The sequence below is a fragment of the Xenopus laevis genome, chromosome 3S, assembly GCF_017654675.1.
Source record: "Xenopus laevis strain J_2021 chromosome 3S, Xenopus_laevis_v10.1, whole genome shotgun sequence".
Lineage (NCBI taxonomy): Eukaryota > Metazoa > Chordata > Amphibia > Anura > Pipidae > Xenopus > Xenopus laevis.
The window spans coordinates 12,615,631-12,676,578 of NC_054376.1; the positions used below are offsets into that span (position 1 = coordinate 12,615,631).

The 60,948-nt window shown below is 42.2% G+C and overlaps 2 protein-coding genes across 3 annotated transcripts in view; one reads left to right on the forward strand and one right to left on the reverse strand.

Annotated features, from left to right (window-relative positions):
* The window catches only part of gtf3c3.S (general transcription factor IIIC subunit 3 S homeolog), a 3,138-nt gene extending 1,560 nt beyond the window's left edge, over positions 1-1,578 (reverse strand). Inside the window, exon 1 of the mRNA XM_018254908.2 lies at positions 1-1,578. This exon is cut by the window's left edge and continues 1,560 nt beyond it. Within this exon, the coding sequence (XP_018110397.2) occupies positions 1-1,437 (1,437 nt within the window). The 5' untranslated portion in view covers positions 1,438-1,578.
* A 15,410-nt stretch (positions 1,579-16,988) lies between these two features.
* On the forward strand, positions 16,989-60,178 carry LOC108712615 (mastermind-like protein 1). Of its 2 annotated transcripts, none has more exons than XM_041588009.1 (5): positions 16,989-17,969; positions 51,367-52,770; positions 54,375-54,632; positions 57,334-57,448; positions 58,839-60,178. In XM_041588009.1, exons 1-5 carry the CDS (start codon positions 17,640-17,642, stop codon positions 59,822-59,824), a joined length of 3,093 nt encoding a protein of 1,030 aa, XP_041443943.1. In that variant the 5' UTR covers positions 16,989-17,639; the 3' UTR covers positions 59,825-60,178. The 2 variants fall into 2 exon arrangements, with proteins under 2 accessions (XP_041443943.1, XP_041443942.1); XM_041588008.1 differs by having other exon boundaries at positions 16,990-17,969; positions 51,364-52,770.
* The last annotated feature ends 770 nt before the right edge of the window (positions 60,179-60,948 follow it).

Sequence of the window (60,948 nt, forward strand, 5' to 3'; positions counted from 1 at the left end):
TGGATACACTGGCTCAAGTATGTTGAGATGAATTAAGCACAACATCATTTTGACTGAAATATCAATAGGAACTCCGTCCGGCATATTGCATACTACAGATTCAGCACTATCCAGTAAACCTGTGTCGCTTTTACTTAAAGTAATGCCGGAAAACTGCGTTATAACGTCAAGGGCTTTATCGTACTGTTTATTAGAGATGTACAACTCGGCTGCAATATTGACATCTTCTATGGCAACAAGGTTTTGGTGTTTAGCAAGAGCTTCCTCGATTGTGCCAATGGCAGATGCTATATCATTCGTTTCATAATAACTTTTGGCCATATCTCTCGCCAGCTGCATAAAGCGCTCCCCGTCAGAAGGCGATAAGAGATTGAGGATGCGTCGGTAGCCGTCCATAGCCAGTTTATGTTCTCCGATTTGTTCATACAAACTCGATCTCTCCCATAAATAGCGTATATTTGTTGGGTTATATTTGAGAGCTTTGCCATAGCAAAAGATCGCTTGCTTGATGTTGTCTTGCTCCAAAGACATCTCTGCCAGCCTAACCCATTCTTCAGTGTTGCTAGGATTCAGGTGGGCGGCGATCAGTTCAAACTGCAGAGATTTCTCCATGTCGCCCTGATCTTCGTATATCATAGCAAGGGTTGAAAAGGGCTCGTAAGCAAGGGGGGCTTGCCGGATGATCTCCATGCACATTAAAATGGCGTCTTCGCTCTCACCCCGCGCAAATCGAATATTGGCTTCACCCATGAGACCTCTCAGTGCTCTGGGGAGTTTACTACGGGGCCTTTTCTCCCTCATCATCTTTTTGTTTTCTCTGTTAAGTTCCATTTCCAAGGCAAAGACATCTCCAGCAGATGGAGGCTGAACTTGATGTTCTCCACGTTCATCCTCCTCCCCCTCCTCCTCCTCCTCGTCGTCATCATCATCATCATCCCCTGTTCTGTCACCTTCTCCAATCATGGAGGCAAATGCTCGGTGGACTGACTTACTAACACCGTCTGAAGTTTCCTCTTCGTCCTCATTTGATTCGGCAACGTCCGAGCGCTTTGTCCCGGAGGTGGAGGGTACATTTTGATCGTCTGTATCACTTGCTGTGGAGGCACCAGGCAATACCTCAGCAGCGAGCCTCTCTTCGCGTCTTTTCTCAAACTCTTCGAAGGATATTTTGCCTTCCAAGTAATCAATGAGTTCAGGGCTGAAGCCAGACATCTTATCTGCTAAGTCGCAACCATCCGCAAAAGAATTTAACGTAGCGCTTTCCTGTACGTACGCCGTGAGGTAAACCGGAACTAATCTGAACTTGACCAATAGCGCGTTAGGATTATTGATTGACAGCTTCTTCAACCAAAGAGAAAGTGTTCTTGAATATCGCGCGGCAGCCAATCGGTTTTTTTCGTAGTGCTGAAAGCGAAATACGATTGGAGGAGCCAACATGGTTTATAAGAGTTGTACACAGTGAATATGAGGTCTGAGCAGACGTAACTTGTACACATTCACAGCTTCCATTGGCAGCTCTACTCTCCAGTTAGTAATCTCCTTCTCCGCAGAACCCCTCACTGGCTTCTGTTGGGCTGTTATATGTCTAGGATTTCCCATGCCTCCCCCTAGTTACAGGAGTTTTGTCATGTAATTTTTACACTGTTTACACTGCAAATAATTCACTCTACCATGTAAAATGTCATTCCTGACCCGAGTGTATTTGTTTTTTAGTTGTAATATTGGTGTGTAGGTGCATCTCAGGTCATTTTGCCTGGTCATGTGCTTTCAGAAAGAGCCAGCACTTTAGGATGGAACTGCTTTCTGATAGGCTGTTGTTTCTCCTACTCAAAGTAACTGAATGTGTTGCAGTGGGACCTGGATTTTACTATTGAGTGTTGTTCTTAGATATACCAGGCAGCTGTTATCTTATCTTGTTAAGGCCCCCCCATACACGGGTCGATAAAAGCTGTTGACAGACTGTGTTGGCAGCTTATTGGCCCGTGTGTGTGGCTCTCCCATGGGCTTCCCTGATCGATATCTGGCCAAAGTTGACCAGATTTCAATCGGGCAGGGTAAAAAAATTCCATTGGATAGTGGCCGAACTGTTCCCGCAATCTGACCACTCATATTGCATGGGGTGCTCCATCAATGAGGCGTGTCGAATAACTCGCCTCAGGTGGCAGCGCCCCACTAGGTCCCAGGGGCGGCAAAAATGCTGCTCCTGGTACTTTAAGAGCCGAAACCGGAAATTCGTCTCTTCTAGTGCAGAGAGCACAATGATGCCGGACCAAAAAGGTGAGCGCACCAGGAGGGGGCAAAAACACCAAGCTGCCTCAGGATTGCCCCTGTGCATTGCCTCCATTCTGATCCGATCATTGAGCCCTAGGGCCCACCTCAATGTGGACATATCTGGGAGAGATCCGCTCATTTGGCGACATCTCCCTGTGTATGGCCACCTTTAGGGAGCTGCTATCCGGTTACCTTCCCATTGTTCTATTGTTAGGCTGCTGGGGGGAAAGGGATGGGGTGATATCACTCCAACTTGCAGTACAGCAGTAAAGAGTGACTGAAGTTTATCAGAGCACAAGTCACATGACTGGGGTAGCTGGGAAACTGACAATATGTCTAGCCCCATGTCAGATTTCAAAATTAAATATAAATATATATATATATATATATATATATATATATATATATATATATATATATATATATAAAAAAAAATCTGTTTGCTCTTTTGAGAAATGGATTTCAGTGCAGAATTCTGCTGGAGCAGCACTATTAAAAGGGATGTATTGTCAAAAATTAAAATCCCCCTTTGCCCTTGGTGACCCGATATAAGCCTTTTTCTAATTGCAATCAATTGTTTAGCGGTTTTCATTTGCGCTTCAGTTTAAAGTTGAGCGCAGTCCGTTTCCCCACATACCTGCTCTTTCAGCTGTGAGCAAAACCATCACGGTCTGTGGCTGTCTCTGCTGTTTGACACGCCCATCTCTCCTGCTGTTCCCGCCCACCTACCATTGAAGAACGAGTCGTTTCTGTGGTCTGCTCTGGAATTAGCCAGAAAATCTGACTATTTCTGGCTTTTCTGGCAAAAAAAAAAAAACAGAAAAATTCAGAATTATCGGGAAAAAGCCCCCAAAAAAATCGGAAAAAAATTTACAATTTGGATTTTCACTTGATTTTATCGAGTTTGTCCTCGATCGTTTAAATCTTGCTAGTTTGGATTCTAGTTTGGTCTGACTTTTTTTATTTAAATATTTCAAATAATAATTTATTTAAATAATAATTTGGATTTTGATAAATAAGGCCCTAATTGTTGCAAATATAGCTTTTTTTTATTTTTGCCACAAGATAAATTTTGAATGATTTCTGCAATAACATTGTCTTGTTTTATTGTGTTTGTAATTTGCAATTGTGTTTTTATCTATGTATTTATACTTGAATTTGGATGACATTTCCAAAAATCACCTCAAAGTTTCCACATTGCAGCCTCTTATCTCCCATACTAGAATATACTAAGAAAACCTATCCTAAATATGAACGCTAGGGGTCTACTACGCAGTTTCATGCCCAATGTGCATAAATTACCTAAGTATGTGTCATTGAGGGGCTCCAAGTTAAAGATACCGCATAGGATCTATCATTTCTCTCATTGGTTTCTGAAAAAATCAACTAATTTACTGCATTTTATGTAGGGACAAAGCTAGAGATTTGTAGAGATTTAAAGAAGACCATGGCACTGTGAAACCCCAATATACCATGTGCAAACCAATTTCATGGCTTACTGTATATTAAGGGGCATATTTATCAAGGGTCGAATTTCGATTTGAAAAAACTTCGAAATTCGAATTCAAAAAGACCAACCAAAATTAAGTCGAAGTTTTTTTTTGGTCGAATATGTCTGTTTTCGATCGAATAGGTCCATATTCGGCCAAATTCGAATCTTACGAATCGAAAGGAATAGCGCGTTCGATCGAATTCCATTTGAAATTTTTCCCCAAAAAAACTTTGTCCACCAATTGACTTCAAATAGGTTCTAGGAGGTCCCCTAGGCTAAAACAGCAATTCGGCAGGTTTTAGATGGCGAATGGTCGAAGGCAAACTTTTAAATTACACAAAAATTTGCTCAAAATTCAAATTTTTTTAATTCTAATTTTCACTTTGACCTTTGGTAAAACTGCCCTAATTGTCTTTGGAACTTTAATGGAGAGCTTAAAGGAGAAGGAAACCCTTTTGCCGCAAAACCGGCAACTTAGGAGGCCCCCCCTCCATCCTCCCCCTGGCCTACCTCCCCCTCCCGGCAAATGCCCCTAAGTTACTACATACCCCTCCCCGCAGGTCCTCTCCCGTGGAGTTTGCAGGCACCATCTTCTCCCGTGCGGTCTTCTTCCTGGATTCCCCGGCGTTTGGCTGCGGATGCGCAGTAGGAGCATTTGCCAGTTGGAATCTACTGCGCATGCGGCGAAAGTCACGAAGTTGCCGAGAAAAGAAATTGGAAAACTTTGTGACTTTCTGCACATACGAAGTAGAGCTGAACCGCCAAATGCTCCTACTGCGCATGCGCCGCCAAGCGCCGAAAGGGTTTCCTTCTCCTTTAAGTACCTGGAGAGGTACTGGCCATACCCGAATATTTGTGAGGTGTGACGTATGTGGTGGAAATGGAGATGCGTAATATATTTGCTTCACAAAGGGGAAATACCTTCAAGAAAAGGGCTCCTCTGAGTTAAAGTTCTGGTTCTATGGAACTTTTGTTCATATGTACGTATATAATGCTATGTTTTAAGTTTCAGTAGTTTTTATTGAAGGTATTTCCAGGTTTTTTTTCTTATCAAGTTCTATATTTCCACCGTGATAACAGGAAAAATCACAAGTCAACATATCACATATTTATTATTTATTAACATGTATTAATATAGCGCCAACATAATATTATGCTGAGTTTTAATAATTAATGCTGCTGTTTTTTGAAATTCAGTATTATTCATTATAGGTGGAACAATGTGGAAGCAGCTGCAGCAGCTCGTTTGACCTTGTTGTTATGTGTTTCCATAAGCTGCTTTAAGTTTTCTAAAGTTAATTGCTTTTTCAGGATGTCAGAATATTGTCAGCCTTGGGATATAATGAGAGGAGACAGGAAAGCTAGTCTGTGTGTGTGCGTTAGAAATACACACAGAGATGGTGAACTGATAACAGCCTGCCTGCTATGCGTTTTCATCCGACAGTCGGATCAATGTAGATGCAATTTCACTAAACCATCCGACACGTCGCATGCATTTAGTCGCATTGCGACGTGTTGGGTCAAAACGCATCATCTAGTCCTGCCCTTAAAGGATAAGTAAACTTTAAAATAAGTGAATGTAAAATTGAATATTGTGTTATTATAAGAATTTTTGCAATGTGCATTCATTATTTATTTTGTTTTTATTCCAGGAAATTAAGGGATACATGTGCTGTTAATATGAATGAATTTTGTTACAACAGCGCCACCTGCTGGTCAGTTTCTGACCAGTCTGACGACCAAATAGTCAAGGAAGTTGTCAGGAGAAAGAAAGAGGTTGCTCTGATGTTCTTCTGCTTAGGAAAAAACATATTTCCTAAGAAGAAGAAAATCAGAGCAGCCTCTTTCTTTCTTCTGACAACTTGCTTGACTACTTGGTGGTCAGGATGGTCAGAAACTGACCAGCAGGTGGCGCTGTTGGAACAAAATTAATTCAGATAAACAGCACATGTATCCCTTAATATCATGGAATAAAAAACAAAATAAATAATGAATGTAAATGACAAAAGTGCTTAGAATAGCACCCTCGTCAATTTTACACTCACCTATTTTAAAGGTTTACTTATCCTTTAAGATACTTTTGTAACAATTTTGAGAAAGCAAATAAGTAATTGTAACAATATAAGATAACAGGTCCCTTGGGAAAAGTTAGACTCACAGCTTAAAGGGCAATTCACCTTCATTAGCAAAACTGTAATTGAAAAAAAAAACACAGAAATATGTTCAAACTTTCATAACCTGCCAAATTTTGTAAAATGAACATGGTCATTTTTTGCCCCTCTTTTTATTTTCCAAAATGTTGGAGGTATGGGAGTGGCTGCCATGTGATTTATTATGCACGAACACTTGTATACTTATGTAATTGTTTGCTGATATATTTTGGTGAATTTGCACAATTACTGTAAATGTTTGAGTGTGCATGGGACTTGTAGGAAGGGAGGTACCTAATTCCTCATTAGTGAAAAGCCAGCAGGTGGCACAAAGGAAATTCCCTTCAAAAGCCAATATAAAGGAGTACAAGAACTAACATCGGCCTAACATCAAAGACAAGACACAAATATTGATTTTGCAGTAGTTAAAATGACAGAAATGATAGATCACATGGGGTATTTTCATTTTAGGGCCCTACTTATGTAAACCTATGAACAACAGGCATCAAACTGACTATGAAGATTTTCATATGAAGATTTTCATCAAACTGTTCAGTGGAGCCCTGCTGACATTTATATATAGCATGTTTTATCTTGATACCTATTATATGCGGGAGATAGGATACTGCAAAGTGGAAGGTTTGATGATATAATAAATAAATATAATAGAGTTGATTTTGCAGTAGCTGAAATTACAAGAAATTTTATGTGGGTTAAAGCTACAAAAAAAATGTTCACCCCAGAAAATCATATATTTTTGGAAAGTACACATTCTTCTGAATCAAGAATGAGCGGCATTCTACTCGAAACTACCAAACAGCAAAGCTTTCCTAAAGTTGTTGATTTTGATTAAATTATTGTAAATCACCTCAAAGTTTCAATTTGCACATGTCGTTGGGTACCAAGATAAAACACACTGAACATGAATGCCAGGGGTCTGGCCAACATGCATAGGTTTATAAATGCCCTAAAATATACCTTGTGCATACCATTTGCATGACATATTTCAACTTCAGCACTGCGAAATATGTTGGCGCTATATAAATACACTTTTAATAATAATAATAATAATAATAATAACTGTCTTTTTGTGTGTGATAAAATCTGCAAACATGTACACCGACCCCTTAAAAATATGAAATTTTTGGAAAGTACACAATCTCCCAAATTCAAAATGGGTACATAAGTCTTTCTTCTCCAAACTACCAAATTGCAAAACATTGCTAAAACTTTGCAGATTTGATGCCATTTCTAAAAATTGCCCCAACGCCACTATTTAACAGCATCTTATCTTCCACAAATCTTTATGTGCCAAGATCAAACAGCCTAAAATGAATGGCAGGCGCAGATTTATGGCAAGTGTACTTAGGTTTGCCTGTAAAGGGCCTCAAAATTGATTTTATGTGCCATATGAGCCCTCAAAATGACGCAGACCCTTATATATTTTTATAAAGTACAAATGCTTCTGAATTTAAAATGAGTATACGTATAGTGTTTTATGCTACTTCTGAAAATCAGCTATATTGGATTTAGATACCCTTTATTAAGGCAGTTCCCTAAAGTTATGGGGGCAAATTTACTTACCTCCGAAAATCCAAAGTTGCGCACAGGTTACCGAACACTTGCGAATTTGCGCTAGCGAAAATACGATCAGCAGTTCGAAGTTACGCTACCGTTCGGTAATTTGCATACGGCGTGCAGTTAAAGTACAATGGGCGTATCTGCTGCAGCACATACATTACACTACACAAGGCCAGGGAACCTTAATAAAATTATATAATGCCCTAAACATGTGCCCACAGTATAGTTTAGGTGCCATATGTAAGGAAATTTAGGGGGGGGAAGGCGGGTACTCCAAAAAAAAATTTCGATCTTTTTTAGCCTATCACCCTGTAAAAAGGAAAAGACGCCAGCATTTTTTTGGGACTTAGAAAAAATTTCAACTTTTTTTGACAAACTCCTATCTACTCCATTGCACTTCGCCAGGTCTGAGGTGGCGAAGGCAAGTCTGGCGATAGAGGTAATGTTCAGTAAAATCAAAAACGTAGTGAATTTGCGTAGTAATGCTCTTTCGCCAGAGCGAAAATTAGCCTGGCGTTAGAGTGCGAAGTTGCTCCAGAGTCTATCTCCTTCGCTAGCGTAATTACGCCAGCGCCCGTTAGTAAATCGGCAAAGTGCCAAAATGAAGTCACGCTGTCGAATTTTCGCCAGCGCTAGCCACTTCGCCCTTTAGTAAATTTGCCCCACGGCTGGCTGACTGGGTCCTAATTTACTGTTGGGAGTTCAATAACTGGCCAGTAGATGCCATCAGCGTTCCCTCTTCTTCTTGGCCATTTTAAATGTGTGTTCATATTTATAAAAACATTGTGCTCAGGTCAGAATGAATACAAAATATTTTATTTTCACACAAAATTCTTTGTGTGCACCATAATTTGCTGTGTCCTCTAAATTTATGTGTGTGCACATGAGTACTCGGCTTCAAGGGATCAATGTCATCATTCTGGTCTATAAAAGGAAAAGTCAACCATTTGCACTACCTTTTTGTATATATGCATATATGACTTTATTTATAAAGCGCTGTAAGCATATGAAGTGCTGCACAATCATACAATGCATATAAAAGTACACACAGGGAGGACAAGTAAGGTAATTGTCAAGGCCGCCGGGAGTGCGAAGAGACGCGTCTGCTCCCGGCCGCCAAGAATCCAAAATGGATGCGCCCAGTCGGCCCACATGGGATACGTGGCCAACACCGACGCATGCGTAAACACGCATGCGCAAACAGGCCACCGCAAGCACGCCGGCGTAAGGACGCCAGTGACGTCACTATGGCGCCAAATTCAACTATAAAAGGGCGCCCAGGATGCCAGAAGGCCGCCCAAGAATAGGTTCTGCTACCCTGAACCTGGGTTCCTGTTTTCCTGTATCCTGATTCCTGCTCCTGCCTTGGTTTTGACCCTCTGCCTGGACTCTTGTTATTTGATCCTGATCTGCCTGCCACTGAACTCTTGCCTGGACTCTGACCTTCCGCTCGCTTAACCCTTTGGATACCGCGACCTTGCTCCCTCAGGTGGGCTTCCTCCTTGATCCAGACTACCTCCCTGGAGGGAGCTCCCGGCTCCCTGACAGTAATAAATACAATACATATAAATAAATAAATACACAGAGCTTAAGTGCCATGTGGTAAGAGAGACAGTAGGAAGGAGGTCCCTGCCCCATAGAGCTTACAGTCTAAGTGGGTGAATAACATACAGACACAAAGTGGAGGGCAAAAATGTACAAGGTAAAAGCTTTGTCCCTAAAGTGCCAAGACTAGACTAATTTTCAAGTGTTCCAAAAAGTAGAATCTGGGCTTTTTTCCTGAAGCAATTTAGAGAGTATGTCTTACCCTGGAATTAAAGGATGGAATTCCAGAGCTGAGCAACAGCAAGACAGAAAGGTTTAAAAAGAGAGGTGGCAGTGGATATGGATACTGTAAAAAGATGGTCTCTGAGAGGGGCGGAGGAGACAGGGAGGAACGAACATTGAGACAAGTGAAACGATGTAGTGACAAGCAGCGGAGTGAAGGGCTTTGAATGTTAGCAGAAGGATTTTATATGCTATCCTCTGCTTAACAGACAGTCATGCTAAAGATTTTACCTGGGTAAAGAGAGAGCAGGTGGATCCTGGTAGCAGAGTTTAAGACTGATTGCATGGGAGAGATGTGGGAGTCAGGGTTAGTAGGAGATTACAATAGTCTAAACCGGAGAGGATAAGGACATGGATTTGTGTTTTGGCTATTATTTGTGAAAGCAATTGACATTTCTTGAAAATACTACAGAGGAAAAAAAGTCAGGTTTTGGCAGTAGTACTGATATAATTAGAGAAGTAAAGGGACTGGTCAGAGATGACCTTGGGGCAAGGATGAGTAGGGCTAGGTTTTGGCAGCAATACAATGAGCTCAGTTTTAGCTAGGCTGCGTTTGATGTGGCATTAGTTCATACAAGAGGAGATAGCTAGGATGAAGTTTGTGATCTGGGTCTGAACGTGAGTGGTTAGTGAAGGGGTATTTGTATGTCATTGGCATAGGTAATAATTAAGGCCAAATTAAGATATAAGGTCTCCTAAAGAGACAGTGTACAAGGAGAACAACAGTGGGCCGAGAACAGAACTCTGAGGCACCTCCAGGCTAAGCTGAACTGGGGAAGAGGATTTGTTAGCAAAAGTAACATTGAAGGAGCAATTGAAGAGATGGTATGAAGAGAACCAGGGTGCAGCTCAAATTTGCATTAGAACCACGTAGTCAACAATTTTAAAAGCAGAAGATAAGTCAAGGAGAATGAAAGGTAATGTCCCTTTGCCTTGGCAGCCTGGAGATTGTTTGCAACTCTACATAAAGCAGCCTCAGCAAAGTGTGCAGGTCAAAAGCCAGAGAGTTAGTAATATGAGAAAAGACAAGATGTTCGAAAAGTTTAGAAGATAGTGGGTTGTTGCTGTGAGAGGGCTGCAAGTTTATCTCTTGGGCCTGGAGAGCAAGGGGGCTAGGGGTCAGGGGGTGCATAAAGATCAGACTCATTGGAGCTATCCAGGCCCAGATTTTTGGCAAAGCAGCAACGTTTCAGGAGCAGCATTTCGCCCACTTGCCAGTTATACACTCCATTGCGGCTCCTGCTTATTAGGTAAAGAGCGATAGGGTGCATGAGCGGGTTGATCCTCAATGCTCCTAGTGATTGCATGCATGCGTGCACCGGGTTGGATGACCAGCCGGGGACATGATAGCAGCCTGGCCTAGGGGTGCAGTGATTTGAAATCCTGCACTGGAGCTATCTTGGGGGCCAACACTGAAGAACCAAAGTTCTTCAAAGGGGAATGTTAGGGTTGCCACCTTTTTAGGTGGAGTTTAGCAGCCCATAGGGGGTTATTGACAGAAGGAGTGATTTGTGATGTCATAGGGGTAGATTGATTCAGAAAGGGGTGTGCCCATTACATCATGGGTGGCTCAAGGATGTACGAAGAAGAGAAAAAGATAAGGATTCTGGGTGGATCAGGGGCTGAATTTATCTGTATTACAAATTTACCTGCTACTACATTGACTGTAAATTTTTAATACCTGCTCCGGCCTTGGCAGGTATTTTACCGGCTAGGTCAGTTAACTTCCAGCTGGGGGGGCAACCCTAGGGAATGTGTACTTTACAAAAAATATATGGTTTTTGGCGTAAGTATACTTTTTGTGGCTTTACCCCATGTAAAATGCAGTCAATATGATGCTTTTTCAATAGACGAAGTGACATCCAGGACAATTTATATGCAATAATTCATCTTTGAGGTCTCTGCATGCCAGATACTTTGGTTATTGCATGCACAATTGTTAATCCTAAACCATACGGCAATGGGTATTGGAATTTGTGGGGGACATGAAGCTTTCCAAAACTTGTATTTTCACTAATAAAATATGTTTCTATCATCTATATTGTGGAAAATAGACATTTTTAGACTTTTTCGGTATTTAGAGCACTAAATATTGTTCCAGAATTAGAGCAGATTCATAAAGCAACAGGTTGTCCTGGGAAAAAAAAAGTATAGTTTTTCCTATGTAAACGTGTCAGGGCCTGAAGGCTCCGTTAGGATTTGCTGACCAAGGAGGAAGCAGCAGGTTCCAACACAGTTCACAGTATCCAATGGGTTTAAAGAAGGAGAAAAGTCAAATCCAGGCCAAGGTCAGTTCAGGCAGCAAGGTTCTTAGTCAATATAACAGGCTGAAGTCAATAACAGGAATCAAGGTGAAAAGAAGTATATCATACCCATAGGGTTTCCATCTTTTTTGGAAAAAAATACCTGCCTTCCTATATATTTATCTTTTATTTTTCCCTATTAATAGCATTGGACTCAACCATCATTTTTACCAGCCAGGCCGATAAAATACACACCCAGGAACACAATAAGTTGAACCTATAATTAGGCAAGGTCTGCAATGCTCTGGCATGTTTTATAGACAGATTTTTGCGCCAAAGCGAGTGTGATGACATCACACGCTGAGGTTGCGTGTTGACGCTGCATGTTTTGACGCATTGGTGTCAGAACGTGGCAACGTGCCACGTGGGTATCCTGGGCACTGCCATCTTGCCCATGGCGCTGCAGCGGACCGGAGCGCCGGCTGACTTCCCTCACCAAATGGAAGGTCCCACCCCCAGGAAATTCCCATAAAGTGGAGGCACAACATTTTTTTAAAAAAACCTCTGTCACTTTGTGCAAATGAAATGTGAAATTCTGTTGGCAAGTAAAATGTTAAAATGGTTTTGCTAACGGTAGACTGGGATTTTAATCATATAACCTTGATTTAAGTAACTTATTGGGATAAGATATTATTCATATTGCTCAAAAAGGCCAGGGCATGAGCGCTGAATCATTTTGTTGTACAACGCTGAGGAAATATGTTGGCATTTTAGAAATAAGCATGAATGGATATAACAATCAGTACTAAACACATATTGTGAAAACATACCTTTTTTTTTTTTTAAATCAGCTTTTAAATCAGCACAAGCCTGGAAAGTTTAAAGGGATTCTTTCATGTTTTTATGATGTAATTTTTATTTCTAAATTACACTGTTTACACTGCAAATAATTTACTCTACGATATAATTTAATTCCTGAACCAACAAATGTATTTTTTTAGTTGTAATATTGGTGTGTAGGTGCATCTCAGGTCATTTTGCCTGGTCATGTGCTTTCAGAAAAAGCCAGCACTTTAGGATGGAACTGCTTTCTGGCAGGCTGTTGTTTCTCCTACTCAATGTAACTGAATGTGTCACAGTGGGACCTGGATTTTACTATTGAGTGCTGTTCTTAGATCTACCAGGCAGCTGTTATCTTGTGTTAGGGAGCTGCTATCTGGTTACCTTCCCATTGTTCTGTTGTTAGGCTGCTGCGGGGGAAAAGGGAGGGGATGATATCACTCCATCTTGCAGTACAGCAGTAAAGAGTGACTGAAGTTTATCAGAGCACAAGTCACGTGACTGGGGGCAGCTGGGAAACTGACACTATGTCTAGCCCCATGTCAAATTTTAAAACTAAAGGGATCCTGTCATCGGAAAACATGTTTTTTTCAAAACGCATCAGTTAATAGTGCTACTCCAGCAGAATTCTGCACTGAAATCCATTTCTCAAAAGAGCAAACAGATTTTTTCATATCCAATTTAGAAATCTGACATGGGGCTAGACATTTTGTCAATTTCCCAGCTGCCCCCAGTCATGTGACTTGTGCCTGCACTTTAGGAGAGAAATGCTTTCTGGCAGGCTGCTGTTTTTCCTTCTCAATGTAACTGAATGCGTCTTAGTGGGACCTGGATTTTACTATTGAGTGCTGTTCTTAGATCTACCAGGCAGCTGTTATCTTGTGTTAGGGAGCTGCTATCTGGTTACCTTCCCATTGTTCTTTGATTACTCAGCAAGTTCAGTTGTTTTTAGATTGACCTATGCTAGATATACCATGACCTGGATGAATGAAAATCTTCATAGTCATATTGCCATTCATTTTGGAGAGAATACTCTAAAACTGGTTCAGGAATATCAAAAAACAGCAGAAAAGTGGCAGACTATCAAAACCATATACGCTTTAATCTCAGATGCCGACATCAGAGACTCACCCCTTGTAGCCTGCGTCTGGGTTCCACAGAAAAAAAGTCACAGAGCCAACAAGATTTTACAAAAAGCCCAAAAACATCTACAAAATGAACTAGTCAGACAGATCAACTTTACCATTGATGCCCTTAAGCAGAAAGTCGAACATCTGAAATGGAATCTGGCAAAAGAGCTGCCGGATGGAACTCTGGAAAGGGTGGTTGTGTTCGTTGAACATGCACAGATTGCCCAACACATTAAGAGTAAGGAGCGACAAATAAGCAAATTCACCACATTACTGTCATGAAGCAGCAGTTGGAAAAGGACTGAAGAATTAACCTGGAGGCAGACAGATGAGACACCAAAGAACACCAAAGACACTTGGGTTAGGAACCTATCAGATAGGGTACTAACCCAGTCTGAAAGGGATGTGTTAGCCAAGGGGTTAAACTATGCAGTGACACCACAACACATACCAGTAGTTGAACTCATCACAGCCACTATGAGTCTGCTATCAAAAATAATAACTTAAAAAAGGAAGAAGCAGAACAACTCAGGCTAAAAGTGTCAGCTGCTTTGTCAAGTGCCAGAACACCTCCCTCTAACCTTACTACAGAAGAGAGGAGAGCACTCAGCTCTCTGAGTAAGGACCCGAACATCACTATCCTGCCAGCAGATAAAGGGAGATGCACAGTTGTGCACAACACAACTGACTATGACTGCAAGATAACCACTCTGCTCAGTGATAGTAATACATATGAACCCTTAGGGAAAGACCCAACCAGTGGCTACAAGAAAAAGGTGATCGGTTGCCTACAACAACTTGAAAAGGAGAAAGCAATTGATCGAATTTTATACCACCGTCTGTATCACAGGGAAGCCACATCATGCTTATACGGACTCCCCAAGATACACATAAGCATAAATTCAGTGACATACAGCATTGCAAAATTCTTGGCTAACATCTTAGCCCCGTTGGTAGGCAATACAGTGCATCATATCCAGAATGCCAAAGAGTTTGTAACCAAGATTCACAGCATTACACTAGAGGCAGAAGAAACAATGGTGTCATATGATGTCACTTCATTGTTCACATGTTTACCTACGACAGAGGCGATTGAGACTGTAAGAAATCGACTGCAACATGATAACACCCTCAGTCCCAACCAAGTTTGTTTGATGCTAGATTTGTGCCTTAACACCACATACTTCAAGTACAAGAACCTTTTTTATAGACAGAAACATGGCTGTGCAATGGGTTCTCCATTCTCTCCCATTGTAGCAAACTTGTACATGGAGGAAGTGGAAAGGAGGGCCTTACTTACTTTCCAGGGAACTACACCGACTCACTGGTTCAGGTATGTGGATGATACTTGGGTTAAAATCAGATCCAATGAAGTGGCGGCCTTTACAGAACACATTAACTCAGTGGACAATAACATCAAGTTCACAAGGGAAGATGTCCACGAGAACAAACTTGCTTTTTTGGACTGTTTGATATGTAGCCAAGAGGGGGGTAACTTGAAGACGGAAGTATACAGGAAACCCACTCATACGGATCAATATCTGTTGTTTGATTCCCACCATCCACTGGAACACAAACTGGGTGTCATTCGAACCCTGCACCACCGGGTGGAATGTGTGGCAACTGATACAGAGTCCAAAGACAAAGAGCAAAAACATCTCAGAGGAGCTTTGAAAGCGTGTGGCTACCCAGAATGGGCCTTTGTCAAAACAGCAGCAACCAAGCCCAACAGGAACACCAATAGAAATAACCACCCGGAGACACATAGTAGGCGAAACATAGTCATCCCATATGTAGCTGGAGTGTCAAAGAAACTCAGGAGGATTTTCAACAGACACCATGTCCCTGTGTTTTTCAAACCTAGCAACACACTGAGACACAAACTGGTACACCCAAAGGATCCAACACCAAAAGAAAAACAAAGCAATGTGGTATACGGAGTCCAGTGTAGTGAGGAGTGCACAGATCTATACAATGGGGAGACAAAACAACTGCTCTCCAAGCAAATGGCTCAGCACAGGAGGGAGAACTCTACATGGCAAAACTCAGCTGTCTTTCTACACTTAAAAGACAAGGGACACTCCTTTGAATATAGCAAGGTCCAAATATTGGATAAAGAAGACTGCTGGTTAGAACGAGGTGTGAAAGAGGCGATGTCAAGGTGGAGAGACCATCTCTGAACAGAGGTGGGGGCCTTCGACACCACCTGTCTGCTACATACAATGCTATTCTAACATCTGTACCCCGGCAGATTCAGAACACTTCACACATCCATTCATGCAACTCTCACAAGTAACACCTGTATCTAGGAGTTGCATAACACATTGGATAATCCTATCACAACTACACAGAATCAATACCTCTGTGAATTTCTTCAGATGTCACCTCTTTGAAGAGTTACAATGTGCCATTGTAAATGGATTAGTGGAAGAGTTTATATGCCGAAAACTTCCCACACCAGTCAGTTGAACTGAAGAAGCTGCTCGGATGAGTAGTGAAACGTCTTCATTGATTACTCAGCAAGTCCAGTTGTTTTTAGCTTGACCTATACTAGATACATTGTTCTTTTGTTTGGCTGCTGGGGGGAAAAAGGGAGGGGTGATATCACTCCAACTTGCAGAACAGCAGTAAAGAGTGATTGAAGTTTATCAGAGCACAAGTCACATGACCAGGGGCAGCTGGGAAATTGACAATATGTCTAGCCCCATGTCAGATTTCAAAATTGAATATAAAAAAATCTGTTTGCTCTTTTGAGAAATGGATTTCAGTGCAGAATTCTGCTGGAGCAGCACTATTAACTGATTCATTTTGAAAAAAAAAAATTCCCCACGACAGTATCCCTTTACATATAAAAAAAATCTGTTCTGTCTTTTGAGAAACAGATTTCAGTGCAGAATTCTGCTGGAGCAGCTCTATTAACTGGTGCATTTCGAAAAAAAACAGCTTTTTCCCATGACAGTATCCCTTTAAAGCCTAAATATAACAGCAGCCCAGCATTGTGTTAAGATCTGTTTTATTAATCAGAAGAAACTGCCCCTTTCTTCTATTTTTAGTGCCTCGACAGAATCTAAGCCAATAGACATAAGCCAATCACTTGTTTTTGCTTCTGAGCTTGGTAAGCAAGAGCAACTACAGGGAGGCGTTTCTAAACGCAGGCTCCTCCCTCCGACGTGTTTTGCTTCAGAGCTTGATAAACTACTAGAGGAACTTCAGGGAGGCGTTTCTAAACGCAGGCTCCGCCCTCCGACGTGAGCCAATCACTTGTTTTGCTTCTGAGCTCGGTAAACTTGAGCAATTTCAGCGAAGCGTTTCTAAACGCAGGCTCCGCCCTCCGACGTAAGCCAATCACGAATATTTTGCTTCTGAGCTTGGTAAACTACTACAGATACTTCAGGGAGGCATTTCTAAACGCAGGCTCCGCCCTCCGACGTAAAACCAATCACGAATAGTTTGCTTCTGAGCTTGGTAAACTAGAGCAACTTCAGGGAGGCATTTCTAATCGCAGACTGCGCCCTCTGACGTACACCAATCTCTAATAATTTGCTTTGAACTTGGTAAACTACTAGAGCAACTTCAGGGAGGCATTTCTAAACGCAGACTGCGCCCTCTGACGTAAACCAATCACTAACAATTTGCTTCTGAGCTTGGTAAACTACTAGAGCAACTTCAGGGAGGCGTTTCTAAACGCAGGCTCCGCCCTCCGACCTAAGCCAATCAGCGCTGCTCGCTTTCGATTGGTTTTCCGCATTCTCATCCATTTCTGTGAGGGCAAACACTGCTCCCGAAGATCCGTTTACAAAACACCGACGTCACTGCGCTGACTCCTCCCGCTCGAAGCGTTTATTGGTCGGGTCCTCTGCCTATCATTGTGACGCTCGCAGCCCTTTCCTCTGCAGAGGAAAAAAAAAAAGTACTTTCAAGATGGCGGACGCTGAGATAACAATGGCAAGCGGGCGGCGGCGGAGGCGTTAGGGGCTGCGAGGCGGGAGAGGAACGGATGCACGCGATTTTGTACGCCGAGCAGATTTAGAGGACTGCCATTTTAAGAGGCCCCGGGTATGATAGTGGAATTCCCGGAATAGTCCGTCTTCACCTCTCCCCACAGATGGCGGATTTTGTGGTCCCCCGACACAGCGCCGTGATGGAGCGTTTGCGCCGACGCATAGAACTATGTCGGAGACATCACGGTACGTGCGAGTCGCGTTACGAAGCCGAGGCTGGGGAGAGGCTGGAGCTGGAGAGGCAACACACGTTCCAGTTACACCAGCGCTGCCTGCAGACCAAGGCCAAGAGGGCCGGCAAGCAAAGACAGACGCAGCCTATTCCTAATACGGAGTCTGGAGCGGCCAGGGGGAATCCGAGCACAAGCGGCAGCCTGGAGACTGATGGAGCAGGAGGCAGCGGAGATCAGTGTAGGAACAGCACTCTCATCGCGGTAAGACAGGCCTGGGATTGTTCATTCTCTGGCCTCTCCCTGCTCGAGTCATGGCACTGATTTCTCTTCAACTTCTGCCTCTTTACTTTTACTTTCCCACGATTTTATCCCTGTTGCTTCTATTAGACAAATACTGTCACTTCTCAGGCTTTTACACTGATTAAGGGGCTGCTTCTCCTTTAAGGTAACTTTTATTAGCCTACAGAACGGCCAATCCGAAGGCACCTTTTCATTATTTAGTTTTAGTTATTTATAGACTCTTTCGTGGGTCGCCGACCCCGTCTAAAAAAAATTGCCCGGTAAGGCTCCAAATGTATTGTTGTTGTTTTTATTACCGCTCCTGTTCATATTCCAGTCGCTTATTCAGATTAATGCATGGTTGCTAGGGTCATTTGGACCCTAGCAACGAGATTGTCTAAGGTGCAAATTGAAGAGCTGCTGAATAAAAAGCGAAATCACTCAAATGCCTTCAATAATAAAAAAAATGTAACATTACTTTTTATCACTGATCCATCTCCTGTACGTATTCCAGTCGCTTATTCGAATCCATGCATGGTTGCTAGGGTCGTTTGGACCCAGGCAAACTGATTGTCTAAGATACAAATTGAAGAGCTGCTGAATAAAAAGCAAAATCACTCAAAAACCTTCAATAATAAAAAATGTATCGTTACTTTTTATTACTGATCCATCTCTTGTACGTATCGCTTATTCAAATCCTTGCATGGTTGCTAGGGTCGTTTGGACCCTAGAAACCTGATTGGCTAAGCTGCAAATTGAAGAGCTGCTGAATAAAAAGCAAAATCACTCATAAACCTTCAATAATAAAAAAAGTATCGTTGGTTTTTATTACTGATCCATCTCCTGTACGTATTCCAGTCGCTTATTCGAATCCATGCATGGTTGCTAGGGTCGTTTGGACCCTAGCAACCAGATTGGCTAAGATGCAAATTGAAGAGCTGCTGAATAAAAAGCGAAATCACTCAAAAGCCTTCAATAATAAAAAAAATTTATTGTTCCTTTTAATTACTGATCCATCTCCTGTACGTATTCCAGTCGCTTGTTGGAATCCATGCATGGTTGCTAGGGTCATTCCAATCCTTTTCCCGTCTCTTGGCTTGTACATAAAAAAATCTCACAGGTATAAAAGTGAATCTGCGTCTATGGCAACAGAGAAAACAGACACCAGAACAAAAATATGACGTAGTATGTTCAGATTTGTCTAAATGACACCGTGTCTCATGTCAGTTCCCCTTTAAAAAAACTTTTTTTACTTCTCCAGAGCCTGCATATAAGCTTATTCCAGAAGCCTCCACTGACTTTGGCCAAAGTGACGGCGTACAAGATGGCAATTTCTTTATTGCGTATAATATTCAGTCGTATTCTCTCCTTTTCCAAGAAGTAAACTTCATGCCCCAATATGGAAATACAAAGACCTCATAGCGTAATACTGTTTTATTAAAGGGGTTGTTCACCTTTACATTAACTTTTAGTATGATGTACAGAGTGATATTCTGAGACAATTTGCATTTGGTTTTTATTTTTTGAGTTATTTAGCAACATTCCAGTTTGCAAATGTCAGCAATCAGATTGCTAGGGTCTAAATTAACCTAGCAACCATGCATTGATTTGAACGAGAATATTGAATATTAACAGGGGTGGGTCGTAAAAGAAAGGGGAATAATAAAATGTAGCCATAACAATACATTTGTAGCTTTAAAGAGTATTTGTTTTTATACAGGGTCAGTGACCCCCTTTTGAAAACCAGAAAGAGTCAAGAGAAGGCAAATAATTCATAAAATATTAAAAATTAAGAGAGAAGACCAATTGAAAAGTTGCTTACAATTGGCCATTCTATACATATTAAATGTTAACCTGAAGGTGAAGCACCCCTTTAATACGGATAAAAACTTTAAAATATTGCTCTCACATTTGTTTTCATGAGGATAGTCACCCATATACAAGTCTTTCAGCAGGTTTCTCCCGATTTTAGTCCAGAGAGAAGAGTTTGGCCTCTGAGGTAGCTGATTGGCTCAGCGAAACGCATCAGGCGGAGGTGACAACACTGCAAGCTGCAGGGGAGAACCATGAGGGAGAGGGTGACACCGGCAAAACTCTTCTCTCTGGATTAAAACGGGGAAACCTGCTAAAAGACTTGCACATGGGTGACTATCCTCATGAAAACTGTTTTTTAAGAAAGTTTTGATGGTCTTCGAACATATGGTGTTATTTAGAGAAATATGAAGATACTACACCATATTTTTGTTCTGTTTTCTCTGTTGCCATAGGCACTGATTCGCTTTCATACCTGTGAGATGTCTAACCTTGTACTACTCTCTCTCCCTGAGCCTCTCGTACCAACTTTCAGTCTTTACATCTGCTGTTGAACTTCACCTCCCAGCAGTGTTTATAACCCAGGAACATCGGGAAAGTTTGAGGCTGAGCATCTTTCATTATTGGTGGCGTTCTAGCAGTTGGTCAACTTCAGCATCTCTTGCACTAGTCAATTGGGGAGTTTAGTAGCCACTCCAGAAACCTCGATTCCTGTCATTTAGTTGCAGAGTTTATCACTAGTGAAACCGAGTCAACAAGCAATAAATCACAGAAATTCGATTGTCGGCAGTCACCAGTCCGTAACACCATAAAGTAGAATCCAGGAGCCCAAAGCTTAAAAAGTACAGTTTTTATTTTACTTATGTATAAAAAAAATGAAAAAAACCCTTACGCGTTTCGTGTCACTCAAGGACACTTAATCATAGGCTTAATGATTATATGGTATATGGTTAAGTGTCCTTAGGTGACTCGAAACACGTAAGGCTTTTTTTTTTTTTTTTTTTATACATAATGTAAAATAAAAACATTTTGTACTTTTTAAACTTTGGGCTCCTGGATTCTACTTTTATGGCGTTCCTGACTGGTGCCTGCTGACAATTTACTCCCCCTTTTGCTGAAGTTCTGGGGCATGAGCACCCTTACCCACCATTGAAAGATGTAAGCTTATCTGATAATGCAAAGATTCAAGCTTCTTCTTTTGGTTTGGAAATACATTAACAAGCGATAACACTGAATTAAAAAGTATTCCAATGAGTGTTAAGGGATTGGTTCGCCTTTGAATGAACTTTTAGTATTTTATAGAATGGCCAATTCTAAGAAAGTTTTTAATTGGTCATCATTAATTGTTTTTGAAATCTTTGCCGCCTCCTTCTTGCTCTTTCCAGCTCTTAAATGGGGGGTCACTGACCCCATCTGAAAGGCTACCGATGCATTGTTATTTGTTTATTACTACTCTTTCTATTCAGGCCCTCTCTTATGCATATCTTAAGGTGGCCATACACGGGCCGATAAAAGCTGTCGACAAACCGAGTCGGCAGCTTATTGTCCCGTGTATAGGGGCCCCGACGGGCTTCCCCGATCGAGATCTGGCCGAAAGTCAGCCAGATCTCGATTGGATGGGACTAAAAATCCCGTTGGATCGCGGCCGCATCTGTTCGTTGATGCGGTCCCACAATCCGACCTCCCGTTCGTTAGAATCCGATCGTTGGGCCCTAGGGCCCACGATCGGATCAGCCCGATATTGCCCACCTCAAGGTGGGCATATCGGAGAGAGATCCGCTCGTTTGGCGACATCGGCAAACGAGCGGATCTCTCAGTGTATGGCCACCTTTAGTCTCTTATTCAAATCAATGTGTGGTTGCCAGGGTATTTTGGACCCTAGCAACCACTGCTGAAATTGCAAACTGGAGAGCTGCTGAATAAAACGCTTTACTCTTTTTATTAAAACTTGATTTCAAGCTTGGAATTCATAAATAAGCACCTGCTTTAAGGCATCTGAGAGCAACATTCAAGGGGTTGGAGAGCAACATGTTGCTCACGAGCTACTGGTTGGGGATCACAGCTCTAGCTCATACTAAATGTGAAAATTGAAGGTTAAAATCCCCTTTAATATAGTCTAAAACTGCTGGGCATGGATGGACTTTTATTATTGGTTATGGTCAGTGTGGAATGGTAGCTCTTGGAACAATACTGTTGCAATTTCACTGTAACCATTGAGTAATGTACAGTCATTGTCGTGTTATTACCAGTTTATTTCTGATTCGTGTATTGGATCTTATTGGCTGACTCTGAACTGCAACACTTTGTATTCTTTGCTAGCAAAGGCTGTTGGGAGAAAGTATAGTAACAAGCTGCATGTGGTTCATCCATTTTTCTGCAGTGCAGGACTCTGCAGCCTGTGTTAGCTTGCACCTGCTTCTGAAACACATTGTATTAGGGGTAGAATTGGTTTATCACACGTTGGTAAATATGCCCGACCCAGTTGCGTCACTGAACTTTACAGTGCCCTGTTGAGGATCCACTGCATGATCACTGATTTCATTGCAGTCATGTGACCCACATCTTTTAGACTCCAATAAAAGCATAGTTCTCATTTGTTGCACTGTACATGAGGAAATAGCAACAGGTATGGGATCTGTTATCCAGAAAGCTCCGAATTACATACTCCCGTAAACTCTAATATCTAAATAAACCATATTTTCTTTAAAAAAACAAAAAACCCTTTTCTCTGTAATAATGAAAGGTTGGCTTGTACTTGATCCAAACTAAGATATAATAAATCCTTATTGGAGGCAAACCCAGCCTATTGAGCTTATTTAATGTTTACATGATTAACTTGTAGACTTAAGGAAGGAGTGCTTGTACTTTAATAAAGCGGGGTCTACTTTTAGTGATATTGTCCCATTAGGATCTACATCCATAAAAGCATTAGCATTCTGTTCCATGGAAATTATAACTTAGATTTGTTTATTAAATAGAACAGTATACATTCTCATAAATCAATATTTCCTGTAATAATTTCAATGGAACAGAATGCTAATGCTTTTATGGATGTAGATAATACATAAGATTTGTTTATTAAATATACCAATATACATTCTCATAAATCAATGTTTATTTCTTATGTATTATAAATATCTGAATGAAAACATGGAACAGGAGGGTGATTTAGACAAGCGTTTTGTTGACAGTGTCTTGAAGTCTACTGCTCACCAGCTAAAAGTCTACTGGTAGATCCCAAATTACCTTTTGGACAACCCTGACTTAAGGTATGAAGATCCAAATTACGGAAAGATCCGTTATCTGGAAAACACGTGGTCCTGAGCATTCTGGATAACCGGTCCCATACCTGTACAATGCACATGATCCAAACTAAGCTATAAATAATCCGTATTGGGGGAAAAACAGCCTATTGGGGTTTTTTTTATTGTTTACATGATTTTCTAGAAGATTTAGGGTAAGGACACACGAGGAGATTCAGGGAGATTTTGTCGCCTGGCTACTAATCTCCTTGTCTTTTGAGCAACTATCTCCCTGAACTGCCTTAGCGTTTTTCCCCATAGGCTACAATGAAAAGTCGCCTGCGCTAATGCACACAGGGCGATGCGTTTTCAATAGTTGCCTGAAATTGCCTCACTGAGGCAACTTTGGGCAACTATTGAAAACGCATCACCGTGTGTGCATTAGCGCAGGCGACTTTTCATTGTAGCCTATGTGGAAAAAACGCTGAGGCAGTTCAGGGAGATAGTTGCTCAAAAGACAAGGAGATTAGTAGCCAGGCGACAAAATCTCTATGAATCTCTTAAGGTATAAAGATCCACATTACAGAAAGATCCGTTATCTTGAAAAGACCCTGGTCCTGTATATGATCCAAATAAGATGTAATTAATCCTCATTGGAAGCAAAACCAGCCTATTGGGTTTATTTATTGTTTGCATGATTTTCTAGTAGACTTAAGGTATGAAAATCCAAATCCAGGAAAGATCTGTTATCCGGAAACTGCCAGATCCTGCGCATTCTGGATAACCGTTTCCATACCTGTACGTGATCCAAACTAAGATATAATTAATCCTTATTGGAAGGAAAAACAACCTATTCGGTTTATTTATTGTTTACATTATTTTCTAGTAGACTTAAGGTATGAAGCGCCTAATTACGGAATGATCTGTTATCCGGAAACCACCAGGTCCTGAGCATTCTGCATAACAGGTCCCATACCTGTAATGTTTTAAGTACGTGTACTGTAACTATGAAATCATGTTTTCCTTAAATGCTCTACAGCAGGGGGTGCACCTGACCGTGAAATAGCAAAGTGGAAGGGATCAGACACCATTTGAAATATCAAATTTATTTTTATCGCCTTTTCTTGTCTATTTTTGATTCCTAGCTTGCACACTTACTGCCCTCATTTCACCCATGGGTGATGAGCTGACTCCGTTGTGGTATTTTGGGCATTGACTTGTTGCCTCTTGAAATCAGGTTGTTAAGAGTGGAAACCGTTTGTATTGGTATATTACATGAGACAAAGTGATCTAGCTCAGCATGATTAAAGTGAAACTGTCGGTCTCCTTTTGTGTCTTTATGCTCTTTGCTTCTACAAATGCACTTGAGCATGCAGGTATTTCATGTTGGCTGAATAGAGAGCTTTTCACAAGCAAAATAAGTTCCTGCCCATATAATTTACATTTCAATTCCAGAGCCAGAGAAGTGCAGTACAATCAATGACACTCCCACCGTCTCACCTTGTCTTTTTGCACGACTCACACTTTTAAGGGTGAAGACACACCGAGCTACTAGAAGCAGCTACAAAATAGATAATAGTATTTGGCTTTACAAAGACTCTGTCGCTACTAGTAGCAGCTACTTTTTGTGGCTACAAAATACCCTGCCATAGACAATGCTCAGAATTGCCTCAGTAAGGGTGGTGGCAGACGGGGAGATTAGTCGCCCAGCGACAACTCTTCTCTACTAAGAATCTCCCCGAAATGCCTTCCACCAGCAAGAATACGAATTGCTGGCGGGATGGCATACAAATTGCTTCGAATTTCCTAAGTTTCCATGTGTAATTATCACTATTGTCTTATTTTGTATCCATGACAAGTAGCTGCTACTAGTAGCTCTGTGTGTCTTCACTCTTAGGGCTAGTCCACACGGGGAGATAGCGACGCGTTTGCGGTCGCGGCGACAAAGCGCCGCGACCGGCGCAGGCGACAGTTTTGTATGGGCGCCTATGTAAAAACGCCTGTGCTAACCACACGAGGCGATGCGCTTTTCAACAGTCGCCTGAAAATGCCTCGCCAGGCTTTTTCAGGCGACTGTTGAAAAGCGCATCGCCTCGTGTGGTTAGCACAGGCGTTTTTACATAGGCGCCCATACAAAACTGTCGCCTGCGCCGGTCGCGGCGACTGTCGCGGCGCTTTGTCGCCGCGACCGCAAACGCGTCGCTATCTCCCCGTGTGGAATAGCCCTTAGGGCTAGGCCACACGGGAAGATTTCTGGGAGATTAGTCGCCTGCCGACTAATCGCCGCATCTTATCTCCCTGAATGCCTTGCTGGTATCTCGCACCCGCTAGCACTAAAGTCGCCTGCGCCTATTCACACGTGACGACACATTTTTCAAAGTCGCTCGAAATTTCCTCGTGAGGCAATTTTGAGCGACTTTGAAAAACGTATCGCCGCGTGTGAATAGGCGCAGACGACTTTAGCGCTAGCGGGTGCGAGATACCAGCAAGCCATTCAGGGAGATTAGTCGCCTAAAAGACGCGACGATTAGTCGCCAGGCGACCGATCTCCCTGAATCTTCCCATGTGGCCCTAGCCTAAAAGTCTGCAAATTGAACTTCTGTGGCCTGACTTGATATTTCAAATGGCCCTGTCCCTTATGAATCTGTTTTTGTTAACTAATTTTTCATTGATTGACGGTTGTTCGTTAAAATTCGAAAATTAAATTTAAAAAATTTGTTCAGTTGTTTTCAGACAGTTCATCAGAAATAGACTTTTTCTGATTACTTTATATTTTCTATGTAAAGCCATTTTTCTAATATTCAACTGTAAAGTTTAATTTTTCACCTTCTAAAGAAGCTCTGGGAGGGGAGTGGGGTCACCGACTCTTTAACTGTTTTAAATTGATACATTTAGTTGATACATTTGTTATCTTTGTCTCTACTGAGCAGAATCCCTGAGTTTCATTAGAGATACGGTCATGGAAAAAATTTTTTTTTCAAAACACATCATTTAATAGTGCTGCCCCAGCAGAATTCTGAACTGAAATCCATTTTTCAAAAGAACAAACTGATTTTTTTATATTCAATTTTGAAATCTGACATGTGGCTAGACATTGTCAATTTCCCAGCTGCCCCCAGTCACTCTTTATTGCTGTACTGCAAGTTGGAGTGAAATCAACCCCCCCCCCAGCAGCCTAACAAAAGAACAATGGGAAGGTGACCAGATAGCAGCTCCCTAACATAACAGCTCCCTGGTAGATCTAAGAACAACACTCAATAGTAAAAGCCAAGTCCTACTGAGACTGATTCAGTTACATTGAGAAGGAAAAACAGCAGCCTGCCAGAAAGTAGTTCCATCCCAAAGTGCAGACACAAGTCACATGACTCCGGCAGCTGGGAAACTGACAAAATGTCTAGCCCCATGTCAGATTTCAAATTGAATATAAAAAAATCTGTTTGCTCTATTGAGAATTGGTTTTCAGTGCAGAAGTCTACTGAAGCAGCACTATTAACTGATGCGTTTTGAAAAAAAACTTGTTTTCCCATGATAGATAAATGAAGATGTTAGATACAATAGTTACTAATATTCCAAAGATATTGCTGATAAATGTATCAAATAATACAGCAAATTATAACAGTTCAGACTGCATTTGGATCACTTTTCTGTCAGACAAGAGACAGGAACAATTTAAACTGCAATTTTGGGAAACCGGTAAAAAATAAAAGATGGAAAGTAATTGAAAAAAGTCTTTAAGGTGAACAATCTTAAAAGAACTGAACTGAAAAAATATTTCTAATATTGAAGTGTAAAGTAAAATTTTTCACTTTCTAAAGCAGCTGGAGGGGGTCAATGAGTTTGTAACTGCTCTAAATTGATACATTTAATTGATACATTTCTTATCTTTGTCCCTGCTGAGCAGAATCCCTGAGTTTCCTTGACGGGAAGTTTAGTCGCCCAGAGACAAATCTTCTCTACTGTGGGATATTAATCTTCCCAAATGCCCTCCCACCAGTAAGAAGGTGAATCGCTGGTGGGATATCGTATGTATTGCTTTGTTTTCCGAAGTTGCCTCACGAGGAAACTTTGGGCAACTTAGGAAAACCGAAGCAATATGTATGCCATCCCGCCGGAGATTCACATTCTTGCCGGTGGGAAGGTGAGATTAGTCTCCAGTAGTAGCGAAAATTTGTTGTTTGGCGACTAATCTCCCTGTCTGCCACACCCCAAAGGCATCTGTTGAGCTAAAATGTTATCCCCAACTAAAGGCTAATAGAACCAGCGCACTAGTTGGTGGTAGCACGGGGAAGCAGCTCCCGCTGTGAGCAGCCATGTCCCTCAAAGCTCATGCGCAAATGCGCTTCTGACATGCACATTGCAGCACTCGCTCATTATTCTCATGCATGTTCCACAACATGAACGCTCATATCGGGGGCTCCCTCTAGCGCTGGCAGGGTAGATTTTAAAAAAAAAAACGCTGGTGGGATGGCACTCGGAGCACTTCGTTTTCCGAAGTTGCCACACGAGGAAACCTCAGCGACTTCGGAAAACAAAGCGCTCCGAGTGCCACCCTGCCGGCAATTTTTATTCTAGCCGACGGGAAGGCAGTTCAGGGAGATTAGTCGCCCCGAAGAAGAGATTTGTCACTGGGCGACTATTCTCCCCAAATCGCAGCGTGTGTTTGCCCTAAATGCATCAATTTAGAGCAGTAAGATAAGAAGGTGAAAAATGAAACTTTACACATCAATATCCGAAATATTTTTTCAGTTCGGTTGTGGTGTTCACCTTGAACAAAGCCTTTTTTCCATCTTTTGGAAAATGTTGGAAAAAAGGTAAAGAAATAAAACATGGGAAGCAAATGAAAAAAGTCTAAATTTCTGGTGAACAATCTGAAAACAACTCTGCTGAACAAAGTGTTTGGAAGGTGAGCAACCTCTTTTAAGTGGTTTACCAATGTACACAAATGCATTTACAAGTACAATTGAAATAAATGTATAATACACAATTGAAAGCAGTATTTGTTTATGCTCTCCTGACCCTTGCTGCTACAGCTAGTAAAGCTGGACTCATTATTAGAGGCCTGTCTACAGTACAGAGCTTCCAGTCTGATTAAAGGAGAACTAAACCCTTAAAACTAATGTGGCTAAAAATGCCATATTTTATATAATGAACTTACTGAACCAGCCCATCATGGAAAGTGTGACACTCACATGCTCAGTGGGCTCTGAGCAGCTGTTGAGAAGCTAAGCTTAGGGGTTGTCACTAATTATCCAGCAGAAAACGAGGTTTGTCTGTAATATAAGCTGATGCTACAGGTTTGCTGATTATTAAATTCTGATGCTAATTGCACTGGTTTCTGTGCTGCCATTTAGTAATTATCTGTATAAATTAATAATCAGCCTTATATTGTGACATTTCTATTCTATGTGTACTGTATATTGTGAGTGGGTCCCTAAGCTCAGTAAGTAACAGCAGCACAGAGCATGTGCAGTGAATCAGCAGAAAAGAAGATGGGAAGCTACTGGGGCATCTTTGGAGACACAGATCTTTACTGCTAAAGGGCTGTGGTTGGATTGGGCTGGTACATCATATACAACATTTCTACCTACTTCTTTAGTTAGGCTTTACTTATCCTTTAAACTGTTCTTTATTCAGGTGTATTGTTATGTTTTCATTTCTGGTGCTTTAACATATTTCACAATGCCGTTGCTTTAATATTGTAAATTATCGACTCTGGTAGGGAACATTATGTCTTGACAGTTGAACACATTTGAAATGTAATGTTTGCCTTAGTAGATGCTTATTTTCCATTGTGTCATGGTGGAAGCATGCAAGCATAAAAACTAGATGCATGTGTATTCCAGATATTTGCTAAAGTTCAGAAAAATGCATGTATTCATGTCACTGTCCAGTAGATGTGATAACACCTGTTACAAGTCAGATTCACGCTTATACACATCGTAAGTTCAGCCTGTCTGTTATTAGCAACGTGCCAGATCTGAAGTCACTGCAAATGCCCCTTGGATTTCTTGTGTATTGTGGATGGCTGTAAATTATCAATTATCAATCCTATAGCGTCAACTGATTTTGGAAAATGCCTTCTTTTAAAAACATCACAGTATGTCAGTGAGCTCTTTGATGCCCAACTGTCAATTTTTAAGGCAGCTACAAAGCCATGTGATTTGTTTGCACTGGACTGATAGTTGGCGAGTGAGGAGAGGTCTGTCCACTTTGCATCATTAACAGACATTACAGCTGTTGTGGGACGCCAACTAGTGCCAGAAGCTCTTGGCATGGCTGGTGGAAGCTAGCCCATTGCTAAGTGTGCTCTTCATAGTTTGTTCATTAAGGAATTACTGTTTTTACTTTTGTTATTAAAATAATTGCCATTCTCTGTGCTGTCATGGTTTTGGTATACAAATAGGATCTGCTTGAAGCAGTTCAGCAGTTTATTAGCTCAAGTGTCATCTGCCTGCTTCTCCTTTTGTATTAATTAGATTGTGATCCTTTGTCTTGTTCATTCTGCGGTGCCCCAGACCACCTGCAAAGTCTGAGTGAGCTGATTTTATCAATTCTTTCTTTCATAGAAGCCATTGAAAGTTGCTGCAAAACTGTTAAGGGCAGGGGCACACGGGCAGATTCGGGAATTGTCGCCTGGTGACTAATGCCTCTTCTACAGGGCGACCATCTCCCCGAACTGCCTTCCGCCTGCTATAGTGAGAAAACAACTGCGCCAATGCCATCGCGGTGCTTTGATTTCCGAAGTTGCCTCACAAGGAAAATTCAGACAACTTAGGAAATCTAAGTGCCGCTAGTGCATTGGCGCAGGCGTTTTCTCATTGAAGCAGACGGAAGCCACGGGGGAACCAGTTCGGGCAGATTAGTCGCCCCAAAGAAGAGGCGATTAGTCGCCGGGCAACTAAATCTCCCCGAATCTCCAGGTGTGCCCTTACCCTAATCCTTAAAATGGTGACATGCCATTTAAGTTAACTTTTAGTTTGTTTATAGAATGGTTGGTTCTAAACAACTTTTTGATATATTTGGCCTTCAGTTGTTTGTATAAAGGCTGGAGTGACTGGATGTCTAACATAATAGCCAGAACACTACTTCCTGCTTCAGGCAGTAACCAATCAGTGACTTGTGGGAGGAACACATGGGTCATAACTGTTGCTTTTGAATGTGAGGATTAATTGCATACTCACTGAACATTTATGTCCCATGTGACCCCCCCCTTCAAGTTGCTGACTAACTCAGAGTTAGAGAGCTGAAAAGCAGGAAGTAGTGTTCTGTTAGACATCCAATCACTCCAGTCTTTATAGTTTACACTTTTGGCTAACTATATTAGAACCAGCCTGTGTGTCCATAGCAATAAAGACCAGGAAATATTCCTAATCATTATGTATCTTACTGCTGTAACTGCAGAGAATTGGTACACTGCAGTGCTTGTTTGCTACGTTTGTTTGTTCATGCCCAAAGCAAGAACATGGAGACTAATGTCATGTTGCTGTAAGGAACAATGTCCGCTTCCTTTTCAGATATGTTTCAGTAGGTTTGGCCTGTCTTATGCCCCTCCTGTAAAACAAAGGAAAGGAGGTGGCAGTCCTGCTCATTTTGCATTCTCAGACTGGTCCCAGTCTGCCCTACATTCCCATTTGTGTTTGTCACCAGGAGGCACCGCATTCCTTATCAGCTGCTAATACTTCCTGTCTGTGTTGGACTGTGTGTGTGGCTTGTCTGTGTAATGTGCATTACTTTTTACTGCTGTAATCAATCCAAGTTCTGTCTACACTCATTGTTTTATAGAATGCAGGTAGAGTTGCCCAGCTAGTGCCTACACGGTTACCTACTCCAAAGGTGGCCATAGCCGTTACAATTACAATCTTTCCTAGAAAAGATCTTTCAAAGAAAGATTGTGCATTTCAATACACACGTGTAGAGCTGATGTAGAAACATAAACAATAGAATTCCACCTGTATCTGACGATTCAGTACTAACAATGTGCCTTCAAAGGCGCTGGCTCCAAATTTCCCGGCCAGCCCGATCGACGTGTCGACTGATATCCAAGCCAATATCAGTCGGCTCGTCTCCCTCCATACACACACAAAGTATCGTACAAAAATTTGTTTTGTACAATATTATCTGTGCGTCTATGGCCACCTTTAGTCCTCTTACCCCAAGTTTAGGCTCTGTCATTTTATCTTAATGTGGTTGTAACATATTTAAAGTAGTAAATAGTAGTTAGCTTCTTAGATCTCATTTGGCACATCCTTCAAAGATCCCATGGATCTCTTTTGCTCCAGATGATGACTTTGCTCTCATGGCACACCTATTGAAAATACTGAATGCCATCCACTTCATGTGCGAGCCGACTTTGGATACTTGATGTCATCAGTGTTGGCCATAGTGGCATGCTGAGTCCTTTGGCTGAAAGCCTGGAATTCTGGAGTGAACTTGACTCTCAATCTCCAGAAGCGCAGGAGGTAAAAGTAATTTCTTGTCCTAGTATAAGAAAACCAAAACCACCTTTAACTCACAACTCTCCTTTCGTTCATCTTACTACAAATGGTATTCACAGAATGCCAGATACACAGCCACCTCCAAGGGATTTTGGGGCCTTAGGAAGACCCCTTGGAACCCCCAAAGATGCCCATCCAATACAATGTCATTTCCACATTATTTATGAGTGAAAATTGGCATGGGCTCGGCCACTCCTGGGCACATCGCTACAGGGTCTGCTCTCTTAGCCATGCTTCTCCACCAGTAAGACTCTGCCATATTACATTGTACTTGTTGCTGCATTTGATTAGCCACTTATGTGAAAATTCTAGTTTATACTCCTAGGAATGGCTGACCAGACAACAAAGAAGGCTGATATATGCCTTTTTCGCATACAAGGATCATCATACAAAAGTCTGTCATTTATTCCTTATCTTGACCATTGCTTCAGTGAGCAGGAAGATTCACTGAATTGACGTGTATTTCTTACTATGCTGGTAAAAGTCTCTCAAAATCTTTAGAAAGGAACCAGTCTTTTTCCAAAGGAATCTAATATAGTAACTACAAATGCAAGCAAATGGGACTGGGCAGCCCAACTAGAAGGCTGCTATAGACAAGGCTATTGGGGCTCAAAGTTTCCATCTCTTCTTTAAAATGTTCTATAGTTGGAACAAGACTGGATGTCAGTCATTGACTTCAGTGATTCCATAAGGGGTCAGTCTGTACAGACAACATTGTAACTGTGTGTTATTTAAATAATCAAGGTAGCTCAAGGAGCCAGGCATTTCTCCATTTGTAACTAAAGATTTTTTCCTGGTCTGAAAAGAATCTGGAAGATTAGCCAGACACATAAGTGGCTGTACAGTAGCAGACTTTTTAAGTCACAGTGTGATACAGCCAACATAACAGAGTCTGTATTCAGAGGCGTTTCTCCAAATCTGTTCCCTTTGGGGCACCCACAAATAAACAAAGTGTAAATTTTTATCCCTAAAGTCAAATCCGGGAGAATTTGTTGTGGATACTCTTGTATCGGCCATGGAACTTCAAACTGACACATATCTTCCCCCTGTTACCAATAATACTGAAGGTAATAGAAAAAGAAAAAAAAACTAAATTTGCACCTGCATTTGCTCTCCAGTTGACTTTTATATCTTGATATTCATTGTGTTGCACAAGGCGAATCCAAACCACTGTTGGATCAAGCATTAAGAAAAACAGCAATGGTTTGGATCCCCCTGCTTGAACGCTCACTCCTTAATAGTCACCACAGACGCCAGTCCTGGCTGGGCAAGTGTATTCCAAGGCAAATGGTCAACAGCAGAGGCCAAACTTCTGATCAATTTGCTCAAACTATTGGCAGCCAGTAAAAAAAAAGGCTTTAGTTCCTCACATTTTTATGCAATCTTTTTGTATTTATGGACCTAACTGTATCGTACATCTCCTTTAACATATAGATTGTGGACTAAGTGCTAAAATACATGCATGTGTAAAACTGCTTCAGTGCTTCTACATCTCTTATCAGTGTGCCTATTTGGTTACATCATGTTACAGCCATTTTCTTTCCCATATGCGATTCCTTTCCCCGGTAATATTCGGTCAGTCCTTGTCCTGGATTTCATGTCATTGTGGACGCGTTTCACCTACTTCCAGCTTCTTCCAGAGCAATTCTTTTGTTTGTAGCCTTTTTAAGTTACACAGTGGCATAGCTTTTTAATATCATCTGGAGATATGAGTGCCCTTAATTTTTCACTTACTTATACTAGGATTTTTCAGCAGAGACGAGGTTATTAACGTGCAAGTTAATGAAAGGCTGAAGGAATGTATTGGGGTTTTTTTTTGTTTGCGTGGGTGGGGGAGAGGCGAATTTCACTCGGCAGAAGAATTTGTTTGAAGGGTGAGCCATTCTGCTGTGCTCAATGTTGCATTGGTTACTATTTGCAAAAGGTTAATTAGATGATCGGGAAGCCCTTCTTTGTTGGTTAAAAAAAACAAGCCTGTTTACAAAAAAAAAAGCTTGGACAAAAAACAAATAAAAAGATAAAGGGATGATTTACAAACCCTAAATATAATTCAGTAGGTGCAGTATATATCCTAGATTGAATTGAGACAACCCAGGAGTGTTGGTAAAAAGAACAGGATTCAACACAGTACAGAACACACCCCAGCCCCCCTGTTTTGCTGGAAACAAATGAGCTTATATTTTTCAGAAAACAAAATTTCTGTTTCAATATTTGATATTGTTGTGCTATTTAATTCATATTTTATTTTTTTGGGGGGGGTGAAACTAGGTTGTTACGATGCAAACAAACATCATGTGACTGTTAGCTTTCTTACAAGAGAACCAAACCTTTCTAATAAAAACCCCCTACCCCCTACATAGATCCCCTCCCTGCTCCCCCCAGCCTAGGCGTTACCCTCGTTAAATGCCCCTAACTCTTTAGTTACCCATCGGTGCAGATTCAGGGCATCAGAGTTCACGGGCGTCCTCTTGTTCTCTTGATCTTCGGAAAGAGAGCGGCATAACCGTCCATGCGCAGTTGGAGCAATTTTCTGTTTCGCGACAACTGTGCGTTCGCCAAAAGTCACGGAAATTGCCAGAAGCGCCATAAGAACCCGAAGATTACCGAAGAGAAGAAGATGACGCCCCTTAACTCCGATGCCCTGAATCTGCACCGAGGAGTAAGTAAAGAGTTAGGGGCATTTACCAAAGGTACCACCTAGGCCGGGGGGGGGGGGGGTAAAGAGAAGGGGTCTATGTAGGGTAGGGGATTTTATTAGCAAGGGTTTGGTTCTCCTTTAAATGATATTGCAGACAAAGTTCAGTTGTGCATTCCCTTGTGGTGGCAGCTTTTTCATGTATTCCATCGCAAGGAAACACATGCATTTTAGTAACCCCCAACATCCAATCGTTATCGTGAGACCACGATTTTCTCAAAATGACTGTTTAAATGTACGATGTGTCCATCAACTAAAAAGACAATTTCAGGTGCAGTGTCTGACAAACATTAGGATGCTGTGCAGTTTTTTCCCCCAACATATCCACTCTTGTTTTTGGAGCCAGATGATGCTAAACCCATAAATTACAGCTACATTGATTTTCAGCACTTAATAACCATTTGAAGACTGAAAATTGTAGCCGCTGCATTGTGAATTAGTCACATAAGAATAAAACTATTTTGTACTGCTCCAATGAGGTTTGTTTCCACCATCTCATGTGAACTCGTCTAAATTCATTATTTATACACAATTCCTACAGTAAAAAAATGCTTGTCTAAACATGCCTTAAAGGGGTTGTTCACCTTCCAAACACTTTTTTTTTTTTTTCAGTTGAGTTGTTTACAGATAGTTCACCAGAAATAAAGCCCTTTTTCAATTGCTTTCCGTCTTTTATTTTTTACCATTTTCCCCAAATTGAAGTTTAAAGTTTAATACTTTGTGTTTCTGTGGTTTCAGTCTGGCAGCTCAGTGATCCAGGAGCTTTTGGAACTGCTACATTTAGTTGATACATTTCTCTGCAGTATCTGTTGCATATTGGCAACTCTTGTATCAATTCTCAGCAGTATCTGTGGAATATTGGTAACTATTGTATTAATTCGAACAGCTGCCTTTAAAGTGGTGGTGGTTCACCTTCAAGTTAACTTTTAGGATGTTATAGAATGGCAGGGATAAAGATAACAAATGTATTAAGTAAATGTATCAAGTTAGGGCTAGTCCACATGAGGAGATTCGGGGAGATTTTGTCACCTGGCGACTTATCGCCTCATATTTTTAGCGACTATCTCCCCGAACTGCCTCAGCGTTTTTCCCCATAGGCTACATTGAAAAGTCGCCTGCGCTAATGCACATGCGGCGATGCGTTTTCTATAGTCGCCCGAAGTTGCCTCACTGAGCAGTCGCTCAAAAGACGAGGCGATTAGTCGCCAGGCGACAAAATCTCCCCGAATCTCCTCGTGTGGCAGATTTGGGGAGATTAGTTACCCAGCGACAAATCTTCTCTTCTTTGGGGCGACTGATCTCCCCAAACTGCCTCCGGCCGGCAAGAATATAAATCACTGGTGGGATGGCAATTGGTGTGCCTCGTTTTCCGAAGTCGCCTCGAAGTTGCCTCACGAGGAAACCGGGCGATTTCGGAAAACGAAGTGTTCCGAGTGCTATCCCGCCGGCAATTTACATTCTAGCCGGCGGGAGGCAGTTCGGGGAGATTAGTCGTCCTGAAGAAGAGGCAATTTATCGCCAGGTGACTAGGTGGCCATACACGGGCAGATAAAGCTTCCGATATCGGTCGTTTGGACCGATTTGACAGCTTATCTGCCCGTGTATGGGGGCTTCCGACGGGTCTTCCCGATCGATATCTGGCCACGATATCGATCGGGAAGGCTTGCTTTTTAACCGACCGGCCCGTCGGAGCCCCTTGGCGCATAGTAATTCGAATTACCCCCGATATAGCCATGCCGTTAGTGGCATATCGGGGAAAGATCCGCTCGTTTGGCGATGTCGCCAAACGAGCGGATCCTTGAGTCTATGGCCACCTTAAAAAGAAAGTAAATGGAAAAAGTCTTTATTTTTGGTGAAATATCTGAAACCAACTAAATTGAAAAAAGTGTTTGACGGTGAAGGACCCCTTTAAGATTCTTATTTGTTAAAAAGCAAACGCCTGCACCACTTCTCCACCTGTGCTCGTGTTATGATGCCATTAAATGTTCAATAGCTTGGCACGAATCATTTGTGAACAGCACAGAGTGCGTCATTGGTAGCACTGCACAGCTTATAAATAAAAATGCACATACGATTACTTGGCACATGTAAACAAGTGGTCATTGACTGCGCGTGTGCAATTGCTCTTGGCAGCACAGGGACACAATGTTTGTTACTTGGCCTTTCTATGCACTTACCTATGAAATGGATCTTTTGAATTGTACAACAAAAACACTTGGAAGCATTTTGTTTCAAGCAGCTCCTAGAGCACCGAATGGTAACTGGGCTACTACTGCAGATGAAACTTGAAAGTCTTGTATTTTATCCAAGTATAGAGTAAAAAACATCTGAACCTAAAAGATTTGTGTAGACTAATACTCAATACTAATAGAGAGTATATATTTCCAACACACACTCTTCATATCGTATGGATTTTTTGCACGAAAACTTCTGGCTTTTTGCCTGAAAGCCGCAAAATCTTCGGATTATTGCACAAAACACAATGCAGGACATGATATCTTCGGGACTTTTCCCATTGACTTATATGCAATTTCCATCCTCTGGGTATAATAAATCCAGAAAAATTTATTTTTTTTTCCCACTAAAAATTCTGATTTTATAGTTAAAACAAAATGTATTTTATCGGGTTTTTGGCATTCAGACTTTTTAAAGGGGTGGTTCACCTTTAAGTTCACTTTTAAAGTATGTTCTAGAATGGCTAATTCTAAGCAACTTTTCACTTGGGTTTTCATTATTTATTTGTTAGTTTTTGAATTATTTGCTAGGGCTGCGCCGAATCCACTATTTTGTATTCGGCCGAACCCCCGAATCCTTCCCAAAAGATTCGGCTGAATACCGAACCGAATCCTAATTTGCATATGCAAATTAGGGGTAGGAAGGGAATTTTTTTTTTACTTGTTTTGTGACAAAAAGTTACGCAACTTCCCTTCACGCCGATTCGGTTCGGCCGAACCCTGCTGTAAAAGGCCGAATCCCGAACCGAATCCTGGATTCGGAGCATCCCTATTATTTGCAGTCTTCTTCTGACTCTTTCCATCTTTCTGACAGTTCCAAAATTACTTGAGCTCTCAGCTGTTTGCAGTATCCTCTTCTTGTTTCACATCCGGAAGCTTTGTGCTGGTTCTGGCTTAAATACACTTCACAGATTTCTGTGAAACCTTTGCATTTCCAACCCAAATCCGCTGAGCGAGGTCACGCTGGAGGCGACAATAGGCTACCAGATGCGGAAAAAAATGAGGACCCTGCTAGCGGTCGGGGCTGAAATCTGCCTGCTGATGTCGGGCCTGTCTGGCTGTAGCCTTAGGGAATACAATGGATGATCTGTTTTTCTCCTCCTACATTTCATGTGCAGGCTGAGAATAGTGGATCCACTGCCATTGGCTCCTTTGTGTAATTCCACTGGCAGGTACAATGTCAGTCTGTGTGCAGCTACACTGAGCAGATTGTGCTCAAAAAATGTGTACTCCCATCTGCTCCTTCTTGTAGTTCCACTGACACACAGGCCCAAAAATACATACTTTCACGTTTTCAGCCTGAACTCTATGTAGCTGTGCACAGGCTGATGCTCAGTAGACAGGTACATTATTTGGAATTCCCAAGTTGTCCAAAGTTTCCTTGTGAGGCGACTATGGAAAACGAAGCTTTGCATATGCCATCCCACCGTGATTCATGTTCTTGCCAGCGGGAAGGCATTTGGGGAGATTAGTCACCTGCAGTAGAGAAGAGTTGTCGCTGGGTGACTAATCTCCCCGTCTGCCACCACACTTAGTGCTCTTACACATGGCCGGTTTTGCCTGCACTCTAGTGATGTGCAGGCTGACCCGATACCCGCGGGTCGGGCGGGTTTGGATCAACCTCACAGTGCTCCTCGCAGGTGCGGGTTGAGCTCTTCTCCTGCTCTCCCCGCCCGCCACCTTCAAATGCCGGCATCCAAATTCCAGGTTCCAGTTTTATAGTGCCGCGTCTGCTCGCCCCGCCCCTTTTGTGACGTCATTGGCAGGGCAGCACGGGTCTATAAAAGGGCCCCCCTGGAAGCGGATGCGTGCGAGGGTATTAGCAGGGCGGGTTAGGGTCGGGTGCAGGTCAGGGAAACCCTGACCCGCATATCACTACTGCGCTGCGTTGCGCTTTCTTCCGTCATGTGCTTTCAGAAAGAGCCAGCACTTTAGGATGGAACTGCTTTCTGGCAGGCTGTTATTTCTCCTACTCAATGTAACTGAATGAGTCTCAGTGGGACTTGGCTTTTACTATTGAGTGTTGTTTTAAGATCTACCAGGGAGCTGCTATCTTGTGTTAAGCTCCCCATAGATGCGACGATTCTTCTTGCCGAACGACCGATTTTAGGGAAGCCCGACCAATCCATCGAAATTATCGTGCGGTTAGTGGGATTCGAACGATCGTACATCTTACGATTTTTCAGCCGACATCTGTCAGGAAATTGATCGGCCAGGTCAAATCTTTGTCGGCCCCAGTGCAATCTATCTGTTTGCAGGGCAAAGCAGGCAGCTCCCCTTTGTATTCCTGACAAATTGGTCTTTTTAGTTGATGGTAAATTCGTACGATCGTTCTGAGAAGATTGTGGTCTCACGATTAGGATCTGATCTTTTAAAAATCTCAACATCTATGGCCAGCTTTAGGGAGCTGCTTTCTGGTTACCTTCCCATTGTTCTGTTGTTAGGCTGCGGGGGGGGGGGGGTGGTGGGAAGAGAGTGTTGAAGTTTATCAGAGCACAAGTCACATGACTGGAGGCAGCTGGGAAACTGACAGTATGTCTGGCGCCATGTCAGATTTCATGATTGAATATAAAAAAAATCTGTTTGCTCTTTTGAAAAATGGATTTTACTTTAACGTCAATGTGAACCACCCCTTTAAAAGGACATGTTTTTTGCAACACAAGTCCAATGAATAGTTTTGTTCTGAACATATTTTTTTCTTAATTACAAACAATTTTTGCCTGCACTGTTTTAGCTCCAGAAATAATAAACATAACTTTGCCAATTTGTTTAATTAAAAAAAGAATTAACACAAGGTCTATTCACTAAAAAGGGCATGTCCTTCCACTTTAACATAGAATTGAAACCGAATATATTATGCTTGAGGAAGAGATGGGATATTTAATTCTCTAAAGCTTTAAAAAAAATTCTTATTCATATCCGTGCATGGTTGCTATGGTAATTTGGACCTTAGCAACCAAATTGCTGAAATTGCAAACTGGAGATAAAAGGCTAACTCAAAAACCATAAATAATAAAATATGAAAACCAATTGCAAATTGTCTCGGAATATTGCTATCTACATCATACTAAAAGTTAGTTTGAGGGTCAGTCCACACGAGCAGATTCGGGAACTTTAGTTTCCTAGCGACTAATCGCCTCTTCTTCTTGGCGACAATCTCCCCGAACTGCCTTTTTGTGTCTTCCCGTCCGCGATAATGAAAAGTCGCCTGCGCTAAAGCACACATGGCGCTTAATTTTCTGAAGTCGCCCGAAGTTTCCTCGTGAGGCAGAAGAAGAGACGATTAGTCGCCAGGCGACTAAATCTCCCTGAATCTGCCTGTGTGGACTGACCCTAAAGGTGAACCACCCCTTTAATTTCATATTCAAAACCATAGCAGACTATTCAAGGTTGCCCAGCAGGGTGAAGCTGTGTGGGGGGAAGGTGCATGCAAATATTCCCCTTCTTTCTTTTTCTTTCAGCCTTTCAAAGAATGTGCATTTCTGCCTTGACCTTTCTTTGTAGCAGAGAAATGACTCTCCCTAGTGTGTTGCTTGCAGCCCCCTCTGGCAGGCAAGTGGTTAAACTGTTGCTAAAGCAACTGATCTGCATTTTTTCGGAGCTGTTCAGACAAAAGAGAGCATTCAGCATTAGTGTTATTCATGTCAGAACAAATAGTTTGTAGCTGCAGCCAGCTGTGTTTTTCTGCCCATATCCACTAATACTAAAAAAAAATAAACAGAAAAAAATCCCTTGTACATTCTGGTATTTCTGGCCACGTGGATGGTAAAGTTGGCATGGAAGTTGTCATTAAATTGGTCAGGTCAAGGTGGGCATAGCGGGAGGAAAGATCTGCTCATTTTGCCCCCTTGCCCAAAAAGTGGCTCTTCTAGTGCAGTGCTGTCCAACTTTTGTGCTACTGAGGGTCGGAGTTTTTCGGATGGGGGGGTGATGATTGATAAAGAAGGAAGCAAATACCCACTTGTAGTGTTCCACCATTCACAATGCCTTGGGGAGGTATGTAACCCAATCCCTTCCTCAGATGTAGCATTTTGTTAGTGATATCACATTGCCCTTGGATGGTAATACCCTAATGCTGTGGTCCCCAACCAGTGGCCTGTGAGCAACATGTTAAGGTGGCCATAGACGCACAAATAATATTGCACAAAACTAATTTTCGTACAATATTCGGTGTGTGTATGGGGGAAAAGAGCCAACCGATGTCGGCAGAAGACTTTGGTCGATCGGGCTGGACAGAATATTTTGATTGGGTGCCTTTGAAGGCACCCAAACAAAGGCCATTGTTAGTGCTGAATCATCGGATACAGGTAGAATTCTATTGTTTCTACCTGTATATCTGACGATTCAGCTCTAAGGGTCAGTCCACAGGAGCAGATTCGGGGGAGATTTAGTCGCCTCATGAGGAAACGTCGGGCGACTTCGGGAAAACGAAGCGCCACGTGTACTTTAGCGCAGGCGACTTTTCATTATAGTGGATGGGAAGACAACCAAAGGCAGTTCGGGGAGATTGTCTCACAGAATCTGTTCGTGTGGACTGACCCTAAGTGTCGAGAAAGATCCCAAGAAAAGATCAAGATTGTTACGTCTATGGCCACCTTTACTCACCAACCCCTTGGATGTTGCTCCCAGTGGCCTCAAAGCAGGTGCTTATTTTTGAATTACTGGCTCAGACACATTTTTGGTTTGCATAAAAATCTGTTCTGCCAAACAGAGCCTCCGGTAGGCTGCCAGTCCACATAGGGGCTACCAATAGGCAATCACTGTCCTTATTTTACACTACCAAGGAGCTTTTTTTTTTTTATGCTTGTGTAGCTCCTCAACTAATTTTACATCTTACTGTTGCTCAGGGGTCAAAAAAAGTTTGGGACCCCTGCTATGATATATGGCTTGCAGTGCAGCTTTCCTTCTTTGCATATGTATTTGTGTCATCAGCTTAATTCCTTCAAGTTCATGAAACAAGAAAAATTTTCCCCAACATGCCCACCTTGAGGCCGGGCAGTCTGATTCAGTTGTTTGACCAGAGGAAAATGCAGGCAGTCAGGATGAGGACCGCATCAATGAGTCTATGAGATCCTCGCTTTGACAAGATTTTTAAACCTGCCCAGTCAATATCTGGCTAATTTTTGAACCAATACCAGTTAGCAGTCCTGTCAGAGGGTCCCATACTGACGCCAAAAAACTAACGACTTGGTCTGGAAGTATGGGGTCGACATCTTTTATCGGCTGTGTATGGCCATCTTTAACCGGGACTCGTTTGTTTCTACTCGTATTTCCCCGGCAGAGGAGCACAAGGAAAATGAGTGACTCTAAAGCTGGCCATAGACTTAGAGATCCGCTCGTTTGGCGATATCGGATCATAATGCAGGACAACGGGCGGTCGGATCACGGGACTGCATACACGCAGATATGCGGCCGCGATCCGACGGGATTTTTTGACCCGCCCGATCGAGATCTGGCCGACTTTCGGCCAGATATCGATCGGGAAAGCCCCATCATGGCCCCACACCCGGGCCAATAAGATGCCGACTCGGTCTGTCGGCAGCTTTTATCGGCCCGTGTATGGGGGCCTTAAATCTACACTGACTCAGTATTTATGGTAGAGTCTTCATTCGGATGCTGTGATTCTTTTCATGGGTCAACTTGGCTGCTACAGTGGAGGAGGTACCAAGTGTGGGGTAGAAATTAACCAAACTTAATTATTTACTGCAAAAGGGGGGAGGAATTGTTTTTCTAAGAAAACGCTACTATGAAACATTCTGGTCCTGCTCTGGTATGGAGCTCCTGTTACCAGCCTATGTTGAGGCACATGCATGAGCTTAATGTGGGATTGCTCCAGCTCACTCTGTATGCACATGTCACACGTAAAATTGGGGTGATGCACGATCAGCATAAAGGTGGATATACATAAAAAGATGCGCTCATTTAGTGAAATTGTCAAACAATATGCCAACCTTGAGGCAGGCAATATCAGGCTGATCTGATCTTTGGGCCCTAGGGCACCTGCTAATGCATGTGGTCGAACTGAGGGCCACATCAACGATCCTCGATCCAACAGGAGTTTTAAGCCTGCTCAATCGACATCTGGCCGGTTTTCTAAGAACATCTCATCGTAGGGCCTCATACAGTGGGCAATAAGCTGGGTAAATAGGCTGTTCAAAATAAAACATTTCTAATATAGTTAGCCAAAAATTTAATATTCAAAGGCTGGTGTGTGTGACTGGATGTCTAACATAATAGCCAGAACACTACTGCCTGCTTTTCAACTCTCTTGGTTTTCACTTACTGGTTACCAGGCAGTAACCAATCAGTGACTTGAGGGGGGCACATGGGACATAACCCTTGCTTTTGAATCTGAACTGAATGCTGAAGATCAATTATAAACTCACTGAACAGTTATGTCCCATGTGGCCCCCTTAAAGTCGCTGACTAACTCCAAGTTAGAGAGCTGAAAAGCAGGAAGTAGTGTTGTGGCTATTATGTTACACATCCACTCACTCCAGCCTTTATACATTACATTACTGGCTAACTGTATTAAAACTATTTTGCACAGCATATCTAATTTTTATTTTTACGCTGAACTGTTCCTTTAAGACACATAATGAGCTTCCTTTCAGTTTGATGGGCAGTGTTCAATAGGGACTTCAAAAACAGATTAGGGGCTTCGAAAATTGAATTTTTTTCCCCCATCCAGAGAGGGAGAAACAAGTTTCAGGTCATTTTTTCGTGTACAATTCCAACTTTTTTCATTTCCTGAGAAAGCTGATCCCTCATCTTTCTGCCCACTGGTAAAACAAGTGTTACTGGTTTGGAGACTTGTTTGGGATTTTTTTTTTTGTTGGAGCGAGGTGGAGTTGCAGTTTGTGTGTGTCTCTCTCTTTCAAGCTGCCAGATCCTCAATTGACGGCAGTTTCAGTCCTGATACTATGAACTAGTGGTAGAATCTACTGACCAGATTTTACTGATGGGATCTAAATGGTTATGCTGGCTTTAAAAAGAAAAAGAATAAGTATTAGTGGCAGTTTATTCAATTAACTGTACAAAGCAGTGTGAAGGTTCTTAGTATGTTTACATTTTATATGTAGCAGTCAGGGCACACAGGCAGATTGAGGGAGATTAATCACCCATCGACAAATCTCCTTCTTCTGGGAGACTAATCTCTCCGAACTGCCTTCCCGCTGGCTATGATGTAAATTGCTGTCGGGATGGCACTTTTCGCAATTCTGAAGTCGCACAAAGTTGCCTCATGGAGAAAAACAAATTGCTCCGAGTGCCATCCCACCGGAGATTTACATTTTAGCAGGCTGGAAGGCAGTTTGGGGAGATTAGTCACCCCGGAGAAAAGGAGATTTGTCACCGGGCGACAAACATTTTATTCATTTAAAATTTTTTCCCATGACAGTATCTCTTAAAGTTAACTGTGACCACCCCTGTTCTGCCTACTGCCCCTTGCTTTGATTTACAGGAGTGGCACGTTGGATATTCCTGTTGAAAATAACCACAAAATTAATATTTCTATAGGCAATGGTCAGATCTAGGGATGCACCGAATCCAGGATTCGGGCTTTTACAGCAGGATTCGGATTCGGACGAATCAGACTGCAGAACCGAATCCTAATTTGCATATGCGAATTAGGGACGGGGAGGGAAATCACGTGTTACAAAAACAAGGAAGTAAATAATGTTTCCCCCTTCCCACCCATAATTTGCATATGCAAACTAGGATTTGGTTCGGTATTTGGCCGAATCTTTCACAAAGGATTCAGGGGTTCGGCCAAATCCAAAATAGTAGATTTGGTGCAACCCTAGGAAGATCAGGCTGTTTTTTGCTTGCACATAAAGCAGACTCATGCACTCTAGGTCTAAAGCTGGCCATAGATGCAAAGATCCGATTGTTCGAATCCTCGAATGATCGGACTTCCCCATCTCCCGACCTGCCACTAACCATTCAGATCAAATAAAGTAGTAAAAGCCAAAAAAATTTTTTTTTAAAAAAAAAAAGTAGTAAAAGATGAGCTCATGTTCTGCCCCTGACCGCAAATGACGAAAGTTATGTCCGACAAAGCTGGTGACAGAGTCCCATCGTACAATCAGCAATACATGCAGAGAAATTATCAGCAGCTGACAGAAATCTTTTAACCTGTCCGATCATACGACCAACCTCCGCTGGACGAAAAAAATGTCGGGACTCTACGCACACGGTCCGAAAATTGTACGAATCCTCGATTCGTACGATCGGGTCTTTACGTCTATGGCCAGTTTTAGATGGCTTGCCACTCTGCAGAAAATCAGAAAATATACAAGCTTTTCAGCGTGTATCAAACTGAAGTTGTTAGAACACTGCAGCTTTAAATTGTTTTTCTTTTTTAAATTAAGGAGGCAAATTTCATTATTTTGCCCAGTAAGCTGTAAATCGTGCAAGTGGCTCAAATTCACTCCATGCACCATATCCCCAGGGGCAGATGAAGCCAGGGCTAGTAACCGCTTTGAAGGCTGGAAACATGAGCTTGGGAACATAATAGGCTGACAAGTACACACAAGCTTGCAGCTCTTTGCTGCAAAGGGAAAGAACACAAATTGGGAGAATTTTGTACCACGTTCTGTGCTTAGAACAGCAGCTTGCACACCAAACAAAAAAGAAAAATATTAAAATGAACCCATACTATGCTATACATGCTATATGGCTGCTTCTATTCACATGGGACAATGTGGGTGGAGAAGGGGTTTTATATACTCCTACTTTATCTTCCATATGTTATGAATGTTTGCTTTCCAAAATAGAACGCTATGGGTTACCGTGCTAATCAGCCATTTTAACAAATGGTGCAAGGTACTATGTACAAAGGAAGGAACTGGGATATCGTCATTATATAGTAATACAAATGCTGTATCCATAGTAGTAGTCTCCTGTTACTTGGCCTGATATATACATACGCCTTCCAAAAAGGGCTTAATCAGTGGGCAGTCCCAAAACGTATGAAGCATGGTTCCCACATCTCTACTGCATCTCCAACATTGGCCATTACAATTTTTGTATAAGAGTTTTAACTTTGAAGGGGTGTAATACCTCCTTGTGAGTATTTTATAGTTTCTCTTGAATATGGTGATAACGGGAGCTTTTGAAAAGTTTTTGAAGCAGTTTTCAAACTTGTTTCTCTTCTTGCATTAGAAAGTGAAAAGTATCCAAGTAAGTTTAGACACTTTGGAAGTGGGGGATTGTGCGCAGAGACTGTATGTCTAGTGGATATCTCTGAGGAGCAAAGGGTTTCAAACATTATGCACTCCAAAAGTGTTGGGTCCCCCTAGGCTGTGGGAAAGTGAGAAATTTGGGCGAAGCGTAGATGGTCTAAGTGGGTTAGAGGTTTGAGGCTGTCCTTCTTTTTAAGGTGTCTGTTTTCCAAAAAGTGCTACATCTGCAGTAGTGATGTGCAGGTCGGCCCGAAACCTGCGGGTAGGGTGGGTTCTGGCCGACCTCGCACCCCCCCTTTCCGGGGGTGGGTTGAGCTCTTCTGACTGCTGTGCCCACCAAGACCTTCCAAATGCTGGCTTACGACTTTTGGGTTGAACTTTTATAGATGTGCACCTCTCGCCCTGCCCCTATTGTGGCGTCATCAGTGGGGCAGGTCCCCGCAGGTCTATAAAAGGAAGTCGGGTTCGGGCGGATGCTGGTCGAAGATTGTCTTTTATGAGCCATTTGGTAAAGTAGTTTTCATTTCAACCCACTGGGAAGGATAGTTATTGATAAGGGGCTGTAATGAAAAGGGATATTTTAGTTTGTTTGCATTTCTGGAGGCATATATTCCAGATGTAAATAAAGTATCCCCAGTGTAAATAACGAGGGGATGGAATTGTGAACAAGGTGTGACTGTGGATTGTTTGATGTGTAGCCATGATTTCTGTTCTGCATGGTGGGACCAAACAATACGGTAATTCTATTGAGGAGAGAAGGTTGGTAATAGGTATAACAGCTGGGCAGATCAACTCCTCCTATTGAGTTATCTCTGGTTAATAATCTATGATTGATTCTGAAGTCGATGGAAAAATACACCCTTATTATGGTTTTGGTCACATGAATGTGATTAAAATTAAAAAATGATTTTTTTTAATACATTTAAAGTTTCCATCTGTTAATTTAGAATGGGGGTCCCCAAACCTTTTTAACCATGAGCCAAATTCAGATATAAAAAGAGCAGGGAAGCAACATAAGCATAAAAACATTTCGTGGTGGTGCACAGTAAGTGGACTGACAGGCTACAGGAGACTCTGTTTGGTGGAACACTTGCTTATTATACAACAAAAACTTGCCTCCAAACCAGGAATTCAGAAATAAACACCTGCTTTGAGGCCACTGGGAGCAACATCCAAGGGTTGGTGACCAGCATGTTGCTCATGAGCCACTGGTTGGGGATCACTGGTCTAGAACAAGTCATTTCTTGGCAATATATGTCCTAGTTTATGTGAGAGTTCTTTTGAGAGCAATGAATGACACAATAGATTTTTAAACATGTATTTTCTTAGTAAGTTAAATTGATATTGGTAAGAAAACAATCCTATTAGGTTTATTCAATGTTTTTGGTAGTGCTAAGGTCATTATGGTAGAAGTCCTTATCTGGAAAGCGGGGTCCAAGCATTCTGCATGATAAGATTCCATGCCTTTGTTTAATATACACTAATATACACTCTTTTCACCAGCCTCTGGTTTAGTGATAGACTTAGATGGAAAGCTTGTAGCAGCAGTAGCATGAGTGATAGGCAGGGCTGTTTATGGTACTTCTCTTGTTTGCTCTGTAATTGGAGAACTTTGGCCTGTAACAAGGTAGACGGATTGTCTTGTGCTGTACAACTAGTTTCCACAAGCCTGGGGGGTCACTGCTCATTAGGCACATTCTGCCTTGTACAAAGGAGCCTGGGGCCACACTGCATAGAAGGGAAGCAGCATGAATGTGTTTTGTAAATATTCTATGAGCATAGCGAAAAGGGATACATAAGGTATCTTGCTTAGCTCTGTAAGGTTCTTATTTAATGTATTCAGTGGCGTAAGTAGATGTTATTGGGGCCCAATACATTTTAGTGCCCCCCAAATACCCAGTGGTTGCTCTGTCTTACCAATATGTATTGAAATGGCTCATTGATTAAGGCTTCCTAGCCTCCCTCTGTAGTTACACACCTGAATATATTGAGTTTTAGTTCTCAGAATAGGTTTCATTGGGTTATAAATACCTCCAAATCCTTGAATTCAGATAAGATTTCTGATGATGTGCTTGGTCAGTAGTGGAAGATCCCTTTCGAATCTGTGTAACCACCTTGTAGGGTATTAAACTGCAATGTGTCTTTATTCTTTGGGGGGGGGTTGTAGTACAGTACTCGTGTGCATTACTGGGTTATAGACAAGTGGATCTTATGTGGGTTACTGGATTGGTGCAACCTTTACCCCTTTTTTTTCTAGCTTTCTCAGTAAAAATACTCTTTAATTGCAAATGCAGGATGATTATGAGCAAACTGTAATTTTCCTTAGACCTGTAGTTCTGGGTGCACCCAAAGCAGTGGCAAGAGGGGCCCAGGCTAAAGGGGGGGAAAACTAGTGTCACATGAGCCATAAAGGAGAAGGAAAGCCGTATCCCAATTGGGGGTGCCAAGTGTTGGGCACCCCAAGTGATTGTATTGACTTAGCTGAAACCCTGGGCCGGTGCACTTATCGGCAAAAAACGTCACTGGCCTGGGGTTGTTCCAGCGAGCACCACAGAGCCATCTCTTCAGGCTTCTTCTTTCTTCAAATTTCCTGGAGCAGGTGCATGAGCAGTAGAAATGGCGACTTTTTCAGAAAAGAAAGAAGTCGCAGGAAGCCGATTGATCCGTGCTGCTCGCTGGTATAACCCCCGGATCGGTGCAGTTTTCTGCTAATAGGAGCACCGGCCCGGGGTGTGTGGTAAGTAAATACAATCACATGGGGGTGCCTAAAGGCCCCCATACAGACTAAGTTGGCAGCTTAGCTACCCGTGTGTAGAGACCCCGACGGGTTTTCACAATCGATATCTGGCCTAAAGTCGGGCAGATGGCGATTGGGCAGGTTTGAAAATCCCATCAGATCGCGGCAGCATCTTTTCGTTGATGCGATCCGACTGCCCGTTTTGCCTCCGTGCCCACTATCGGAGCAGCCCGATATTGCCCACTTTAATGTCACCAAACGAGTGGACCTCCCTGTGTATGGTCACCTTAACATTTGTATTGCACCCCCAAGTGCAATGCAACTGTCCTTCTCCTTTAAAGTCACCATAACCACAATGGGATTTATCTGCCAACCCAGTGGAGCATATTTTAGTAATGTGTGCATTTCCGCCACCTCGAACTTTACCAATATTTGCCAAGCTAAAGGGGTTGTTCTCCTTCCAAGCCGCCCCAAGTTTCCTCGTGAGGCAACTTCGGAAAACGAAATCTAAGTGCCATCCCGTCAGCGATTTAGATTCTTGCTGGCGGGAGGGTTTTTGGGGGGATTAGTCGCCCGAAGAAGAGATTTGTCGCCGGGTGACTAAATCTCCCCGAATTTTAGCATGTGCCCTTACCCTAACAGCTGTCTTTAATGAAACTCAGGGATTCTGCTCAGCATGGACAAAGATAACAAATGTATCAACTAGAATATCCATTTACAACTGTTACAGAGTGGCGACCCCTCTCCCAGTGATGCTTTAGAAACACTGAAGAAGGCCAAACATGAAACAAGTAGAGCAGTTGAAAGTAATTGAAAAGAGTCTTTATTTCTGGTGAACTTAAACCATCTGTACTGAAAAGTGTTATAAGTGAACAACCCCTTTAAACTATTAACACTTGCTGCCCTCTAGGGTTTAATTATGAAAATTATCACTTGGTGGTTCTCAGGCTGAAACAGATGCAATTCATGGCACTATATGTCTGTATTATGCCACTACTTTCTTTGTTTTACATTTTATATTCTGGATTTAATCCGTAGCTCTACAAAAGTGATTGATTGGAAGATGTTGTAACATCAGGCTGCTTTGTACGCGACCAGGCTGCCAATAGAAGACTCTGCCAATAGACTGGGCTACTGTTTTCACTTGTGCTCCAGGTTTCGAAACGATCCCACTGGCCCCAGCCCAGTTTAATTGAAGGAAACTAAAGGTGGCCATACATAAGATCCGCTCGTTTGGCGAGGTTGCCAAACAAGTGGATCTTAACCCAATATCACACGGCCTTTGGTGGGCATATTGGGTTAAGGTCCACTTGTTTGTCATCCTCGCCAAACACTTGCATTACAACGAAGGAACTTGGTGCCGACGGGTTGAAGGACCGCATCAACATATATGATGTGGTCCTCGATTGCAGGAAAAATCAAACCTGCCCGATCGATATCAGGCTGGTTTTTGGCCTGATATTGATTGGGGAGACCTGTCAGAAGCCCCCATAAACGAGCAGATATGCTGCCAAATCAGTCTGAAGGACCGATATCGGCATCTTTAATCTGCCAATCTATGGCATACATGATAAGATCCGCTTGTTTAGCGAAGGTCGCCAAACATAATGGATCCTCTGTGCCCACCAGCGGCAGGGCGATATTGCTTTAAACCGATTGTAGGCCCAAATGATCGGATTATAATGAAGAAAATGGGTGCCGACAGGGCGAGGACCATATCAACAATACAGTCCTCGTTCACATAGAAAAATCAAACCTCCCTGATCAATATCGGGCCGATTTTTGGACAGAAATCGATTGGGGAGCCCCATCGGAAGCCACCTTTACTCTCCTGAGATGGGGCATATTAATCCCCTATAGAAATCTCCTCTCCTGCTGGTAATAAAGCTCCCTAGCATATCCTGCTTCTCTGTTTTCATTTGAATTGCTGCATGTAATACTCTTCACGTGTAGCTATCCCGGGTAATATTGCACAAAATGTCTCCATCTGTGTTTTAGGCTCAATACAAATATCTATACATGTGGCAATTCAAATAAATGCAGAGGGACCGTTATTGTCAAGCTCCTTGTTGCTCGTGGGTGGTAAAGTTTCCCATCTATTGTAGAGTGTTTTTTAGCATAAAACTGTAAAAGAAATCGTTACTCACCACCATGCTTTGGTCCAAGATGGCAGCGCCCTGTTCCGCCACGTGGATCCTGCTGATCGCAGCGCTGTGACGCCAGCGGCTTCTCGTCCGCCGATGGGTCAGAACAGGCACCGGCGTCTGAACGCCAGCGTCAACGTCATGACGTCCAGCTTTTGGCGCCAAAACAGGCCTATTTAAAGGAGTTTGAACACTGCAACAGTGTATAGGTTTCACTTTGTGCATTCCTTGGTGTGACTCTATTATTGTTATTGATTCCTGTGTACCGACCTTTGCCTGATTAACCGTTTTGACCCTATTCTGCCTGGATTGACCCCTTGCCTGAACTCTGACCATTCTATTGCCGAACCCTCTTGTACCTTGAACTTTGTTTGCTTGAACTGCCTCCTCCTTGGTCCGCACTCCAACTGTGCCTTCGGGCCCTTACAATAGTAAAGAAAGCATTTATGATAATTCATACTGACATGTCCCTGCTAAATATTGACCTCTGTCCATATCACTTTTGATGAATGCAGTACAAAAGTTAATCTTAGACTGTTCCATGTTAATGATTTAAATAATTTTGGATGCATCAAATCCATAATTTTAGGATTTGGCTGAAAACCGAACACTCCAACCCACCACCCAAATTAGCAAAAAAATCATAAAAAAGAAAATATTCAGCATACAAAAAAGTAAAGATATCTTCATTTGTCCAGTGGTCTAAAGTCCTCTAATGTGGGGTCAGATTTGGCTTGGCCAGGCAAGAAAGGATTTGGTGCATCCATATAAAGTAATATATAAGGCTTAGTAACGTTAATTTTGGTTAATTTAAATGTTCTTTTTCTTTCAGCAGCTCCATGAAACTGTTAAAAGAAAGCTGGATAATGCAGCTTCCCCACAAAATGGGGATCAGCAGAATGGATATGGAGACATGTTTTCTGTGCCTAAGAAATTGAGACACGACGATGCACTTGGCGGTGTTATTGGTTCATCAAATGGGATGCCTCCTGTTTCTCCCCTAAATCAGCTGGATCACAAACCTCCCAATGGAGACTCGTTGCATTTAAATGGGAATCACTCGATTGGACTAGATGGCCACACTAAAAAGTGTCTTTCAGACGGTGGTCTGCAGCTTAACGGTAATGGAGATGCGGATGACTTCTCTCTTTGTTTAAGCAAAGAGATGAAACAAGAACCGATAGATGATCTACCTTGTATGCTGTCTGGAGTGGGTGGTTCTATATCTCAAAACAACCTGATGCCAGACCTTAACTTAAATGAGCAGGAATGGAAGGAGCTCATAGAAGAACTTAACAAATCTGTACCAGATGAAGATATGAAGGACCTTTTCAATGACGATTTTGAAGACAAAAAAGATATAGATGCTTCAAACTCTGCAACGCAAACTCCTCTGGCTCAAGATATCCACATAAAGACCGAGTTTTCTCCAGCCGCATTTGATCATGAGTCCCATGGATCACCACAATGTAGATCAGCATCATCTGGCCCTTTTGTTGGTGCTCCATCGGCACCTGCCAGCAGTGCATCTCCAGGTGTTTGTAGTTCTCAGACTGTGTTCCAGTCAGCTGGTCAGGCAGTGACTGAGTCCTCTAACCAGGCTTTGATGCAATCCTCAAACCAGCCACCAAATGTGCAGAGATCTTTACCCAACGTGTTAATGCCTTTGCAGGGTAATCCAACTGCCAAAGAGATGTCGTCCGCCCAACAGCTTCAGCAGATTGCAGCCAAGCAGAAACGAGATCAGTTGTTACAGAATCAGCCGGTTCACCAGACTAATCAAATGCCCAACTGGCCCCAGTCCAGGTCATCACAGAGTCCTTTAGGAGTTTCATACACTATGGAAAAGCCAACGAGCCCTTCTGTTTACTCACAAGACTTTACCAATCAGAAAATGATGATGTCTAACCTAAACAAGAGTTCCCCTCGTGGTGGAGCAAATTACATGCAGCCAAATCGTGTAAATATGATTGGCCAGAAGCCTGCAAACAACTTAAACGCTAATCCTGCTGCGGCCCCAAATGCCATGCTGGACTATGGCAATACAATACCCCTTTCCCATTTTGAGACTCAGCGGGGACCTGGCGTCGTGAACCAGAACCAGAATAAACCAGGCATGTTACCATATCCACAGCGTCAACAGCAACAATTGTCACACATGTCGGAGGAACAGAAGTCTATGTTTCTTCTAAAACGAAAGGCTGGAATGCAATACAGGCCTTTAGTGTCACACGGCCAGGTAAGTTTCATTAGATTTGTTTTTGCTGCAAGCCCCATTTAACCTTAACGTTTACTGTTTTTTGTTAATAAAGATATGGGATCCATTATCTGGAAAGCTCCGAATTACGTAATGGCCATTTTCCATGGATTCCATTTTATCCAAATAATCCCAATTTTTTTTAAAATTATTTCCTTATTAATAAAACAGTACCTTGTACGTCATCCAAACCAAGAAATAATGAATCCTTATTGGAAGTAAAACCAGTCTATTATTTTTTTTTTTTTTTTTTAATATTTACTTGATTTTCTAGTAGACTTAAAACGATCCTGTCATGGAAAAAGCCTCAGTTAATCGCTCTGCTCCAGCAGAATTCTGCACTGAAATCCATTTCTCAAAAGAGCAAACAGATTTAATTTTGAGATCTGACATGGGGCTAGACATATTGTCCGTTTCCCAGCTGCCCCCAGTCATGCGACTTGTGCTCTGATAAACTTCAGACACTCTTTACTGCTGTACTGCAAGTTGGAATGATATCATTGCAACTTGCAATCGTGTAGGTTAAACAATTTATTTTGGGCCTTTCAATTAGACTTCTAAACAATAGCACCATTTGTTAATAAGGAATCAATGTGCTGTTCTGATGCTGGAAGCTGCCTGTAAGATGCCTTTCAATTCAAATTGAAAAAAAGCAGGAAAACAAAAATTATTTGCACAGATTATATGCTCATTTACTGGCTGACTTTTAAAGACTATACCTTCTCTTTTAATTTTTATGTAAATTAGTGTCCACACCAGTAGTTTTTAATTGGTTGGACACCGCTAAAATAAGCGACAGAGATATTCACAGGTGATTTTTTTGGAGGGCTGGAAATCTGCCCAAGGGATCCACAGGCTTTTTTTTTTTTTTTTTTTTTTTAATGAAGTGATAATTTCAAGTCCTACATTAGGATCATTATACAGGTATAGGATCCGTTATCCAGAAAGCTCAGAATTACAGAATTTTATGCAAATCTAAATTTTTTAAAAATTTCCTTTTTCTATCTAATAATAACAGTACCTTGTACTTTATCCCAACTAACATACTATTAATCTTTATTGGGTTTATTTAATGTTTAAATTATTTTTTTAGTAGAGTTAATTTTGAGTTATTTGCTGCAATGAATATCACAACAAACCTCTTCTTCCTTCCCTTTTGTTTTTTTTAAATTTATTTATTAAGTAAAGCACTTGAGTCTTCCAAAACAGTAAAAAAAAATACTGAGCAGTTTCATAGCATTTTACACAAGGTTTGAGTGATGCGAGCACCAACATTTATTGCTATTATTCCAGAAAATCTATGTGGAAAGTACAATGTATAGACAGCTTAGTTCCTACGTGAATCATCAACGTGTTAATGATTAATTCAGTATTTAGCATAGTAAATTGTCTTTTAAATAGGCATAAAAGCAGTGCAAAGCTCTGGTCTACTTAATTTCAAAGCAAGTGATTCCATACTGATATAATGAAACGTGTGTTCAGGTTATGTCCTGGGGGAGAGCACTGTTAGATTGTCAGTCTCCATTTTGGTTTTGATTTGTCACATTTTTTTTTTTTTTAATTTGCTTTTTTTTTCTTTTCTACAGGACCTTAACATAACTTCAAGTGTACCCCGTGCCCCCGTATCTGTGGCAGGGCCTGGAGTGGTTGCACAACCGCCAGTAGCCTCTATGGCAGGGAATCACAATAATGCTGCATACGTAAGTGGTCAGCAACAGGCCGTAATGAAACAGCAGCTCCTTTTGGAGCAGCAGAAGCAAAGAGAGCAGAAACAGCTTCTTTTGGAGCAGCATAAGCAGCAAATTCAGATGGCACAAAGGCAGCAGCATCTCCTTGCGGAACAGGTACAGTCCATTATTTTGTTATTACCGCTTTGTGGTTGTAGTGAGAATTCTTCCACAATGTGACCTGTAAACTTTGCATCTTACTTTGTTTTTTGTTTTTTCCTCCAGTCTTTCATTAAGCTTTTCTAACCTTTCTTGCAATTTTAAGCTCATGGCATGTATTGACCACCACTCTGCAAGCGAGTTGCCATAATCCAAACACCCTGTGTTTGGCCTACGAGTCACATGTACTTTCTTCGTGTTATAATCTCATTTATTTATGTACAGAGTAAGGGCAGAGACACACAACTGGCATTGCACTTGGAGCGTTTCGTTTTCTGAAGTCGCCCAAGGTTTCCTCATGAGGCGACTTCGGAAAACGAAGCGCACCAATTGCCATCCCTCCAGGCGATTTATATTCTAGCCAGCGGGAGGCAGTTCGGGGAGATTAGTCGTCCCGAAGAAGAGGAGATTTGTCGCTGGGCGGCTAATCTCCCCGAATCTGAGCGTGTCTCTGCCCTTAGGGTGCTGGCAGACGTGGCTACTCGGGGAGATTAGTCGCCGAGCGACAAATTGCCTATTCTTCGGGCAACCAATCTTCCCGAATTACCTCCCGCCAGCTAGAATGTAAATCGCCGTCGTGATGGTACTTGGAACGATTAGTTTCCAAAGTCGCCAAAGTTTCCTCGTGAGGCAACTTTGGGCGATTTCGGAAAACTTAAGCCCACCGATTGCCATCCTGCCGTCGATTTACATTCTAGCCAGCGGGAAGGCATTTAGGGGGACTTATCTCCCTCAGTAGCCTCGTGTGCCACCACCCTAAAGTGATACAAGATGTAAATATATATTCTTTACAATCTAAGAGGGAGAGTAAATGAGACCAACATTAAGCATATTGTGATTAGATGAAAAAGGGGGTCTCCATAAAGTAGAATATTTACTCACCACATTAGCAGGCACTCAAATAAAGGCAATCTTCCATCAAACAGTTGAAATCCAGTAAAAAAGATTTTTTGCGTCCTCTGCCTTACACGTTTTGTGTTACAAACACTTAAGGATAACCAGCATGGCTGTAGAGTTCCTGTTGGTTAGGATAGTAATGGCAAGTGCAAAGTGAAAAATAGAAACCCAGTCTCTTATTCAAATAGGCGCATGGTTGCTACGGAAATTGGGACCCTAGCAACCAAATTGCTGAAAGTGCAAACTGGACAGCTGTTAAATAAAAAGCTCAAAAGCCGCAAATAAGTGCAAACCAATTGCAAATTGTCTGTCATTCTCTGCGTCATACTAAAACGTAATTTAAAGGCTAACAAACCTTTAAGCATGGGCCTTGTGTAACACTGATAGTAATGTCAAAACAGCAGTGGAATATGGAAATATAACTAGTTTAGTTTTGCCCATGTTTATTAGACAAGTGAAGGATATAAATGCATATAATGCCACATCGGAGTTGTCTCCTGACAACTTCCATGACTACTTGGTGGTCAGACTGGTGGGAAAATGATTTGGAGCCAAGATGAGAAATCATCTAGAAATTGAGAAGTAGCTCAGGGAGGTTGATAACACCAAAGAATTCATGGTTCAGTGATGCCTTGAAACAAAGTCCCTGGATATAAAAAGATTGTGTATAACAGTGTTACATGTTGGGTGGGCATACTACAAGGCACATGGATTTGGTAATATAAGAATGACCAGTGAGAGATCTCAGAAAAGAGAACTTCTGCTCTCACCAGCTCGTAAGAAATGAAAATGTAAACTGAATAGTCACTGACTGATTAAATGAGTTTACACTTTTGAGACAAATAACAGAGTTATGCTACAGAGTGGGTTAAATGAGTTTAGGTTGTGAATTCTGCACTGAAATCTGTTTTTCAAAAGAGCAAACAGACCTAGAACTAGACATAATGTCAGTTTCCAAGATGCCCTCAGTCATGTGACTTGTGCTCTAATAAACCTCAGTTACTCTTTACTGCTGCACTGCAAGTTTGAATGATATCACCCTCTCCCTTTTTCTCCGCTGGCCGAGAATCCGCTGCCCCAGTGCTCTTTCGCTCATGCTCTGCCTGCACCTGGAAGGATTTAATCTGCTTGGTTGCAGGCTGATGCATCGGATTTTGCTCCGAAATGTGACTTTGCATTTCACACCAAATCTGCCTGCAGTTAGAAAGATGAGGGGAGCAGCAGGCCAGGTGATTCTATAACTTTGGAGAATCCGCTTTCATAAGGATCATCTGGCCCTAGCTCTTAGTAAATAAGAGGGACAAAAATGGCTGAAGCAAAGCATTGAAATATGGGCATGGTTGCAAAATCAGGAAAAGCAGATAACTGTAGACTTACATATAAAAAGTGCCTGTAGCAGCAGGATTCATTCTCCGCACTGGGTAAATCTGTAATCGGATTTTCTTCCATTAAGAGCCTGTGCTGAGCACTACAGCTTTCAGAGTGGAGATATGGAGCCAATATGACTCCTACTTGAGAAGTGGCAACTGATATCCGTTATTGAAGATTTAACTGGAGGGGTGACTGAACCCAGTCAATAACTCAAGATTAGAATATAATTGTGGAGAGAGAGAGACAGGTTATTTATTGATATCAAGATCATATATGTTTATCCATGGCAGGAGAAAAGCCAGAACCGAGGATCCTAGAAATAGTGCGGCATAATAAGAAACTGCATGGTGTAAATTCATTGAAATTTATAATGAGCTTCATCTTTTCACAGGAGAAACAGCGCCACCAACAGGAACAGCTCCAACGACATCTGACTAGACCTCCACCACAGTACCAGGATCAGTCACAGAATTCTTACCCTCAGCAGGCTGTTGGGCCATTCCCAGGTATTGAAGGGACAGCAGAACTAGAAAGAAATTATATAAATGGATTGCTTAAAAAATTATTCATCTTAATATATAACTTTGCACACAGATCAAAACTACCAACACTGCCATTTTTTGGTCGATGTGATGCAACCTCATTATTTAAGACTTCTTTGTTCTTATTTCCAAGGCGTTTATTTGCCATCCCATGTATTCGTGCAAGCAGCTTAAAAAGTTATTTACCACTTAGGCTTCCAAAGCAGTAGTAACTATGGCTGCTTAGAGGTAGCTTTAAATAGAATGCTTATTTACTGTACTGGTGAGTGTGGAAACTAGTTAGTTGACTGTTATGGCAGTATTTTGCACATTGATAGCCTTGTTAAAGGAGAAGCAAAGGTATCGTACACTTGGGGGTAGGGATGCACCGGTTCGGGATTCGGCCTTTTTCAGCTAGATTTGGCCAAATCATTCTGCCTGGCTGAACTGAATCCTTATTTGCATATGCAAATTAGGAGTGGGGAGGGAAATGGCGTGACTTTTTGTCACAAAACAAGGAAGTAAAACATTTTTTCCCCTTTGCACCCTTAATTTGCATATGCAAATTAGGATTCAGTTCCGTATTCTGCCAAATCTTTCGGGAAGGATTCGTGGGTTCGGCCGAATCCAAAATAGAGTATTCGTGGCATCCATATTTGGGGGTGCCAAATGTTAGGCACCCCCAAGTGATTGTACTGACTTACCTGAAACCCCAGGCTGGTGCTCCTATCAGCAGAAAACTGCACCGGCCCTGGGATATACCAGTGAGCACCACGGAGCGATCTTCTTCCGGCTTCCTCTTTCTTCGTGCGGCTGCGCATGCACATTAGATCGAAAAGCCAAATTTTAACTAAAATGTCGGCTATTTCGTTCTACTGTGCATGCGTCTGCCCTGGGAAATTTGAAGAAAGAAGAAGCCGGAAGATAATTGCTCCATGGTGCTCACTGGTATAACCCCGGGCTGGTGCAGTTTTCTGCTGATAGGAGCACCAACCCAGGGTTTCAGGTAAGTCAGTACAATCACTTGGGGGTGCCTAACAATTGGCACCCCCAAGTGTACGATGCCTTTCCTTCTCCTTTAAGAGGAGGTTTGAATATGCAAAACGCACAGTTCTGGTTAACTGTGATATTTTAGTACTAGTTTAAATTGACGGAATATTTTGCTCGTAGAATAATCTATGGACCTCTAAAAGGTGATATCATAACACATGTAGACACCTACTAATCGCTTAGATCTTAAAACCAGTCATCAATGCTGCAGGTGTCTAATAATGACCCTTGGTGTATTCCTCTTCACATCATTTTAGGGTTGCATAATTTAATACAAAGCATTAACTTCCATCGAGATATTTAGATGTTCTCCATTTTCTTCTAGGATCCTCGACCGTTATTCCTGGAGTGAATAATATTTCACAGCCCACCTCTGGCACCCCTCGGATTTTTTCTCAGACGCAACAAATGATGCAGATGGGAGGAGGTCACACAACTGTTCCACCATTAACATCCGGTTCCAACTCTCAAGACCGTTCTGTTTCCCAGTACCCCAGTCTCCAGACTGTGCAGCGTGGTGGTATGTACAACATGGGATCTGGTCTCTCGCAGATAATAGGTAATCATGCAACGCAAAATAACATACCCAATGGTCAACCGCAGATACAGAGACAGGCAAGTAATCCTCACCCTGCTGGCTATGGACCGAATCCTATGGTAAACTCTGGGTTACCACAACAGCACAACAAACTGGGTATTAATACTGCCGTGACAAAGGCCCAGATTCCAAGAATGCCTTCTGCCATGTCTTCACAGAACCCTACATGGCCAAACCAAGGCATGCAGAACATAAACAGTCAACCCCAAGGAAATGGTGGTTTGGGTGCATTTAGTGCAGCCAGTGCCTCTTTTCATCTCCAGCAGACTCACCACAAATTGGGCAACCAACAGTTTGGCCAAGGCATGCCACAGGTTGGTCTTGCAACCAGTCGACCCATGACATCAATAAACCAGTCTGTTACTGGTCAGATGATGCCGTACATGGCATCCCAGCAAAGGACAAACCCTGCAAGTCAGCAACCACCACCCAATCAGCAGGTCCTACCAGTGATGAACCAGACTGTGGCAGATATAACGGCATTCAGCCAGAATACTGGCCAGCAGATGACTAATAGAGCCGGACTCCACTGTAATCAGAATTATCAGGTGAGATCAGCCAGTCAGGACTTGCCTTTCGGCTATAGCAATCAACCCGGCAGTAGCGGGCTACAGAATTTGTCTGGTGATGCTGACCTGTTGGACTCTTTACTGAAAAACAGGACTTCCGAAGAGTGGATGAATGACTTGGATGAGTTGCTTGGCAATCATTGATATTGGGGCGGATAATTTCTTTTTCTCTTATTTAGCTAATATTTTCAAATATGTTAGTACATTTTTATAAAAAGAAAAAGTGAAAAAAAAAAACCATCATTGTTTGGACCAAAAATCTCCACCATGTCGGCGAGGCTGGAACGCAAGCTGCGATGCTGCTTTATCTTTCTATTTTCTTAGTCAGTGCCTGGAGCATATTAGGAGGGGGGGGGGTCTCTGCTTCTCACTGTGGCGTGTCACTAAACTTGGCAGGAAACACTTTAAAATGCCTTATGTTCTATGCACATCGGTGTGCACAAGGCAGTAAGCTTTTGGTTAAAGTTCCATAGTTGACATTAAAATGTCTAAAGCTGCCCTTGTGTATCTATACCCTATTATATCATGTACCACGTCTTGACTCAATTCGTTTTTAACCAGCATTATCGCCCTTTACGAATACAGTGGTTTGTTTTTTTTATTCTTTTCCTTAGGTTTGGTTTTACAAGTGTCCTTTCTAAATATTACTGCGGCGATTAACAAAAAAAGAATGCTGCATCTCTGCACAAAAGAAATGTTACCGCACATTTAATAATTGAAATGTTGGCCCAGCAGGCTTTTCTTTCCCTTTGTGGAATAAGCGAGGCAGTATAAATTCGGCCATTGCAACTGATTCTGGTAGAGTCGATGCTGGACGGGCCAATAGAAAATAACTTTAGTTGCCGGTGAACAGCATGGCTGTTCTGCTATAATCCTGAGGAACGTGGTGGCATGGAAATGCTTTTAGTATGCACTTAAAGGAGAAGGAAAGGGTAAAATTAAGTATGTTTTATTAGAATGGTCTATATAAATACATCAGTAAACCCTTAACGTAATGCTGTTCTGAGTCCTCTGTCAAAATATTGTGTATACATGGGCTTCTGTATCAGACTTCCTATTTTCAGCATAAACCTCCAGGGCTAGGGCTTGAGCATGCTCAGTTTGCTCCTTTCCCCCCCTTCCTGCTGTAATCTGAGCTATGAGTGAGCAGGGAAAGACTCGGGCAGGAAGTGATGTCACAGCAAGCCAACATGGCAGCTGCTATCCTAAACAAACCGAGAGCTTCTAGAGCTGTTTACTCAGGTATGGTAAAGCATTCTGCCGAATAA

Bases quoted from the DNA above. Each gene is read 5' to 3' on its own strand.
- LOC108712615 (XM_041588008.1), top strand. From the start codon at position 17,640: ATGGCGGATTTTGTGGTCCCCCGACACAGCGCCGTGATGGAGCGTTTG. The intron at 52,771-54,374 runs GTAAGTTTCATT...TCTTTTCTACAG, and splicing joins CTTTAGTGTCACACGGCCAG to GACCTTAACATAACTTCAAG. The intron at 57,449-58,838 runs GTATTGAAGGGA...ATTTTCTTCTAG, and splicing joins GGCTGTTGGGCCATTCCCAG to GATCCTCGACCGTTATTCCT.